Genomic DNA, 72089 nt, shown 5'->3' on the forward strand with positions numbered 1-72089 from the left:
AACGGACACATGAATAGTTCCTCAAAGATGTTTGTTCTAATTATAGACTAGAAAGTCACATTCTAATGTGCAGTTCTGCTCTGAAAAATGGTTATGTAAATATGGCACCTTCTTACTGAGATCTGTTCCATGTGTGCAATAAGTCATACCCGTTCAATAATTAAAATATATTTTTGTTACAAAGCAAATACAGCTATAGGAGAGAACTGGATTCTGTTCTGACTCAAGCATCAACAGATTAATATTAATTAAGCCCCAACTGCAGAATCTTTATTGCTGTTGAAGTGCAAGGTAGAAAGAATCCAGAATGACCTGTAGATTCCAGGTTGATTTTACAGGCCAACTAAACTAAACTTTTTTACTTGTAAACTAAAACAGATTTGATGTGCAAGGCACAGACAAAGGAACCAAAATGTCATTTTTAAGAACACTTTACAGCATTGAGCTGCAATTCATTCATCTGAGAAAACAGAGACTGTCCCCTGAACTCCCTTAAGGGCAACTCAATTAAACACTTGGGCTGTTCCTGTCACCCACAGCACTTTGGCTTTTGCCCAACTTTACTCCACCAACGCTGCCTTAAAAAGTCACAAATGACCTATTCCTGGCCAAATCAAAGGATTCTTCATGGTCATCCTCTGATTTTTCTGCTACATTTGACACCACCATTCTCTCTCTTGTGCTGAACCCCATCCCCTCTGTTGGATTCCTGGACTCAATACTCTATTACCTTCTCCACTGCCTTTTTCGGTGTCTCTACCACTTAACATCTCCCACTCTCTGTGTGTCTCACTGATCTATCCATCTTTTCTCCTTCTACACTCTCCCCCAGGGGCCCACTCTCACTTCTATGAATCTTTAAGATCAGTATCCCAAATCTATCTTGGCACCCCAACCTCTCCCCAGTCTAGTCATGCACTGCTGATTGAGACATCTTCCTGCATGTCCTGCCACCAACTCTCACAACATAGTTAAAAAACTGCTCTTTCCTATGAGCCCTCCACCTCTTTGGTGTAGCTGAAAACACCATTCTCTCGGTTACCCGGAACTCATAAGCTCAGTATTCTACTGCAACCCCTCTCCCCCCTTCATCAAGGCCATTGTCACATCTTCTTTCCATTGCTGACCCTTCCCTTGCCCAACAGGAATTTCAAGGGTCAACTATATCAGAGCAAGGTCAGCAAAAAAATACAACTATTTTCATTATGAAGTTTGTTGGAAAAAAAAAAACTGGAGCTATTAAACATGTGTTATCACACCCTGTTATGTAGCACATATCACATCTTGTTACGTAGCACAAAGGAATGCAGTAAACGCCAAGTCAAAAGAAAAAAATAGTGTTTTATTAACTACCACACTGTTATAATACACTTTCAACGTACAATAAGGTAGCCTTTAAATTTGAGGTGGTTTTAAGGATAATGAACAGATTTCCACATGTTTGTAAATAGGTGAACTGCTGTAATTATTGTTGTACATTTTTGGAAAATGGTATAGAACTTACAGACTGGCTATGTAACTTTATTTTGTACATTTTTTCTATAATTGAAAATATAAACAGTAATTAAAAATAAAAAGAAAATTCAGCATAATAAAAAACATATATGTTTATCAGTTAAATGTACTGGATACATACAATTTAAGGGAAGAAGCGAAAAAGGAAAGATGGTTGATATTTAAATGCAGATTGACTAACCAAAAGCTAAACAACAAATTAAAAAAAAAAAACCTTGTAAAACCCCTACTTCACTATGACTAATATCCATATGGTTGGGAGTATTGTCACTATGGAAGTGATTTTCTGTTATATTTGCATATGTTATATTTTACTGGTAAATTACATGATGGCTTTCAAGGCCCTGGCAGACAGATGTTTTTGGAAACAAGATTTGATAAAAATCACTGCTGAGACGCAATACACCTAATTTTTGGTCCTCCAGTGTTCAAGAAAAGGGATATATTTCACTATAACATTTGCCTTACCACCCAAATGCCTCAACCTATACATTTTTTTAAACATTTTAAACTTTTTTTAACATTGGTTATATTGCCGAACTTGGTTATTGAAAGAATATTAACAAGACATCATTTTGGCAAATTAAATCTTAAACATGGCTTTTCAACAGGATTTAAAAGGTGAGTATCCCTAGAGTTCCATGTTAAAATGTAGTTTTCAAAATCTTACAAGAGTAATGCTTAAAATATTGTACATAGTTAACCTAATTAAAATAATTAGCTTCAAAATGACAAGCTGATGAGCTAAGTAAAGCCTACACTATGTAACATTTGCTTGGAAACTTGATTTGTCAGTTATGCATAATAAAAATTCCAGTCATCAAGAAAATTACAAAATTTCTTTTATCATAACATGATTTCTTTTCACCCATCAACTTCTTTTTATCTTACAATAGATAAATACCAACATGTTCTCATTTTTACACTAAACCACACAGGATTGATGCATTTGGTTAGACTACCATTCCCATCATTAAATTCATTTTTTAATATAACTTGGTAAAATTTCATCTCTTCTAGATTCCAAAAGTACCTACAAAACCCATGCAATTTTACCATTTTAATATACTATGGAATATCATACAAAGTAAGGCATTTCAGTGTCATGTATAACCAAGTTACTGTCAATCCAAAAATTTTTGCACATCAATAAAAAGATATCTAAGAACTTAGGAACAATATTTTTCTCACTACTGTATAAAAATAACCACAATTAATAGGTATCTTGTGTAATATTTACTCCATTGTCTCATTTCCAGAAACTGTGACAAGCTGTAAAGGTATTTCAGTGTTGGTGAGAATATCTTGATTGCTGGTGCCAGATGTATTAACAGTCCCTATTCCTGAAACAGAACCTTGTTGAATATTTGCAAGGATAAGTGTTGTTCCTCCTGCAGTAATCAAAGTATCATCAGGTGTTGCTTCTACTGATGCCAACACTGTACTGCTAGAGTGAATACCTTTTTTATTCTGATGTGTTTTAATGTGTTTGGCAAGGTGGTCACTCCTCATAAAGCGTTTTGAACATTCCGGACAGACAAACTTCTTCTCTCCTGTCACACAAGATAATAAAGAGAAATTATCTTCATGTACAATAAACCATATAGCCATAAATCATGTTGATGAGAAAGGCACTGGCGGGACACTGTCAACTTCACATCCTTTTAAAAAAAAAGGTTCTCTCTCTCACTCACACACACACCCCCATATCCCCCACACACTTTAAAAAGATTTTTAAAGCGTTTTCCGTTCCTTTGGTGAGGTTACAAAGGGTTTTTTTTTGGCATCAACCAACATGCTTGGACCCATTTGCTCCCTCTTCAGTTTCATTGCTACTGTAACCTCTTGCCAGGTACGGAGAACAGAGTGCAGTGCGGGGCTTGAGGCTGATGCACATGACTAGTAGGTACATTAATTATACAAAAAAACACTGTCAAAAGCATAAAATATGCTATTTAAAAATTTTATTTTTTTAAATTGCTTTCAGTTATCGTAATCCATGGGTCACTTGTAACAATAGTATGTGCAAAATTTTCAAATGGTACTGCGATTTTCACATTCACAGTGTCCCTTTAAGCTCTAAGAGTTCTGAAGCCCTTATCAGTTCATGATGTACTAGATATTGTAGAAAACACGTTATTTTTAATAGAAACAGATTTCAAAATTAAATATTTGGTAATTAATAGGGGGAGGGGGACATCTAATTATTATTACAAAATAAACAGATCACATAGCAACTTTGCTCTCAGATACACTAGCACAACTTTCATGAAGTCAGTGGAAGAGTAATCAGTGGCAAAAATTTGGCCAATTTTAAGAGATTTTTATCCTTTACATTCCTCCAATCAAATCTGCCAAAATCAAATATTGATAACCTGTATGTGTTCTTCTGTGTCGCTGTAACTCATCACTGCGAGTGAACCTTTTACCACAGAACATCCAAGTACAAACAAATGGGCGCTCTCCAGAATGCCAGCGGAGATGAGCTCTCAAATGTGAAGTCTTCCCATAAACTTTCCCACACCCTGGGATGTGACAGATGTGTTGTTTCTTTTTTCCCAAATTAGAGCCTCTGTTTAAAAAAAAAAAAAAACATACTAAAATTATTCAGCAAATCTAAGTTATTTCTCCTGAACAATATATATTTTGTATGATTTAGAAAAATGTATCCAAATAGTTCTGTATGTTAATCTGAATGGATTTTCAGAGTAACTCCACATATAATGAAAGCCCTGTGAACTCCACAGGAAGCTGGACCTAAATTCTGTAGCACAGTTCCTGGATTCTGCAGCACTTTGATGCAGTAGACTGGAAATTCAGCAGCAACTTCATTGAAATGACAAAGTGCAGGCTTTTAAAGAAACATGAAATTGAAAAATACAATCATTACAGTAGTCCAATATCAAAATAGACAGCAGAAAGTCCATTTAATTTATAATCTCCATATTTTCAGGATTTTAATATTGCAAAGACTTGTGTATTTGCAAAGAACAACTGCACTGCTGAAGTTGTGAAAGGGGAAGCTGGAGATTTTGGCAGCTAGGAAGGGGACAAATAGGGCTTTTGGCACCTTGGGGAGGCACAGAACGCTATTTCAGATTGTAAAATAAAGAAATTAGCTGAATGTTTCGCTAAAATGAGCAGAAGTGAAATAGTTAATGATTTTGACATTTATATTGTCAGACTTAAAGCCAGATGAGATGAATGGATCAATCTATCTATACCTAAGTTATCATTTCCAGCTGTCCGCTGACTCAGGAGGAAAAAAAACTGAAATGTTTTATACTTTGTTAGTGTTTTCAAGATTTCCTCACAAAAATGAAGGCGGAATTGCCCCTCCCATCCATCCCCGTTTTTTTAAATGAAAGCTTCAATTCCAGAGAACAATTCTGTAGAAGTGGTTTGACTCCACAAAAAACCGAATAGCCGTAAAACTACGGAACACACAGGGCCCAGAATATAATGCACTGTAGCAATTCAGTCGAAGAGGAAGTGGCATAACTATGTTCCTGAATCAATTCCATAGTCATATGGGCCTATCTGGTTCCCAGTCATATGTCTGCTCCCATCCATCAAATTTCTCTTGCTCTAACCCTTACAGCATCATACAAAGTTCAGTTATCTGCCCTGTACTTTTTTTCTTCCTTGTCCCTCTTAGATCAACTTACTTATTACTTTTATGCTTATGATACCCAGTTGCACATATCTTTTGACAGAACTGACTCTTCCATCTCCACCAGTCTTGACCAAGAACACTTTTCACTTGGGATATTTAACTGAAAAATGAAGATGAAGTGAGATGTACTTTTTCTGGCCGACAGGAACATCTCAAACATCTCTCTCTTCTACTTCAAATCTCAACTGAGTCCTTCCATTTGCCCCTAACTTTAGTTTTAACTTTGGCTGCTAGGATAAGTCTACACAGCAAAAAAGACTGGCAGCAGCAAGTCTCAGGGTGCGGGTCACCTACTTGGGTTCACAATGAGGGGCTAAAAACATCAGGGTAGACGTTCAAGTTCGGGCTGGAGTCCAGGCTCAGACTCCACTGCCTCCTGTGCAGTCTGAGCCGGAACATCTACACTACTATTTTTAGCCCTGCAGCGTGAAGTCCCACGAGCCCAAGTCAGTTAACCCAGGCTCTGAGACTTGCTGCCATGGGGTGATGGTGCTCTGTAGATATATCCTTAGCTCACCACCTTCTCCTGCATCTCTGCTGGTTAAGATTTTTTTAAAAGAGTCTAAAGTTAGGCTTCTAAACCCTATTAAGTCACCCAAATAAACAGACTAATTTAAATAGTGCCGAGTACTCAGCTGATTCCAAAGGGATTTAGAAACCTAACTTTAGGAAAAAAAACATTTTAATTGCTGAGATCCTGAAGATGGCTGGGAACCACAGTCGCTCATAGTGTAAGTAACTTATGCTGCCTGCAACAATTCCATATTGACTCACGCATCAGCTGAGAGTAGCCTGACTCCAAGAAAGAGACCTAATTTATTCCTCATCATCTTTTAATGTGACCATGCTCTCCCAATCCTCAACTCAATGGATTCTGTCTTCATTTCAGAATGCAGTTCAAGACCATCTTTGTTTTGAAAACCACTTATTCTGTACTTGTTCCAGTCTCTCTTTTCTCCCCTAAGTGCTGGTTTGCTGAGTGTCTAGCACTTGCCTTTTGTATATATTCCTCCTCCTTCTCCTCTCCCCACCCAAGTATAGTCATGGCAGGTGGAAGTATTCTCCGAAAGCTCTTGCCATCTCTGATCATTATCCTTATTTCATATAATCAGAAAACATGTTCATCCCTTGCTTATGCCTTCCACACTACTTACTGATTTATAATCCAATAGTTTGATATGTTCTGTATACTTTATCTTTACACCACTGTTCAGCAACATATGCCATATTCCATCTCCCTATCTTGTAATTAACACTTAAACATTTTGGGAGAGTGTCTGTGTAAGACATACAAAATTACATCCAAAAAGATTTCATTAGAAGAATTGTTAGGTTGTTAAGAGAGTTAAGGTTGCAAAGTCAAACACTCAGAAGTATCTGAGGAAGGATGGTCCAGTGGTTAGAGCACTAGCCTGGACTGTGGAAAACATGGGTTCAGTTCCTGCTCTGCCAAACATCGTGTGTGACCCATGGTAAGTCACATAGGCCCAGAGCCTCACAGGTATTTAGGCATATAACTCCTATTTGATTTCAATGAAATTGATTTGAAATCAAATAGGAATTAGATGCCTACATACCTGTGAGAATCTGGACCTTTTTCTCTCTGTGCCTCAGTTCCCCAATTGTTAAATGGGGATAACTAGCGTTTAATGGGGATAAACAGATTGTAAGACAATCAGATACTATGTGATGGGGACCAGATAAGTACCTAACGTAGAAAAGTTAGAAAATGCCACCATCAAAGTTGCCTATACGACCTTAATGAATATGCACAAGAATCTGGATGACACAGTCTGTAATTACAGAGTCACATTCTACCTTTTCCACAGTATCCCTGTCTCATTCAGTATACAGGAAGGACAGCACTCACTGAATGGGAAGCTATTCAATACTTTTTCTTCATATTTACCATTCAAGGTATGGTTCCACACCTTATTTAGTGCATAACCATTTAAAACCTATATTAAATATAGAATTATTAATTTCCTAATGGGCTTTGCTCATCATGCACATTCATCACTGTATTATCTGAGCTCTTCAAACAAGTAAATTGATATTAATGTCCCCATTGTACAGACAGGGAGATTAAAGCCAAAATTGTCAAGCATCCAATGATTCTGAATGCCTAGCTTGAGCTACCAAAGACCTTCCTGTTCAGAGTACTTTATAAGTTCAAAGCACAGCTCCAATTGACTTCAGTTGCAAGTTTGAGTGCTCTGCATTTGTGAAAAGTAGGCCTCAGATGTCTCAAACTGGACAGAGACAATCAGTGGCTACCTGTGAAAAGTCTGGTTTTAGTGGCTTGCCCAGCATCACAGAGGAACTTTGTGGCAGAGGTAGGGACAGACTCCAATTCTAAGGCATTCAATTGCCTTAACCATGACACCATCTCTTCTCTTCCTTCAATATCCTGTCTCATTCACTAGATGCTTTCCAACTTCTGCTACAAATGAAGCAGGGGTCCCAGAGACAATAACCTCATTCACTACACAACCCCAATTAATTCCCTGAGCATAGGCCATCCTGTCCTCTGAAAAGTAGGCCTCAGATGTCTCAAACTAGACAGAGACAATCAATGGCTACCTGTGAAAAGTCTGGTTTTAGTGGCTTGCCCAGCATCACAGAGGAACTTTGTTGCAGAGGCAGGGTCTTGAGGAAAAAATAGTATGTGATCATGTATTGAACATTGTATGATAGTGCATGCCCATAAGGAGCCAAATTAAGGTTGCACAGACAACCTTAATTCTGGCATTTCTAACTTTTGAGCACTTGACTTTGCAACCCTAACATTCTTTTAAAAATATATTTTCTTAAGTTTTTACAAAAACAAACTCCATAATGTAGAACTAAGCTGGCCCCTCAGGAGTCATTGCCAAGGCTGGGACCTTAGACCAGTGGTCTCCAAAGTGGAGTGTGCGCACCCCAGGGGGTGCGCCAGAGGATCCCAAAGGGGGCGCAGCAAGAGGAGCGCCGCCGGACGGCACTCCGCTGTTTTTTTTCTTCGGCGGCAGGTCTTCCCGCCTTCTTTCTTCGGCGGCACCGTAGGGGTGCGTGATCCAAAAACTTTGGAGACCATTGCCTTAGAACATCAGTACAGACTTCAACCACTGGAGCTAACTGAGGAATTGGTAGCAATAGTAGGCAGTTTTAAATGGTCACCAGTCATTAGAGGAGGAAAAGACATACATTTTATCCGTAGGTATACAGTTATTTACTAGACAGCATATGAATACCGAAACTCAAAAATCCTGTGTTCAAATCCAGGCTCTGGAGGAGAATGCACTCTATTGGTTACAGTTTCACCCTCAAACCAGTCCTCCTCACACCCCTAGTTCCTGTCCCAGTGTCCCTCTTACCTACCCTTTCCTCCCCCTTTCCCTCCCCCACAAACCAGCACCACTTGTTTACTCTCATCTCTTCCCGAGCTCCCATCTCGGGCTCTCCCAACCACCACCCTCTGAAGTCCAGCCAGGCTACTTTTTCCATGCTGACTGGGCACCAGCAGATTGCAGAAGAAACCCTGAAAGCACAGGAGAGATGCTATTCCTGCTCTCAGTTTTGATGCCTGGTGTTATAGCAACCCCTCACTACTGGGAGGAGCATTTGCAGGGAAAGTCCTTCTTAGCCCCTGCAGCCCTCAGATGAAGCAAGCTCAGTCACTCTGTGAGGATGGTGCATGCAATATCTAGTTGGCATACAGGAGCATGACTGTTGCAGAAGAAATCTTCAGAGAATTTAACTCCCAGCCTATAGCAAACCTTTACTGAGCATGTGCTAATTCTGATTTTTCAGAAGTGTATTTGTCCAAATCTGAGATTTTCATGGGGGCGGGGGGACTCAAAAAGGCACGTCACTGGCAACAAGGCAACCCCCTTAGCAAATTTCAAGTCCCAATTCCAAAGCATGGAGATGCTAAAGCTTCTCAGTGAAACAGATATAAGTTTAAGGTGGGAAAAATCAACATATTTTAGCTTAATTATGTTCTCAGAAACTACTGAACCAGTTTTACTGAAACTTAAAAAAAAAAAAAAAAGTCAGCCTGAGGCAGACACCAGGGATAGGAAACTTCAGCCCAAATGGTAAGAGTCCAGTGAAGTTATAAGCACCTGAAAATAGGGTTTTATAATACAAAGAGTTGAAGCTACTTTAACTATAAACACTGCTAACAGCTCTGCCCATAATTAAGTTGTATTGTATCATTTTGCCAGGAAATACTTTGGCTGTCTAATCTAGGAACTTTCCTTGCAAGCACATCAACAAACCAACAGAGAAGATGTGGAAGCAACAGGGCAGCCAGACTTAGCTAGCCTCTCACAATCCTTAGACAGTAACAGGTTTGTAGAACCTTAGGATGTCAATATGTCCTCAAAACAGAACCAAAAAGTTTATATTTGATTTTCAAACAAATTAGGTGCCCATTTAAAATGGTTACCGACATGGTTGCCAAAATGGACATGAAAATTCCAGTACAAAGGCTATTTTCCAATATACAATAGTTTCAAATACAATAATGCTATCCTAGATATTTCCATTTCAGAAAGGCAACAACTTCTTCCCTCCCCCTCCAGTTTCCGACACCCATAACAAGATCCTTTACTGAAAATATGTCAAAACACAATAGGTCTCTAAAGAGTAAAAATGTTGCAAGTAAAAAAAAAAATCCAGGCTTGTCTCAGCTTTTCATACCATTCCCTTCACTATAGGAGACAAAGCTGTGGAAGCCTTTGTTTAATCAATCAGGAAATACACAAACACAGGACTTAATCAAATGCTTGAAAATTGAGATAGGGTAGGAAGCCAATCTCAGATCTGCATATATAGAAAACTCAACACACTTTCGTATTATTCAGGGCCATGTTCTGCCACCCTTACTCATGCTGAGTAGTCCCATTCATTTCAGTGCGACAACTCAACAAGCATGGAGTAAAACTTGACTCACTAGGAGTGTAGAATCAGACCCTTCCCCTGTAAACACAAAATAAGAGCTGGAGATGTTTTATTGCATAAACTCAGTGCCCAAAGATCTCCCATAGCTACAGTCAAGAAGTTTATAACTGAGTTTCTTGTCTTTTCTCATTATTTGTTTTCCGCATAACAAGTATTATATGGACCTAAATAGTTGCATACCTCCCACCACCTTCTTTACAGTTGGGACAGGTGCAAGCAACTCGTCGCAATCTTTTTCCTTCTTGATGTGTTTGGTCCCCTTCCTCATCTACTACCTGTACTCTCAAATGCGATAGATCATTGGTATTCAGTGTAGAATCGCCACTGAGCTGCCACTCTTCTGGATCAGGTTCCTCTTCTTTAATCCTAATATCTAAGGGAAAGAACAAAACACAGATCCATAAGTAGCCCATTGAACAGAGAGAAGCAAACCATAATGATGAAATCTCTACTGCAAAGAGCACTGTGTGTCATTCTAAAGTCAACAGTTTTTAGTGTGTGCTGACATTGCTGCTGTGCCTTTGTAGCCTATTCCATATTTAAAATGTGTATATAACTTTAAATTTCAAAGAGCAAGCCAAAACTAGAATACATCTGAAACTTAAAGTCTGAACTGTTCTTGGTAGAGAAGGCCACCAAGACCATGTCTTTTGGTTGTGGCTCAAAGAGTAGAGTCCTTACAGGGGTTTGCACAGCCTTTAACTAGATCAGTTTAAAAAACAGATTTAAGTTAAACTGGTGCAACTTTCCCATGCAGACAAAGCCTAAAGTTAAAAAACGTTAATATTATACTTATTCAGAAACTTAGCGAGTGGTAAAAGGTAAATTAAAATGTTTGAAAAATAAATACAAAACTATTCAAAATGTTACATTATCTGAATGCATGTATTTGTAATTTTAAAGGTAAACTGAAAGATTCAGTGTTTGTTTTATAAACCTGTGAGACCCAAGTTCAGAGCTTCTGCAAGATAGAACACCACCCTGAACAAGTACATCAAAAAATGGAGTTACATTCCTAGTACTGCTTTAGTTTGTAATTTTGATATGTGCAAGAAAAAACTGCACAAACCTGAACCTGAGTAGCGGCGGGTGACTGAGGAACAGGGGAAACTTTTTCAGAATAACAATTTTCTGCATTTGAAGACCTTTTCAGTTAGTTTTATTAAAAAACACAGCAAAGTTCTAGTTTCTTTAAATTAACAGCTATATTTAAGCAGTGTCTTGCAATATCTTTTTTATTTGCAGAACTCCCACCAAAGGGCAATTCTGAAACGCTAAGGACGCAGGGAAAAAATAAGAATTCCTATGAACCTTCAGTAATTTACTGTATCATCTTGGGGTTTAAATTTACACAAGCAGCTAAATCAAGCCCCCCTAGAAATTAAAGTCAAAACAAGTATTTCAGTATTGTTTGCATTTTTGTATTGTTTCTAAATTATAACCATTTCTTTAGATATTTTTAAGAATGAGACCATCCTACATTCTAAGCACATACACAAACACAATAAAAAGTATAATTTACAAATAGGACTACGCAAAAAACTCCACAGCTCAAAATAAACGGGTTTTCAAAAAGAAACTCCCTGCCACATAAACTGATAATCATTCTCCTCCTCAAATGCTTGTGAGAAGAGCCAAGGGAAAGGGCTAAAACTTAGGAATATAACCCCTCATTCAGTTTTTTGTGCAGGTAATTGTGCTTCAAGGACTAAGGGAAAACCATGCAGGGAACAGTCAGACATATAAAAAATAATCAAAATGCCCTCACTTGCATTTTAGTATGCCACAACACTGAATGTTGGTATTGCATTTCCATAGTTGCCTTTTGGTGCCTCGATGAACTACAGTGCTCTGAGGCCTGACTGATGAACAAGGCCCTCCTCCCTGTACTCTGACACACAATGGACCTAAATTCTGTTGCAAGGTCCCTAGAACCTATGGCAAACTGATGGAAATTCTGTGGCAGCGTCAGATACACTTTTTTTAATATACAGGTTTTTATTAAGTATGAAACAAGTAGTGCCAGCAATCTTATCCATTGCATTTTTATGCTTCTATTTCACACTGTCCCTTGCTTTCAATTCCAACATGCCATATATATTTTATTAAGATGAAATGAACAGTTCACAAACTCAAAAGCTAATTGTTTCCGGTTTCTAAAAGTGCATGAAGACCCACTGCAATGGCTTCCATTCTGTTCACCTTTTCAAGTTTTTCTTGGCATCTGCGGAGCTAGATATAGGTGTGGGTTTGTTTGTTGATGGGTTTTTCATAAGATGAAAGCTGAGCTTCTAGTCTACAATTCTGCAGCAAGGAGTGAATTCTGCAGTTGCAAAATACAAAGAACCCTGACTAAAACCTGCAATCTGAGTTTACAAATATCTGATGGACAAAACAGTAAGTAAGAAACTGCTTCAGAGAGCTGAGCTTAGGAAAGGAATACCCTAGTAGTAATCATAGAATCGTAGGACTGGAAGGGTCCTTGAGAGTTCATCTAGTCCAGTAATGGGGTGAAACTGAGCAGATGTCAATGCCATGTATGAAAACTGTCCTTAAGTATGGTTTGCTATTGCAGCTACCATGACTAGGTAATCTAATATGGAAAGGATTTTTCTAAAGTTTCTGATATATCAGTCTGGTACCGCTCGGCCATTTGCTTCTCATATGACATGACAAAAGCATCAGTCAAACCAGACCAGAATTAAGGCAAAAGGCTCTGGCCCTTCTCTCTTAAATTCCCATTCCTGTTCTGCCTCAACTGGATTTAAAGTAGTATACTCCTGCATTATTTTTTTAATGAGAAATTAAGAGTTTCATTCCACTAATTTTTGGCTTATCTGCCTCTCCTGCCTGCAGGATTGTCAGCTGATACTATCTCAAAGATATCTGTGGTTTTCAAACTCTGTTGAACCTGTACAGCGGTACAGAAAAATGTAGAAGTGAAATTCTGCTCACTTACTAATTTCTTGGTAAATCTTTCTAAAAGCAGTTTGTCTCAGAACCAAGGCTTTTATAAAAGCATGGGTACAAGCTAGCTCCTCAAACCAGCCATTGTTAGGATGAGCAAACCAGCTATCTACTTTCCAGAGTGCAGCTACATTAGACCTTTTAACTCAACCATCAAGCTCCGGTCTTTAAGCTCAACTGAAAGGTTAAAAATGATAATCTGTCTGTAGAACCCTATGAAGAGCTGTTAAACATTTGAATTCTAATCAAACTCTTTATCATTCAGTCCACTAAGAAGATAGTTGCTGCTTCCGATCCTGTCGATATCTGGGACACTGCGACAGGGGCATGCTCCATTCCTGCTTCTTTCCAGACAAAAACTTTTTAGAGACCTTCTTCAGCTAAAGCATCCAGTGATTTATTTAAAAACTTTGCTCCTACCACCTTTACAGATTGTGCAGCACCTTTAACAGTATCCTGGGGCTTTAAGGCTCCTGAGCCCAGCAAGGGAGAGCCTTCTTGTGGGCCTGGCTCTACCAGCCCAAAGTTCTTTCACTTTCTCTCTCCTCCCTTCATTTTCTTCCTATGCCCTTGTACCTTCTGAGTTAAAGAAGTGATAGGCTGGAGAGAGTTAAAAGCTATCAAAATTGGCACAGTTCCCACATTTAAGTGTGCATGGGGCATTTACCTGAAATTGCTGTGATCAAAGTGCTGGATCTGCTGCTTTTCCCCAGTACTTTGTCACGGACACAATCTTAAACCCCAGAAAGTACTGAGAGGAAGAACCTGTCTACTTTATAGTTTCTGCTTGAGTACTTCTATTTATGCAGAATTATTATTAAACTACTTAAGAATTAATCTGGTCACTTTAGACCTCACTTCAGGTGAGCTCCCCATTACTGCAGGGAAAGGGGGGTACCCCCACACAGTTGATGCAATTCATCCATCCACAAATGCTTTTAGTAAGCATCACTGGATTTGATGAACTGTATAATTGCAATTAACACAAATACAGCCTCTTCCCCTGGACACCAAAATCATCCAGTCTGCCTGCTCAGTTAAGCTTTACAAGTCTCCCAACAGAGAGTTAGAATTATTGTTCTCAGACACCACCCCAAGTCAACTTCCTCATGGGTATCACAGTTAAGTCAGAGAGAGGTCTTAAGAGTGCAGACATTCAACTTGAATTTCCAGTTAATTAATTCTATATAGCTGGGTCCCTTTGAAAGTCTGAGAACTTTTTAAATAAACGAGACAAAAAGTCACCACTTTGTCCTCTTATAGGATGTCAGGCCTCTGTGATTCAGTCTCTCTCTTTTTCTTCAATGTAGCAATGTCCTCCACATCTCTGTGTGTAATACAGCTCTCAGCGTCATAGCTTTCCTTGCTTATACTTCTGGATGGGAAGAAACTCTGCTGAATCATATTAGGCAAGAGTCAGATTTCTTGGGTGAGATTTTTGTTTGTGCTAATCTAAACTAACTTCCTCCTCTAAGTCTCCCAATAGCAGTAGTCTTCTGTGTCTCAGACTAAACTCTTCAGAACAGGAACTCCTTATGGGTGTGGCAGTTACATCATTAGTGCTTAATATGGGTCATCTTTCAGGAATCCTTGCTGAAAACTACATCAACTTGCTGATGATCAGGAAAGCCTATCATCAGTTTCAAGCAGAATATTTGCCTTTTATAAAAGTTAGGCAAAACCCCTTGTTGGGTAAACCGATCCTTTTGCTTCAACTCCACCCAAATTTGAAGCTGAAGCATCCAGCGAAATAAAGGAGCTCTAGAAGCTCCAAATATAACTGGTGGAACATTCCCCCAACTATGGAACCTGGCTGTCTTCTTAAGACCCTGTTGCAAATACCAGCATAGTCAGTCTTACAGGAGTTGGTGGAACCAAATTCCAGGAAGCACTGCTGCCCACTGGAAGCTGATGACATACTGCCATAACTCAAAAGGCCTTCTAGAGCTGCTTAAATTACACCATATGCTATGCAGGCCTCTGGAGCAGCCCATCATCAGAAGGGTGCAAAGGTGGCCTAAAATCACCTTAGCACCCCACTTCCTTGACTCAGAGTCACAGCACAGATTCTTTTAAACAAAGCAGGTTTAAGTCATTCCCACGTTGATTTTTCCTGCCAAGACCTCTGTTCAAGGTTCTGTATTTCTCCTACAACACTAAATCCTAAACCAATGGAAGGAATTTCAGGGTATATCACTCCTGCAATACTTTGGGCCCACCGAACTCCATGGAAAGTCTACCATTGTCTTCAACTGGCTTTAAATCAGGTCTTAATTTATTAAAATAATCAGTTGTTGCATGGAGACTAGAAACCCCAAAGGCTAAACTCAGGTCTTGGTAGGCAGTCTTTCATTTCACAATTAAAGTAATGAGTTTTAAAGTACTGTATCAATAATCAAGATCAGCAAAAGTGCATTTAAAACCATTCTTGCAAAGCATGCCACAAAATACCTGTTTTAAAGGACCACATGTATTGCTTCATCAGTCAGTCATTTAAAAATAGTCTTAATAGAGCTTAAGTCAGTATCACAATACGTATTATGTGGCAAATAATACTTACCATATAGTAATTATGGTTCTTCGAGATTGGAATCTGCATGGATAACCTCTCTTGGTGTGCATGCGAGATCAGATTTTATTTTTTGAATAGCAGTGTCCACTGAGCCCTACCTCTGCCATGAATGCACACTCAAGCCCCAAAATTGAAGGCATAAAAAGCGGGATGGCCACAACTCTCACTCAGTTTGTTCCCCACAAAAATTCCACAGGAGAAGGGCTCTGATCAGCAGGGATGGAGGACACATCTTAGAATCTGTATGGACAGTGCATCTCCAAGAACCAGTTACTGTAAGGTACGTAGCCACTCTCTCATCCTCAAGTGATTGTCTTGGTGACAATCAAACAGTGCTACCGGTGCTAGGATGTGAGTGAATGGAGGCCTCCTTGAAAAGTATTGTACGACTGCCCTACCAAAACGAACATCCAACCTGGAGGCTTGCACTAAGGAATAAGTGAGTGGTAAAGGTGAGGATCAAGCTCCACATCGCTGTTCTAAATATCTCTGATGTGGGGAATTACCCAAGACAACCAGAGGCCCCTGGAACAAGCTCTAACTTGTCAAAGTGGCTCTTAGTAATAGCAGCAGCAAAGCTGAAAGTAAAACTTAATAGGCAGCAAGCAGGAGCATAAACTGAAAGGACTAAGCATGTTTGGCGTTGCTGATCTGAGGCCCATACACAAAACATTTCTAAATAATACGGGAGCAGAAAACTGCTGTTGTGAAATGTGTCAAGTTTAAAAATTCATACTGACAGTTCCTTTATAAACAATGGTTCACAGTGTTCCACCAGAAATACTGAAGTTTTCTGAGAACTAACCTGAGAGCTACAAATGTGTGTATTCTGTTTTTTAGTCATTACCAAGATGTTAAAATTTTTGGTTTTTTTAGAGCTACAAATGTGTGTATTCTGTTTTTTAGTCATTACCAAGATGTTAAAATTTTTGGTTTTTTTAAAGCCACATTTCATATGTTAGCCCTCAACCTCTTATTTGTTTCAGTCAGTGTACGCAAGAAAGATGCCAGAAAAGTTTTATATTAATAATGTGGTGTAGTTATCTTGGAGGTGAAAGATACCTGGCAAGATATTAAAGTTTGTTACTTGAGCAAGTATTTATCCAGAAAACTATTTGGCCCTTTTAAGGCCAAATTTAAAATTACTAGTTTATGCTACTTTTATGTCAGTGTGATAAGGACCTCAGGCTCTGGCATGGATAGGATTAAATCTCCTTCATGAGCAGACCACCTCTCCTGCTCTCTAATATCCAGCATGAGTTGATTAGCACAGGGGTTCTCAAACTGGGGATTGGGACCCTTCAGGGGATCACGAGGTTATTACATGGGGGTCTTGAGCTGTCAATCTCCATCCCAAACCCTGCTTTGCCTCCAGAATTTATAATGGTGTTAAATATATAAAAAAAAGTGTTTTTAATTTATAAGGGGGGGGGTCTGCATTCAGAGACTTGCTATGTGAAAGGGGTCACCAGTAAAAAAGTTTGAGAGCCACTGGATTAGCAGGTATGAATGATGATGAGCTTCACTGGCAGCAGGTACCTAATTCTCTGAGTAGCTGTCTTCCTGTAGATCTATATACACACTGTCGGGAGAAAAAGGACTGGGACTGAGAGGACAACTCCTTCCTCAACAGATCTTAAATTAAACAAGCTTTACATTATACCATTTACTTTGGAATTATAGCTGGAATTATATTTGGATAAAGTCAGCAAAATGTTTATAGACCTTCAGGTATAGGTATAAGCCCTTCTGGGGTTTTTTTAAATATAAGGTGAACCTGACGGATGTGCAATATCAGCCAGCTGTGTACATTCCCTTGGCAAGAGCTACTACTATTCCAACTGCTTTATCAGTTTTCTTCACATTACTTTTGAGAACCAAAAGTACCATCATAAAACTAAATCCAGCTTCTAATGAAGAAACCCTGATCAGAACTGATCAAGTTGTATTTACTTAAGGGAGTAACCACTCTAAAGTGGGACTCAATAGTTTACAATAACTAATTTGAGAAGCCTTTAAAATTAGATTCCATTCAACTCATCAATTATCTAGAGAAATGTCTTCAGAGGAGCTAACGTATATGGTCTTTTTTTTTTCTTTTTTTAAGTTTAAGTTTTAAGGGTCTCCAAAAGCAACGCAACAACTTAAAGTCTACATTTGGAGAAGGAGAAATTATATTATGTGACTGAAACGGAATATTTTTGGGGGACAGCTAAGCAGTAATTTGTAGCCTTCAAATACAAGTCATGTGCACCTAGCCTCTCGTTTTTACAGCGGGCATGCAATAAGTCATTGATAAGTGCAGGTAAAAGGAGAAAGCTGCGAGAGATCTTTCCTTATGGTTAATTTCTAGTAAGACCATCAGGAACTGAACCAAGAATCTAGGGGAGCAAAATACCTTTTTGACAGTACTTGACATTTTGGAAATTTGCTGTACTTTGTTCTGCACTCCTCAGATCTAGATAGCTTCAGACCCGACTGTCTACTACTTACTTTTCCCACTCTGGACAATAACAAGCTTAACAGGAGGTAACAAAACAGGATGTTAACTAATTTAAGATGAACATTTTCCTTCAGAACTGATTCAGTATAATGGAAGGTTCTGTATATATGTAAGGTATTGTACACACTGTTAGAACTCAAAGCAGTAACAACCTATTTTTCAAGTAAAGAGACAAACTGTCCCTTTCTCACTGGACTTAACTTATTTTGCAGTATCTGACTGTTTTTCCTTTTGATTCTCCGCTTTGTTTACTCATGAGGCATTTTGTCTGATGCTGACTAAATCTCTCAGCAGTAAAGATGTCCTCTTCAGAGTCCCTTGAAACCAAGGTAGAGAAGAGCACCTCTTAACAGTAAATCAAGGTTGAAGGGACCAAACTCTAATTGGACCTACATAGTTCACAACTGCATAACAGCTCACATGATTTTATTGAAACTTCACACACACCAATCAGTTCCGGCCTGAGATAAAGCATAAGCAGATGTTATTTTTCCTAGGGCTATAAACCCCAAAAGGAAAACTTTAAAGAGTATAAGCGGAATACAACTTAATTATGCCTTCTGTGAAAGGAGGAGCTTTAGTGCTTCAGTTTGCCTAGTAAAATGAAGAAATGCAATGAAAACCCTTCCCCTCACCTTAAAATTTTGCAATCCTCCTCATATGTGGTAAAGATGGATTCTTTCAACAGCCCAAAATAAAATAACCTGTCACATGTATCTTATTGATTTACCTTCTCTTGTTCTATTACTCACTCCTCATCTCTTCCCCTTTCATTGAAGAGAAAGCAAAAAACCAAAACAAACAAACAAAAAACCAAAAAACAAAACAAAAACAAACCTAAGCTTTTTTCCCCTCCCTTTTTCAGGACAGAAAAGCATAATTTCTTCTCCAACCCCAGTGATTATTCCCCATACCTATTTTATATGCATATCCTCTAAGATAGAGAAAATCTATGGTATTGCAAAAGCTACAGAGAGTTATGAATAAAAAGGTAGGAATGGAACACTATACTACAGCAGTAGAAGGTTGTGGTGAATGGAGACTGAGTTTAGCCATTTTAATAGAGAATATCAGATATGTGCAGGAAATCTGAAATATTGGAGGTGAATATTCAATCTGATTCTATTGGTTTGAAGAAACTATGTTGAAAGTTTCTGCGGAGACATGCACCAAATAATATGGATTTAAATTTTTTTATTTGTGATTTTGGGGGAAAGGAGTGGTCTGATATGTGAAGGAAGGACAGATTAAGTTCTCAAAAAGTTTAGGGAAGGGACTTGAAAAACAAAAACTACTAACCCATTTACCATTATCAGAAAGATAGCAAAAACCTTAACTATAATCTCCACTCAGTCTCAATTATAATCAAATTTTGCTGATCCACTGGTTTACATACAATTTCCTTCTCCCATAATCCATTATTTCTGTGAACTTTGTCCACATTGCCCCCTTTACTTACCTTCCTTCCCTAGCCATATCAGAAATACTCCGTCAGGGAAGGCTTGATGGGTTGTCCCTGCAACCATTCAGAAGGCATTCAAACTTTGTGATGTAAGCCATTCCCCTCTTGAAACGGCCCAAAAAGCAAGGGGCCAAACTAACTGACAGTGGCACTATACCATGGCAGTCTTCATTTTTCACTCCTTGTGTGCATACTTTTCTCTTTTGGTTTCTGTATGCTTTCCCTTCTCGTCTCTTCTCTCTCACCCTGGATCATGTTTCTAGTACTATATAAGATAATGGATGAGGGCTATATTTTACTTTGTTATTGTTGGTCTAGACAATTTTCCTAAATAACTTAATGGTGCAACAGCACATGGATCTGAGGCCATCTTCACAAGGAAAAGAATTAGAAGAAAGCATTATGGTTTATTATTTTAGAATGAAATTTTGGATTCTGAATGGAAAGCAAAATTGCTGGATACACAATAGTAATAACCATTCAAGCCCAAAACTACCAAGTCTTTGACACTTGGGCCCTGATCCAGCATAGTACTTAAGCACACATTTACCTTTAAGCCCATGAGAAGTCCAATTGATTTAATTGGACCTACTCATGTACTTAAAGTTAAACATGTGTGCTTAAGTACCATGATGAATCAGAGCCTTAATTAACATGATTATCTTAAATCACATAGGCTAAGAGTAAACAGTCTTCAATTTTGGATTTTTAATTCACTGTTGGAAAGACTTTTTCTGAAATAATTACAATTCTTATCTTACCTATGAAGATAAATGTCAAACATTCTAACTTTTGATATCTACAAGCATTATCTTACAAGCGGTTAGCAGTTTATAACTTACAAGCGGTAAGTTATAGTAAACTTATAAGCAGTATGTATAATAAACATTGCGCAAACAAGTTGTACTAGAGACAGTAAAAGTCACTCGTTCTTAAACACAGATACCATGTAGATGTTTGTGCATTTGTTTCACTACTACTTGTAAAAGTTCTGTAACCACAGTTTTGTTCAAATTAAATTGGTAGGAAACAAGATTAACAAAATGGTAGATCAATAATGACAGAGGTTCTCAACCTCTGATACATGACACCTAGGGGTCCATGAACGTTTTCAGAGAAGTAAGGGTGGTATCCTGAGAAGCGTTTGGATTTTTCCTATAAAACTTGATAGACTATATGATGAGGGTCCCTGCTAGAAGGGAGGTAAGGTAATGGCACTGCTGCCCTGTAAATCTGATGGTCAGAGTCCCCTCAATTTAGAAGAGAGGTCTTCTGCTTCAGAAAACTTAGAAGCATCTAGAGACACCATTTTAGAAGGTGCTAATGTTGACTACTTTATTTGAAAAGTCAAAGTAACTTACACTTTAGAGAGTGTATTTGACTACGTTCTGTGAATCAGTTGTTCAAAGTACTAGTATAACTTGATCAGCTAACTGTATTTTGTATGCATCCTCAGCAAATCAATGTAGTTATGATTATCACTGTTCAAACAAAGTACATACAGGAAAAAAAGAAAAAAAAAAAAGCCATTTTTCACAAAGAGTTAGAGTAAGATAAATACCTGCAGGACTGTCAGCATTTTCTCCTGGGTGCAGCTGAATACCAGCAGAATCTATAGAGTTTACTGTAACTGTCTGTAGATTTGGCAATTGAGCAGTACTCAGACTAACTGGAGTTGAAGTCAAGGCCCCACCTGCTGCAACTTGACCAAGAGTAAGAGTCTGCACAGGTGTTAGAGTTATCTGTTGTCCAGGTGCATTCTGAATCTGCAAGTTTTGCAAGTTTTGCACACCTTGCACTTGAAATGTCTGCCAAGTGATCTGCCCAGAAGGGGTCACTGTTTGTGCCTGAATTAAAAAAGTTCCAGGATTGAGCTGCAGCTGAAGATTTTGTAGAGCCTGTTGTGATATACCTTGACTTGCTTGCACACCATGGATTGTCTGTTGCGCAATACCTTGTACAATTTGGGCTTGACTGGTTGGTTGCTGAGACTCCTGAAGTTGTATGTGTTGTACAATAGGCTGTGCTGTGGAGACCTGAATATTCTGAGCCTGTGTGTCATCAGAGACTGATGTCTGGATGTAATTTCCCTGAAGGTCAGAACTGTGTACTTGCCCACTAGTTGTGGTCAAGCTGTTTGCATTTTGTTCCAATATACTTGTACTGTCTATGGTAACAGGCAGTTGTGATGAAGATGATGTTGGCACAAATAAGTCATTATCAGTGGTAGTTTCTGTAATTTCAGGAGAAACTTGTTCACCAGTCCTTTCAGAAGTGTCTGAACTATCCATGGCCTGTCCAGTATTTATCAAATGTCCATCTGCATTAATGCCTGCAGTCATGGTTTGAGAACCACTGTTGAGTCCCAGAGAATCTAGATCAACACTATTGATGGGTACAAAAGTAATATTTCCTGGTAGTCCAAGAGGGACATTAGCAACTACTTGTGCTTGGCCAGGAAAGGAAGAACCACCAATTGCAACTCCCTGAACCTGAACTTGACCAGTCTGTGATAAGAGATTCTGAATATTAGCTGAAGGTGTTCCAGAGGCAATTATGGTTTGATTAGAGCCAGGAATGATCTGAATTTGACCAGTTTCTTGATTTATACCACCATTATCAGAAGAGGTTGCAAAGCCAAGCTGAACCTGCTGACCATCGGCCGTCTGGATCTGGGGTATTACTTGATATTGTACGTTAGACACTGTACCATTTGATGAATCTGATCCTGGTGCAACAGAAAATATTTGTTGATTTTGCAAACTCTGAATGGGAAGGACATACTGTCCACTTGAAGTTACTGTGGCAGCACCTGGAATCTGTACTATATTACCAGCTTCATCCTTTATAGTGGTAGGAGCTGCAGACAGAACCTCCCATCTATTTGGAGTTCCTGCTAATTGTACAGAAGACAAATCCCCTGTCTGAGCAAAAACAAAAAAGGAAAAACATTTGAAATATAATATACAGATCATATATGCTAAAACAAGCATGCATTACATTCAATATGATATTGTACCAGAGGATGGTATGCTACTGACATACATGCAACGTAACCCACATGAACAGCAGTAGCTGATTCAGAACTTCAAAATATAGCCTTGTAGTCAGCGAGTGCCTAAATATACCACAAAATCAAGTCCCACAAATGAAAAGACTACATAAATTACTCTATCAATAGAAACAAAAAACAGAGCTTTTTCAAAACGCAATATTAAGAATTCAGGTTAACATTCCTAATGCTTACGTGTGTGTATTCATTTGAATTCCTGATAGTTAAAACATACCTTATCAGTTTAAAAATCAAATTCCTCCTTACCTGTGCTATTACCACTACAGTACATTAACGTAATTACTTAAATGCTAGTTTACTTTTCATTATTTATGCTATTGATGTTTTCCAGCTTGCTCATCTTGAATAAAGAAACTATTCTGATCTCCTTTAGACAGTTTCACTTTCTGATTCCCATACCAGCAGCAATGACCAACTGTTCGGATGCAAGCACTACAGGGCAATGTTAATCTTTCACATATATGTATGAAAATAGGGCTGTCAAATGATTAAAAAAATTAATTGCACTGTTGAATACCACTTATTTAAATATTTTTTATGTTTTCTACATTTTCAGATACATTGATTTCAATTACAACACAAAATACAAAGTATACAGTGCTCACTTATATTATTTTTATTACAAATATTTACACTTTAAAAATATAAACAAAAGAAATAGTATTTTTCAATTCACCTCATACAAGCACTGTAGTGCAATCTCTTTGTCGTGAAAGTGCAAGTTACAAATATAGATTTTTTTTTCATAATTGCACTCAAAAAATAAAACAATGTAAAACTTCAGAGCCTACAAGTCCACTCAGTCCTACTTCTTGTTCAGCAAATCGCCAAGACAAATAAATGTGTTTAAATTTACCGGTGATAATGCCGCCTACTTCTTATTTACAATGTCACCTGAAAGTGAGAACGGCTGTTTGCATGGCACTGTTATACCGGCATTGCAAGGTATTTACATGCCAGATATGCTAAACATTTGTATGCCACTTCATGCTTCGACCACCTTTCCAGAGGACGTGTCCATGCTGAAGATGGATTCCGCTCGATAACATCCAAAGCAGTGCAGGCTGACGTGCTCATTTTCATCATCTGAGTCAGATGCCACCAACAGAAGCTTGATTTTCTTTTTTGGTGGTTCAAGTTCTGTAGTTTCTGAATTGGAGTGTTGCTCTTTTAAAACTTCTGACACATTCCACATTTCATCCCTCTCAGATTTTGGAAAGCACTTCAGATTCTTAAACCTTGGGTTGAGTGCTATAGCTATCTTTAGACATCTCATATTGGTACCTTCTTTGCGTTTTGCAAATCAGCAATGAAAGTGTTCTTAAATTGAAGAACACAGGCTGAGTCATCTTCCAAGACTGCCTTAATATGAAATATATGGCAGAATGAGGGTAAAACCATGGTGCAGGAGACAAACAATTCTCCCCAAGGAGTTCAGTCACAAATTTAATTAACACATTTTTTAATGAGCATCATTAGCATGGAAGCATGTCCTCTGGAACGGTGGCTGAAACATGAAGAGGTGTACGAATATTTAGCCTATCTGGCACGTAAGTACCTTGCAATACCAGCTACAAAAGTGCCATGTGAACGCCTGTTCTCACTTTCAGATGACATTGTTAATAACAAGAGGGCAGCATTATATCCCGTAAATATCTACAAACTTGTTTTTCTTAGCAATTGTCTGAACAAGAAATAGGTCTGAATGGACTTGCAGGCTCTAAAGTTTTACATTGTTTTATTTTTGAGTACAGTTATGTAACAAAAACATTTCTACATTTGTAAGTTGCACTTTCACAATAAAGAGATCGCACTATAGTACTTGTATGAAGCGAATTGAAAAATGTTATTTCTTTTATTTTTTACACTGCAAATATTTGTAATAAAAATAATATAAAGTGAGCACTGTACATTTTGTATTGCGTTGTAATGGAAATCAACATTTGAAAACGTAGAAAAATATCCAAAATATTTATAATAAATTTAATTTGGTATTCTCTTAACAGTGGTGATTAAAACTAAGATTAATAGAGATTTTTTAATCGCGTTAATTTGTTTTGAGTTAATCGCTATTAATTGAAAGCCCTAGTAGAAATAGTTTTATTTGATTTTGTAAGCCTCCTTCCCAATAATCAAACCTATATTTTTGACCTAAACTGTCATGCAATGTCAATTTTACAGAATAATTTTTTACATACAAATCAAAACTTGTATTTTTGTCCTTAGTAAAAATAAACTACTTGGAAGTTTCCACGAAAAAGCATATCTACTATTCCCAGAAGCAAACCCTCTGATTTTTTGGCTTTAGGGAGCAGGGAGAAAAAAAGGCAGATCCAATTTGAAGACTCCCCCACCCAGCTTTAACCTTTTACTGTTTTTCCTGCAATAGATACAATCCTTTATGCAAAAAGGACAAGATTTAAGCTCTTTCAGTCTTTCAGCATCACTACTTAAGAGACGAGAAGAATTTCTGCCAAGCAATGCAATGCACGACCCTCCCCTACCAGCCATATCACACGCAGCTTTCCTTTGCTATCTAGTTAGCCCCATAATTTTCTATTACTGTATCATTTTAAGAGAATCCTTGGTTGCTGAAATCCTATGAAAAATATATAGATGATTATCTAAAAACAGACAAAACTATCAAGATGTAGAGACAGTATCTATTCCAAAGTTACTGCCAAAGGTGCAGTAAACAATATAAAAAGAACTGAAAAAATTTGTGGGTAAATATATGGAGCAAGAGAAGCTAACTGATCTCCTGTTCTGCATTAATTAAAAAATAATCATTCTATTATTCACTTTTATTATCTGTTGGAAGAGCAAGGCAAAGAACAACAACAAAAAAATGACTGAGGCTGCAGCAAACCCTAGCTTAGCAGCCTAAATAAGTCAATGAGAAAGTTGCATACGGAATAGCACTACAGTAGAACCTCAGAGTTACAAACAGTTCAGGAATGGAGGTTGTTCGTAATTTCTAACTCTGAACAAAACGTTATGGTTGTTCTTTCAAAAGCTAAGAACTGAAAAATGACTTACTACAGCTTTGAAACCTTACTATGCAGAAGAAAAAAATGCTACTTTTAACCATCTTAATTTAAATGAAACAAACAGAAAGTTTCCTTACCCTGTCAAATCATTTTTTAAAAAACTTTCCCTTTATTTTCTAGCAATTTACGTTTAACACAGTATTGTACTGTATTTGCTTTTGTTGTTGTTGTCTCTGCTACTGCCCGATTACATACTTCCGGTTCCCAAAGAGGTGTGTGGTTGATCAGTCAGTTCATAATTCTGGTGTTCATAACTCTGAGGTTCTACTATACTTGCCAAGGCTACAAACAGGGCTTAGCTTAGTAAGCAGCAGCGTACCTATACACGAAAACCTCCCCTCCGGCACTAATTCAAACCAGACCCACCTCCTATGCAATATAGGAGTGCCATGACCCAAACACCTATCTTTTCTCCTCACCAGGTCCAGTGGCTTTTGTCCTTTTCCTCATGCTGGGAGCACACACCCGCCTTGTAAAAGAAGCTCCCCCCCTTTCTGCAGTCCCCTGAAATCCTTTCCCTCTCTTCAAGTGTTTTGGCTCTCCAACACTCCCCCTCTCCAATAACAAGGTCTACTAGTCACACTACAGAGCAAATGAGGATCTCCAGGCAGGGAGCTTTGAAGCAACCCTGCCATATATGGTATGTGGTTGGCTAGCAGATGCTTCCTGGAAACATCTGCTAGCCAAGCGTGTTGCTCCTGCAGCTGGCTCTTTCACCAACTACAACATGAACCATGAGCAGGGAGGGGCAGAAAAAAGAGCTTCTGGCTACTATCCCAATTTGGTAATATCAGAACAGCAGACTGAGCTACCATGGTGGAGACGGATGTTTGACAGCTTTCCCCACCCTTGACTGGTCCTCTACTATTCCTGTCACAATAAACTTTACTATTTTGCCCTTTTCTTACAGACCAGAGTTGGTACAGCAGTTCTTGGAACTGTACCTTGCCATCTCTTCTGGAGGTAACAGATCCTATTGTGCTCCCAAGCTGGGCAGGGCCTAAGTTATGTTAATAACTATAAATCCTACCACTGACCTAAAGAAGCAATGTCTAATTTAGACTAAGACTACTACTGAGCTCAAAGGTTCAATCCTAAATAACACACTGTTTGCCTTCAAAGACTTAACGACATCTGGGCTATATTGAACAAGGTGCAGAGAGTGATGGTCCCTTCGCAATCAACAGCGACTCAGCAAGCAGAATGCTTTGAGGGTTGCCCTTTCAGAAGAGAAGGTGCAGAATTTCAGCATCCAAAGATTCCACGCCAGTTGAGAGAGAGGGAGGGACAACGGTCTGAGAAAAGTGCAGTGTCTGCAGCAGAACCCACTTCCGCCAAGAAGGGAACAGGACATGAGGGAAGTTATTAGGAAGCTGGCAAAAGTCTTTAAGTTGAGCATCAGGAAGCGAAGCACAGAAATGAGAGGGAGCAAAATCAGCAGCCAGGGACAAAGTGACAGAGAAGGAAGAACCATATGGTAAATCCACCTGAAAAGGTCAGTGTCCTTTGGGAGTTATCAATGTTTCATGTGCTGCAGGAGGGAGACATGTTATGACTGCTGCCTGCTCTGTCTTTTGATTACTTATTTTATCTACTGGGAATTGAAAAAGCTTGTTACAGAAAGGTGCTCTCCACCAAGGTGAGGTTCTCCTTACTGAAGTACCTTCTTATAAGAATGATGGTCAGGATGACTAACTTTGTTTTTTAAAAAAGAGAGGCTGCAGCAACCCTAAGTCAAATGGTGGGGGAGTGGAGGTGCACAAGTTTAAAGGATGACCTCTATCCCCAAGAGGTAACCTAGAACAATTTGTGGGGGAAGGGTTGATGGACTAACACCCTTCCTCCAATATGAAAGCTACACTAATAGGGGTGCACACATGCATCCACTTCGAGAAACACAGTGGGGCTAGGTAGCAAGCACGGCCCTGAGTACTCTGCTGGTAGCTCTGTCCAGAAGCAGTCCCACTACACCAGGGGTTCTCAAACTGTGGTTTGGGACCCCAAAGTGGTTCATGACCCCATTTTAACAGGGTCACCAAGGCTGGTGTTGGCCTGGGCCCCAGCAAGTCTGAAGCTCAAGCCCCACCGCCCAAGGCTGAAGCCCAAGCCCAAATCTCACCACCCAAGACTAAGGTTACATGTCCCCTGCCCAGGGCAGAAGCCCTTGGGCTTCAGCTTTGCCCTGCCCCCTCATCTGGGGTGGCAGGGCTCAGTCTTCATTCCCCACCTCCTGGGGTCATGTAGTAATTTTTGTTGTTAGAAGGTGGTCACAATGCAATGACGTTTGAGAACCTCTGCCCTACACTATCAGTGGCCCTTTGACAGGGCGTGGGGTTTAGCACAGTGGGGCCACTAGCAGATCTCAGCCAAGTGGTGGCAGCAGCAGCAGAGCACTCAGGGCCAATAAACAACACTGTTTTCCCTCCTAATTCCAAGGTTGCTCCAGCTTCCAGTGGAGGAGGGAAACGGGCATCATATACCAACTCTAGACTCGCCCAACTGTCTTGGGCAGTTCTGTATGGTGGAGAGGTTGACAAGTTTCATCCTCATCCCCTTAACTGCTCTGAGTTCCTTGGTGGAAATCTCCTCTCCCTACCCTATGTATCTCCCATCCACGCCCTTATGTGGGCTGCCCAGAGGAGCATTCCTCACTAAAGCTATGGAGTCTCTCCTTGGATGGGGGATCCTTTCTCTGCTCTAGCGCCCACCCCAGCCAGGTCAGTCTTCTGCTGCAGCTTCTTCAGACAGCCACATTTTTCCCACACTGGCCCTGCTCCCTGTAGTGTTGTAACTGTCTGGGCAGGAAAATGAGGGAGAGGAAAATCAATCAAGATACCCTAAATGTTTAAGATCATATATAAATGACCAAGAAAGGTCACTTAACTCATCCTAATGCTCATTTTTCCCCACAAAGTGCACTGAAACAAGTGAGCAGTGTATCAAGTTTAAGATTTTAAAAGAAAAAATGCCATCTTGAATTATTGGAAAAAAAATTTTTTTTTTAAGAAGGAAATTACAATTTTATACATTATGTTTAAGAATGTGTAATTCAAGTGAACAATCTCCTTTAAAGGTCACCTGTAGAGATAAAAAAGGACACAAATCTGCCTTTTCTGTTTCTTTGAGATGTAGGGCAGGCTAGGAAGCTTAACTTTTTTTTTTTTTTTGGGTAAAAAACACTAGACATTCAAGTCAATTTAAGCTGAGGCCCGATCTCCACCTAAAACTTACCTAGCTATGTTAGTCAGGGCTGTAAAAAATTTCACCTCCTGTGTGACATAGTTACGTCAACCTAACCCCTACTATAGACAGTGTAAGGTTGACGGAAGAATCCTTTTGAATTAATCTTTTGTTAAAAAGATTCAATAGCATTAGCCCTTCATTTAAGGTATGAAGAATTCACATAGACATCTCGTACCTCCCAACTAGTGCTTCAATACTGTGAGAGAAGACCTGTCTTTATGCTCTTGATGTTTATATATTTAATAAAAAACAAACAGAAAACCTTTTAAAACACCAACCATCTTAAAAATCAAAGGAAGCAACAAGACTTAGTCTTTGACAGGTCATCTTTAAAAGAAAGGTAATGAAAGTTACACTAGCGGAAGCTCCAGGACTTCTGTACTTAGTTCTGAGCAAGTACCAAGGAAACACGACCAGAACGGGGAACCAATGAGCATTTTAAGATCTGATTTCCTGTACACCATCTAGGAGAGAAGTGAATTATTTATAAAATTGTAAAAGAGGAACTTTCACCTTTCCAATGGTATAAAACATACATTTCTTGTTAGGTTGCAAAATACAGAACCTTAAAATCCTCTCATTTCAATTACTATCTTGATTTTCTCTCCCACCAGACCTCTTCCCCAAATTCATTCTAACATGATTTTAAACATGTCATCTCAGTTAGAATTTAACGCATCTAGGTTTTCAGATGGCATAAAGCATCGATGGCTAGTTTTATGGATCAACCTATGCCACAGTAACCTTAAACTAGTCAGTCTACTGTTTTTCAGGAAGACACTGTCACCCCACTTTGTCAGAGGAACGTAAAACAAAGGCCTTGTCTACACTACAGAAGTTATACCAACTTTTCACCCTTTAATACATGGAAAAACATTGCTGGGAACCATCAGTGTAACTTACCTCAAAAGTTTGTAGAAGGAAGAAATAGTATAGCTTGAATCAGAGCAGCAGATGCAATTCACAATCACAAATGGGACAGTTAACTCTGACAGCTCCCACCATTGTCAGAACGGACAAATCTCTCAGTCAGCCAGCATTCTTATTTCCACTAGCTGAGTACCCACTCTGCCGCCTATCATATTACCTTAATTCCCCATATTACCAGTGGCTTTCTAAAAATCCTCCTCCAGACATGCGCAGGAGGCATTTGTTGGGCAGGGGCCCAATAGCACATTTTACAGGAGGTAGCAACTGGGAGGAAGGGGTATGGTAGGGAGACACAGGGGGGATTTTAAGTTGGCAAACCTGTTTGTCACTTGAGGTGCACAAAAGTAACAGCCTCCCCACTGGAAATCAGTGTAAAGCAGCTCTAATGCAGACACAGGGACAAACCTTATGATAATCATAGTGGGTAGCATGGATACACATTTCATGGGGGAAAGCATACCAATAATTGATTTTCCTAGTGTAGACAAGGCCAAAGAGAGAAAATCTCTATGCCTCAGATTCCCCAACTGTAAAATGGGAATGTTAATGCTCCTCTACCTCACTGGAGCGAGGAGAGTTAATTTAAGATGCACAGATACCTCTGAGGAGTAATAGAAATGCCTAAAAATAACCAGAAATTGAAAAGTTTACCCAACAGCTACTAGCTCAAGAATTCAACATACTAGCCCATGCTGCTAGACCCCACTGAAAGGCATGTTTCCCTGCAATTTGACAGAATACATTCAATATGGTTCATACTGTGTTACCATTGTCAACTTTCTGATACTTTTTTGAAGTGTACCTTAGGATTGAATGAACATACAAACAACTGACCAATATTTGCCAAGTTTAGACACTTTATCAAATAATATTGGTCCAACTATAGATTCAATTTACTGGCCAAATACCATTTACCAGTCCTTCATACTTTCCAGGCTTCCCTTCCCTCCACTATTAACTAACGCAATGATTCTCAACCACGGTCCCAAGGCCACCTGCAAGTAAGTTTCAGTGGGTCTGCCAAGCATTGACTCACTAGGGCCCAGGGCAGAAAGCTGAAGCCCCACTGCATGGGACTGCAGCTCAGGACCTTGAGCCCACCACCCAGTGCTGAAGCCAAAGCCTGAGCAACTTAGGTTCGCAATGTTTCCTGTGGCATGGGGCCCTGGGCAATTGCCCTCCTTGCTACCCCCAACTCAGAGGTGGGGAAACTACAGCCCACGGGACCCTCCTGCCTAGCCCCGGCGCAATGCTCCGGGCAGCTGGGCAACGCAGTTACAGAGCAGCAGCGCTCTGGCCGAGGGCATTGGATATAGGGCGGGGGGGTTAGATGGGGGCAGTGGGAGGCAGTCAGGGGACAGGAAGAAGGCGTGGTTGGATGAGGCAGGGGTCCCGGGGGGCAAGTCAGGAATGAGAGGGGAGGTTGGATAGGGCGGCAGGGGGCAATTAGGGGTGGGAGGTCCGGGTGTGGTCAAGGGACAGGGGTTAGTGGATGGGGCCATCAGGGAACAGGGGAGTGGGGGGTGAGGAGCGGGGGTGTCAGATAGGAGGTGAGGTCTGGGCCACGCCTGGCTGTTTGGAGAGACACAGCCTCCCCTAACTGCCCTCCAAACAATTTTGGAAACCCGATGTGGCCCTCAGGCCAAAAAGTTTGTCCGTCCCTGCCCTAACGCCAGCCCTGGCTTTTATATGCAGAAAAACAGTTGTGGCACAGCTGGGCCGTTGAGTTTTTATAGCATGTTGGCGGGGCTCAGAAAGAAAAAGGTTGAGACCCCTGATCTAACACACAGTCAACCTGTGAGACTCTTTGCCGGGGATGTTGTGAAGGCCAAAACTACAACAGGGTTCAAAACAGAAGTAGGTATGTTCATGAAGGATAGGTCCATAAATGGCTACTAGCCAGGCTGGGCAGGGATGTGTCCCTAGCTTCTGTTTGCCAAAAGCTGGAAGGATGACAGGGGATGGATCACTTGACGATTGCCTGTTCTGTTCACTCCCTCTGAAGCACCTGACATTGGTCACTGTCAGGAAGACAGGATACTGGGCTAGATAGACCATTGGTCTGACCCAGTATGCCCTTTCTTATGTTCACGATAACAAGAGTTGCACCAGTGCAACCAGACTTAAAATTGACTTATCTACCATATATACTCGTTCATAAGCCGAATATTTTTGGTAAAAAGGTGACGCACCAAAGCGCGGGGGTGGGCTTATGAATGGGTCTACACCAAAATTTGATGATTTTAAACTCTATGAAATCATTTAATTGAATATCTAATACATTGTCGGCTTTGTTTACCTGGAGCATCTGTAGGCACGGAGCCCCTTAGCTCCCAGTGGCTGTGGTTTGCCGTTACCAGCCAATGGGAGCTGCAGGAAGTGGCATGCCACTTCCCGCAGCTCCCATTGGCTGGTAACGGCAAACCACAGCCACTGGGAGCTAAGGGGCTCCGTGCCTGCAGACACTCCAGGTAAACAAAAGGTCCTGATGGGCTGGGAGCCAAAGTTTGCCAACCCCTGAAATATAGGGTCGGTTTATGAAAGGGTCACACAGTTTTTACTATTTTTACCTATCCATCTTGGGGGGTTATCTTATAAACGAATTGGCTAATGAACGAGTATATACGGTAGTTAAACCAGTGCAAACTCCTAATGTAGACACACTTAAGCCAGTTTAACCCTTGCCTGAAGGTTAATAGTTAAAGTGTGTCTACATGAGGGGTTTGCATTGGTTTAACTAGCTAGATTAAAAACCGATTTTGTTACACGTGCAACTCTTCTAGTTGAGACAAGGATTTATTGTATCTCTTTTCGAGTCCAAGTGTCAGTTTCTTCTTTTCCTTCCCTCTCCTCCACAACTTTGTTTCTCCTTTCTTCTCACCTTCCCTACCCCTTAATCCCTTAATCTCAAACTGGGGGTCACGAGGTTATTACATATGGGGTCGCAAGCTGTCAGCCTCCACCCCAAACTCCACTTCACCACCATCATTTGTAACAGTGTTAAATATAAAAAAGTGTTTTTAATTTATAAGGGGGGGGTCACAATCAGAGACTTGCTGTGTGAAAGGGGTCACCAGTACAAAGATCTGAGAACGACTGCCCTGATCTCACTACAGATGTTTATGTAAATCCCAACTAGCAAAACTAAAGAACCTATCCAGGGCTCTATGCACTCTTGCCATCAAATAAAAAATATCAAAACCATTTTAGAACAAAAACAGACCATTAAAATATAAAACTCTAGATTAACAAAAAACTATTGTTAAACCAAGTCAATACCCCTGCCAACACTCAAGCACATGCTCAACTTCAAGCACCACACAGTACAGTGACTTCACTTGGACTACTCAGAAGCCTAAAGTTAAAGAAGTGTGTAAAGTGATGTCAGGAACTACATCAAAGTTTCCCACACCTAAAATTCCCAAAAAAGGGAAGACAGCCTTTACACCGTGCCAGGAAGGCCGAAAAATTTGGCCTGTTTTCCACAGATAGATATGCCTTTAACTCCAAAAAAGAGAGGCCCGCACAGACCTTACAGGCAGCTTTCACATGGAAGGGGTTCCAACTCAAGTGTCTCAGCTAACCAAAGTTGTAGCCGTATGGCATGGGGAGAAAGATTCTCAGGTAACCAAGTCACATACTGCTCAGGACTTTCTGTGTCAAAAACCAAACATAAACCAATCCAGAAACCAACAGGTAGTTCACAAAGCACTGGTGTCATATTCCCATGGTGAAATACTCCACTTAACAAGTGAGCTGCCTCATTCGACATTTGATTCAACTTTTGAATGGATTTATGGTGTAGCCTCATACAGAACCCATTGCAGAGTCCAATCTAGAGGTGAAGGCAGCATAAATGCCAGTAGCAAAACTTATGTAACGATCACAACCTCCTGGCCAGATGCATATTAAGAAAAAGCAACAACTATGGCCTCTGCTACTATTTGGTCATCCAAAAGGAAGTAGAAATTTAACTCAGCTCCTTTCCCCATCTCTCCTAAATTGAAAACTTTGGTATCAAATGATGGGATGGTCTGTCTGCAAACTTGGAAAATACTGCAAGCGTGTACATTTTTTGTTTAAATCAAAGCTTTAGTCCCTCCTAAATTGGTGGATCTTGCCCAGGAAAGCTATCTATTAGAAAAACAAAAATTAAAAAATGCACATAAAAAGGGAAAGAGCTAAAGACTTAAAAAATGAATAATATTGATAATTATATATTGATAATTAAAGGTTATCAGTATTATCTACACTGTGATATCACACCTAAGGTCCCAATGAGGAATCAGGTCTGTTTGTGCTAAGCACTGTACAAATACCACCCCACCTCCCAAAAAGTCCCCTCTCCAAAGAGGTAAAGTAGTGACAGACTTGCTAAAGTATACACATGGAGAAGAGCTGCATTAGCACCATCATATTTCCAATATGTATCTTCATGGCAGTTCTGTTGCAAAGCACTGTGTACATTTGGAACTACCAATCAGATTTTTAAGGATACTTAGCAATCTAAAAACCTTTAAAAACCAAGTCCTGTATTATATATTGTGCTGCAAACTAATTTATAGTTAAAAGAGGTTATTAAAATGGAGACAAGCACACAGTAGTGAACAGGCCAAAGGACTAGGAGAATTTTGATCTACTCCTACTTCAGCCACTGACTTACTGTGTGACCTTGGGAACCGCTGTGACTCAGTTTCTCCTTGTGTAAAGTGGAAATAATGTTTACTGGCTTTTGAAATATATACATGACAACACCAAACTATTAAAAATTAACTCTTTAACGTTTAGATAATTTAATAAAATCTTGATAGCATTATTGTATTGTTACCAAGTCTTTTTAAAAACCTAGCAAACCCATTTACCCATGTAGTGTGTATTATTCCCTAATGACTGGAAAGATGTACTTAAACACACTATTATTTATTTTACATCAATGCCAGTCCTGAGTAACTCTCCTTACCTATGATAATAGATGTCATATGTCAATTTAGAATGTACAACTTCTGAAGCAGATATTTCTTACTATACATAAAAAAATCAAAAAACTTAATAATCAAAAACACAATCACTAATTTGCTTCGACCAATTAAAAAATAAAAATAAAAAACTATAAAGTCTCCACCAGCATCTTGCTATTTAGATAAACAGCAGAAGGTGTTATAGGGATGCCTTTCTAATCTAAAAAAGAAAAGGAGTACTTGTGGCACCTTAGAGACTAACCAATTTATTTGAGCATGAGCTTTCGTGAGCTACTGCTCACTTCATCAGATGATGAGCTCAGGAAAGCTCATGCTCAAATAAATTGGTTAGTCTCTAAGGTGCCACAAGTACTCCTTTTCTTTTTGCGAATACAGACTAACACGGCTGTTCCTCTGAAACCTTTCTAATCTACAATCTCATCCAGCTCATCAAGACTCTTTTCAGAACAAGCAGCACCAGAGAGATATGGGTACAAACTTGGTCTATAACTGAGTGCATAACTGCACCTAGGAGAAGTGTTCCTATAGGCAGCTAGTTTCCAGTGCTCTGATCATTTCTACACAGCCATTTTAGTCTGAAACTGCATCCTCCCTTTCAGCCAGCCTTCATTTTGTGGTATTGTTCAGTGAAAGGTTCCAGGCTGACAGCTCGAGAAGGGGTTGGCTATGATCAGGTGTAGGGGAGATTCCTCTCTGTTTTGTGGGGAGGAGAGGGCGGAATTGTGCTGGTCTCTTGGGGGGGGGTTGGATTTCCCGCCTCCCCCCGTTTAAAATAGGAGAACGCGCCACTTTCAGAGACGAGGCGGGGTAGTTACCCTCCCGCCTCCCCCAGGGCGCCCAGCTCCTCCGGGAGAGGCAGGGGAGCCTGGGGACCCCTCGCTTGGCAGGTCGGCCCTGCCATCGTCCCTCCCCCGGGCGGGCAGTGCCGTGTGTCCCGTCCCTCCCCCCAGGCGGGCGGGCTGGCTGCGCGCTCTCTCCCCCCGGCAGGCCGTGCGAGCGCGGCGGGGCGGGCACTTACCGCTCCGGCAGAGTGAGCGGCGGCGGCGGCCTCATCCTCCTCCGGCGACGGCGGGCCGATCTTGCTGCAGGTGGCCGCCAACAGAGCGAGCGGTGACGGCTGAGTGTCCTACCCACAGTGGGCGGGTTCAAAGAGAGAAAGTGGGTGGCGGTTAGTGCGGGGCAGCGGCTCGGGCTCCCGTCCTCACACTCGCACACAGGAAGCGGCGGCACCGGCTCCCGCGCTCGCTCCCAACGTGTCACCCGGGGGGAAGGGAGGGGGCCCGGCCGGGCCTGCGCTTACCTGGGGGGTGGCCGCCCCGGCGGAGGCCGAGGCAGCGCCGTTGCCGTGCTGGAGATAGTCGCTGTGGCTGCTGCTGTCCACGTCTAAGGCAGCCATTTCCTCTTGTTTCACGGGCTTCTCGGGAGCTGCGGGCGAGCGGGGAGGGGGAGGGGAGAGTCACTGACGGGAGAGATCACCCCCTCCCTTCCCCCCTAACCCCAGCGCTCCCCCCGCCCTCCCGCACGGAGCCCTCCTCCTCCTCCTCCTCCTCCCCGCGCTGCTGCCCCTGCCCCTCTTCTCCCTCCTCCCCCTGCTCCTCCTGCTGCTCTCAGTGTCGCTCTCGCCTCGCTCACACGCAGACGCGCCAGGGCCGGAGGGGAGCGCAGGGCCGGACCAGGAGCGGCAGGGAGCCCCGCTGGCGGCTCGCTCTGTGCGTACGTACCGGTCATGGTGTGAGTGCGAGCGGCTGGCTGGGCGGGAGGCAGGCTGGCTGGCTCGCACACAGGCCCCGCCGGCTGGGGCTAGGCGGCTGCCGCCGGGGACATGCTTATTGTGCTCACGGGCTGAAGCGGCGGCGGCGGCCCGAGCCCACTCCGGGTTTTTTTTCTTATTTTGATTGACGGTGCGGGAAAGCCGAAAGGTGGGGCTTGCAGCGGGAGAGGGGGCCCGGCCGACACCACCACCGCCCGCCCGTCAGTCCGGAACTCCCGCCTTCCCGCTCTCGCAGGCTCCCATTGGCTGCGCTGCGCCAGCACCGCCGCTCTCACTGGCCGCCCTGCCTGTCGCTCTTCCGTTCGGGGCGGGGGGCATGCCGAGGTGGCTTCCTGTTTGCCTGGGTTTGTGTGAGAAACAATGAGCGGGCTCCTCGGAGAGCTTTCGGCGGCTGGGCCCTCAGCCTGCTCTGGCCCCCGGGAGCGCCCAGCGCCGCTCAGGGGATATTTCTGGGTTAGCCTGCGGGCAGCGCTCCCCGAGCCTGGCCCGTGCTCCCTCGGGGCTGGGGGCTCCTGACGGCCTCACACCCTTGGAGCCCGCGCTCCGGGCAGGCGACTCCAGCTGCTGCTGCCTCCCCTAAGGCTGCGCGCTCGGTGCGGGGAGTTGACAGGCCCAGGTTCCAGCCGGCTGCCTTCCCCGCGGGGCTGGGGCGGGGGAGCTTTTCGTGGGAGACGTTTCCGCTCTCCCGCAGCAGGGTTTGAAATCTCCCTCGTTCTCGTTGTCACTCACAGCTTGTGACAGCAGCTCCCATGAGGCGGCGCCTTACAAAAAACCCACGAAGAAGTTAGTGCGGTTGAAATGCAGCAGGGGCTTTGTTTCCACGGGAGTGGATTCATTTAATAGGGTACAGATTCCTAACGTGGCAGTAATACACGTTTTAAAATGGCTGGGCCTAAGCAGACAAGCCCTGTCTGTACAGTTCCTCTTTGTTGTAGCATTCGAACTCCATGATGGTGTGTTATAAATGCTTCACTTGCTCAGGCTTCCCTTAAAAGCCTAAAGATATGATCCCAAATGATTACTGAATCTCTAAAGCAACTGCATTTCATATTTTACCTCAAAGCCAAGACAGATTTCACAGCAGAGTTAGTCACACTAGGCATACCTTACATCCTGAGTTTGCTACTGCAAATTGTGCATCTTTTGACAAATCCACCTCTGGTTGACACCTCAGATCTAAGTCCAGAAGGGTCCATCTGCAGTACTTGAGGCTTGCTGATCTGTTGCTTCTGTTAAATACAACTCATTCAAAACGTCTTCTGAATAAGATTTAATATTTGTATGGAAAGTTGTACGTTGAGCATGATAAAATGTTAAATGTTTAGTGTTCTCTTTGAGGTCACTAAAGCAAGTGCATATAGAAGCACTGGGTTATGTTCTGCTTGTTCTGCCTAAATCCTTTGTCAACATTGCTTACCTAAGAGGAACTCCTGAGGCTGTTCATGTACCATTCCTGATATGTCAACTGCAATGCAACATAACAGGCTTATTCTTTTTAGAAATCTTAAGATCATAAACTCAGGGAATGTATAAGGATATGCCGGCATATGTGTTGTTGTTAATGCTTAGCTCTTGATTACACATCAGGAGTCATAGGTATTTGATATGGAAGGTGGACACCTCAATGCATCATCTCCCCACCACATATAAATTCTTCCTAGAGGGAACACACTGCCTAGAAGGCTAACAAAACAGTGGTATACACCAGGAGGCCCAAAACTGTTCTTGGGTTCTAGGCTTTGACATAATGTAAACCACAGAGACTTACCCTGAAGATACACTGCTGTGTACACAGCAGTGACCTAGAATCTCTGCATTTAGTTTCTAAAGGTCATACTGAGAATCCCTGAAAAATTGAGGCTAATAGCAAGACCAGAAACCTGGTCAGAATCTTGAGACATGGAGTATATGTACGCTGCAGCAAAACACCCACAGCTGGCCAGTGTCAACTGGCTCAGGCTGTAGGGCTAGAAAAATCGCAGTGTAGACGTTTGGGCTGCAGCAGTGTAGACATACCCTATATCTTTCTTTTAAATGGGCCCCAACCTCATTTCCTTGCAGATCTTAGCCATCTTTCCTACTGGGAGGCTTAACCTCTATAGTAGTTTCTACTCAGAACACAGGAAACCTATGAGATAAACTTAAATCAGAAAATAGCCTGATCTTTTCCCATCTCCACCTTCCCTGTCAATGAACATTTCCAGAAATATTTCCAGTCTTAACTGTCCTCACTTAGTTATCATGCTGAGAATTCCTTCTGTAGTTTTATCCTAAGTGTTTTACCAATAAGCAGTTAAACTCCCAAAACCATTTTTCACAATTCATTTTTCTTAAGTGCTGAAAAAACCTTTTCCATTTTGGAATTTCTGTTTTTGTTTTGATTTTGATTTTTCTGTTGGTATTTCATCCTGGAATCTGTTATTGGGAAGCTAAACAATACATCTAATATATAGTTAGCTGGTTAAGATGATTTGGAGTTTATAATTTTTATAGCTTATGAACACAACATTCTGGAAATGTGAGTTGAAATTGTGAGGAAAATTCACACTAATGCTGACATACGAGACTTGGAGTTGAGCAGTTTGTATGTCTATACTTATAGACAGTGTTCAGCTACAGTTTGTCAGCACATGATGCCCTCTTTCAAACTATAAATATTTTTTGTAGTGTAGACAGTGTACACTCTTATATCCTTGACAGGACCTGAATTTCTAATTTAAGACACAAGCCAAAGGAGGAAAAGTGCCAGACCTATTTAGGTATTCTGTATATCAGTGATTCTCAACCAGAGGTACACGTACCCCTGGGGGTACTCGGAAGCCTTCCAAGGCGGTACATCAACTCATCTAGATATTTTGCTATTTTTACTACAGACTACGTAAAAAACATTAGGAAAGTCAGTACAAACTAAAATTTCATACAGACAATATGCTATACAATGAAATGTATGTACAATATTTGTATTCCAATTCATGTATTTTATAATTACTAATTAAAAATAAGTAAGCAACTTTTCAAAAATAGTGTGCTTTGACACTTTTGTATTTTTATGTCTGATTTGGTAAGCAAGTAGTTTTTAAGTGAGATGAAACTTGGGGGTATGCAAGACAAATCAGACTCCTGAAAGGGGTACAGTAGTCTGGAAAGGTTGAGAACCACTGCTATATATCATAAGGCATTTTAAAAAAAGGAGAACAAGTCCAACTTTTCTCCCTTTACAGGTCACCTCTAATTTATATAATGTTCCAGTTATGACTTGTTACATAGTACTTGAATAATTTCTGCTGTTTAGAATATTCTTGTGTTGTTTTACCTGTCCTTAGCTTATACTTACTGTATTTGTTGATATTGAATTGTTACCCACCTTCTGCATATGGTGCTAGTTTACTCAAGTCATTTAATTCTTCCTTTATATTGACTGTTCCTCCCTCCAGTTTTGTATTATCAGTTTATTGTATGCTCTTTCATTCATGATCCCAATGCTGATGGTCTAATCTTTCCATCCCAAAGTGTGTTTCATTCTAGTTCTGATATTTAGGATCCTGGCCCTGCAATCAGATCCATGCAGGTGAACCTCTGAAGTTAGGGTCCACCCACATACCGTAGATCCAATTGCAGGATCAGGGGGCCAAACTTAGTATTTGGTTAACACACTGTAAATTAGTTGTTCGCATCAAAATATTTGCTTAAATCCAAAATAAATGACGACTATATCTTCTGCTGATCAACGGTGTCACTTGGTCAAGGAATTCTTTTGCACTTGAAGATAGGAATGATCACCCTCTTGAGAATCCATGTCAGCTTTCTTTAGGTAACCAAATTATTCCTCATAGTCTATTTCTAGTTAACATTCCTAGTATCTTCCCTAACCCAGAAGTCCAACTTCCTTTGGGATAACAGCAAGTGAGTGATGCAGTAGACATTATTTACTATGTTTACCTAATAGAGTAAGGATTGGAGTCCATTAGATAAAAACTGGCTTCATAACACTGGTTAGAAAGTGGCTACAGACTGTAATTTAACATGCATATCATAGTTCTCAGAGACTCCGATCCTGATTGAGCCCTCATTATACGAGATGCTATACAAATGAAAGATCAGCACAGAGCTGGCTAGGGGCTTGCCACAGGAAACAGTATTCGGTCCAGTTTTTTGACAAACAAACAAAAAAGTCTGCAAACTAAATCCTGGTCAGGTAAAAGTGTTATTAATGGCAGGCTTTTTGCTGCCATTTTGCTGATGGGACTATTGATTCTAGGCAAGTTACTTGTCCTACTCATTATGAAAATTGTATATTTGTTCATGCTGTTTTTCATGCTTGATTTAGTACTAGTCAAACTTATTTGTAAGCTACTTTTTATTTTACCTAACTTAAAACTACTTTTCTAGACCTTCTTCTTTCCCCACTACCACAGTGCTTATTTTCCTGCTTCTTTTACAAGAGACTTCTTTTCCCTTTGTTCTTTCAAATTATTTTGTTTTCTCACAGTATCAGTCTTCACATCCTCTCCTTACTTGAGCCCAAAAGCCAAACTATCATCAACTATCCAAACTCTAATTGGAATATTCCCTTATCAATCATGTTCAGTCCTAGGGTGGAGCTCCCTCAGCTTCTCTTCTGACCATTTAAAGAGTGGAAGTAGCTTTTTCTATTAGAGAAAGTAAAACTACTGGGACACTGCAGAGGTATACAAAAAAAAAAATCAGGTAAAAAGGAGGACTGGTAATATTAAAGGATAAATAAGTGTTAAAAGGAGGGTTAGTTGAGAAATGAAAGGAAAGTTGCAAAGAAATGTGTGAAGTGTCTTTAAAAAAGGCCTGAAAGGAAAGAAATTGCAAGGGTGGGCGGGGGAGAATCTATTGATAATAAACAACTATTATTAAAATTCTAAGTATTTTCTATAATGGTCACATCAGGAGATGACAAATTTCAAGGCAAAAAAAAAAAAAAGAGAAAGAAACAAGGAAACCAGGATCACAAAAGAAAAAGTTCTCTAGCTAATTCTAATATCTTAAACAAATTTACATAGCCAGAACAGTCCAGGAAGTGGCAATGAGATATGCAACATAATTTATAGACTGACTTTCCCCTAAAGAGTCAAATGCATTACATGCTATGAGCCTGATTCATTGAAGACATAGGGAGTGCAAATTGCACCCCCAGGACTGAAGGGGCTGCTGTGGTCTAAGAGGGGGATTCACTGTCAGAGAAGGGTAGGTAGAGTTTCCACCCCAGCTTCCCGAGGGCAGCTATGAATTGTAATCTGGATTCCACAGGAATCAAGCCAGCAGTGGTTACCCGGCAGATGCAGTGAGTCAGCATGTACTCCAGACAACTTGGCCATAACCAGTTAAGCTAGTGCCTCTATTTTCGGGCTGTTTATGGCCAAATGCAGGCCCCCTACAATAGGCTGGGTAGATTTTCTGCAAATGGGTTACACCAACACAGGAGAAAGCAGATGTAACTGAGGGCTGAATAAAGTCCTATATCTATGTAATCTCATTCCATACCTTGGAAATACATGCATTTCTAGGGTGAATGTAGCAGCTCTTTTAGCAAGAGTTCAGGACAGGAAGTGAAGAATATACATTGTTGAACTAAAGAGGAAGTTTAGAAAGGTCAAATTTAATTACATAAGATGGAATATGGGCAGAACACTAAAATACCTCCACTTTTGCAGAAGTGTCACTTCAAAGGAATGTCCTGCCCCCTTGTAATTTAAGCTTCATCAAATCTATAGCTCCTACAGCAGCACAGTGAGCATGCTAGAACATCAGCTCAGTATGAACTCAAATGGAAGAGTACCACTTAACATGACTTCCAATACGAAGCCATACAACTCTTCTGTCTAAAAGTACTTTCTGTTTAAAAAAATACCTGCTCAATTCAAAGTTTGGGGACATCCATGTTATGTTATACCTCATTGAAGGTGTGTGCATGGCATGCAGTATCCTAGAATACAACTAGGTAAGATGAGAAAGAAAAAAATTTGAAGATGGCATGTGTTCTGTGTCACTAGGGAAGCTGACATCCCGGGTCTCTTACTTTTGAAGGCTAGGAGTTAAGATGAAGTTGAAGAATCAGTAGGGGTTCAATTCAATAAGTCATCTTAAATCACACAGCTTTGACGAAAGGGTGAAAAGGCAGAAATAAGTCTTGTGCCTGAAGAAGTTACTCAGAGCAGGAAGGTCCAGATACCACACAGAGACACTTTTTTTCAAATCCTGTCATTTTCCATCGTGTATTTCAGTCCGTTGTTTAATATTATAATAAAATTTGGAGGACCATGCGTTCTTTTGTGTTTAAGTGCCAAGCACATTGTCAGCATAACTAAAAACAAAGCAGTAACATAGGTCAGAGGCAAACTTATTAAACTTGTTAGAGCCCAACTCCATCCTGATTTTCAGTCCTTCCTCCTACCAGCAATTTTCTTTTGGTTGTAGTAAACGAGAAAGAGCCTTTAGCTGCTATTTTCTAAATATTCTCCCCTTTCCTTCTACATTAGATGGGGGGGTTATTTGCATAACAAAGTTGGAGTACCAGTTTCAAAGAGATGGTGGGGTGACTGTAGAGGCCTCCTGAAGCCAGCAAGTAGTAGTTTGAGCCAGCTGCATGACCAACAGTTTGGCAACCTGATCCAAAGCCCATTGAAAATGGATAGGTTTCAGAGTAGCAGCTGTGTTAGTCTGTATCCGTAAAAAGAAAAGGATTACTTGTGACACCTTAGAGACTAACAAATTTATTAGAGCATAAGCTTTTGTGAGCTACAGCTCACTTCATTGTAGCTCACAAAAGCTTATGCTCTAATAAATTTGTTAGTCTCTAAGGTGCCACAAGTACTCCTTTTCTTTTTATGAAAATGGATAGGAATCCTTCAATTGACTTCAGTAACCTTGAGATCTGGTTCTGGCTGAGGAAGTCACAAAAAGGATCCCTCTGCTGGTTTGAGTCAACAGGGAGGGCTGTTAGTCAGGAACATAACATTGGTACCCAGAAGACAACCACGGATCCAGTGATAAGTTGCTGTTTGAGCAGGAAATTTGCAACCAGTGAGCAGAGTTGAGTTTCAGGCAGTACTTTGGGTCAGGGACTATCTTTCTGTTGTGTTTCTACAGCATCTAGCACACTGGGGTCCTGGGTGCCACAGTAATTCAGATAATAATCATAATATTGAAAGGTCAGAAAAGCACTACCTTAGTATTCAGGCTGCCATGAGTCTCTAGGTACTTGGACACCCCCCCATCCTAGAATTATCTGAGAGTCAGAAGGCAGTCCAGGGAAGTGGCCTGGTAAATACAGCTCATGAAGGAGCTCTGTCTGCCAGGAAAATCCCAGTCAAGGTAATGGAACTTCAGAGGCTCTTTTGCTTTAAAGGACAATTGCCTTTTAGAAGGGTAGATTGCTGTTCTGAATGGAGAAGGCAGTTGTGAAAGTACTAACCTCTATCTCTTGCTAGCCAACAAGGGCCATGGCTAACTATTAGCAAGTAGGTCAAGGAGAACTCTAGCATTTGGAGGAAGCCACTGGCAAGATTGGCCCATGTCTCAAGTGGGTAGCCGTACAGTTGATTAAGAACACCATTTTTTCCATTTGATCCATTCAGACTCAATGAGGGGCTGGCCAGGAGGAAGGAAAAAATTAAAGTCCACTAAGCCCCAGGAAATTAGCAAACCAGAATGAGAAGATGGAATTGCATCAGTTCCTGAGATACTATCTGCATTTGGCTGGAGGTCAGTGTGGGGTATCCCATGTGGAAATAACATGAAAGTCATCAGGAGAATAGCTATCTAAGACATGTATCCAGACACTAGTGCACACAGTACTACATTGTTTCACAAAGGAGATTTTGACCCTTAGCCAGCATAAGTGACAGATCTTCAAAGAGCAGGACCTTCAGAGACTCTGTGATTCAGACTCTATATATTGTAAATAAAGGGACTGTCTATCATCTGGGACATTGTTTCAGCCCCTGGCAGTTCACTATTCCTTAGTGTTTTAAAACAGTTGAGTCAGGGCAAGTTTTGTTCCTTTTTACTTAGTAGTTTCTTTTTTACTAAGGAGAAGTAACTATTCAAAGTTGAGTTTTCAATTTACATTTTCATTTTTTATTCATCCTGTTGCCTGGCTTTTGATTCTGTATTCATACATGTAAATAAAGAGTACATTAGCTATTTTCCTCTACAATTTGAACAGCTTTATTATTTAATTAGTAGACAGAATAAGTTACCAAAGTAACATTATCAGGTAATGCAAAGCAGCAATTTGTTTTCTACAAAGAGAAAGTAGTCTTATACTCCTTTCACTTTCTGGACAAAGCAAGAACATTTTTATTGGTGGTAGGGAGAAAAAAACCTGTACTTTTCACAGGTGAGATCACAGAAGTCAGGATATTACCCATTCATTTCACCTTGTAATCTCCATTTTACTAAATTAACAAATCTAATTTTTCTAACTTCCTAGAAGTTAACCTCTGGGCCCCTTATTATCCACGTTGCTTTCTCTGTACTTCTTCAATTTGTACCCTCCAATATTATCAGAATGGACTGTATTCTTAATAGGACCTGATCCTACAAACTACCAGGCACAACATGTACTGTTGCAAATGAATATACACCAGGTAAAGTGTTTGCTGGAAAAGGTCCGTAATAGTGGCTCCCATTGTCAACAGTGTACATCAGACGATCCTTCTATCCTCCACATAAGAACAGCATAGGAATAAAAAAATAGTGGAGACTTACCTGCTGGAAAAATGCATCTCTTGTTATTTTACATAGAGTCTGGCAAACCTCTTGTTTCCTCTCCATTTCTTCACTTTATAATTAGAAAAGTTTTTTATGTTAAGTGATATTGATTCCATGAAAAGAATTTAAACCCTCTCAATCATGAAAGCAGACGAGCCCTTCCTCTGCTAGAAAATACCAGTGAAATGGTCCCACATGACAAAAGAAAACACATTAAAAGGAGAATTCAATAAGTAGGTGCCAGGAAGGGGTGAAATCTGAAAGTAAAACAAGCCTAACATTTCTAGCAGGAAAAGATTAAACAGTAAGTTTCTAGGAGTTTTAAATACTTTGCAATGGAATTTAGTATGCAATAGGTACTGTAAGAAAAAAAGTTAGGGTTTTTTTGTTATACACATGTATATTGCTACACTGGAGTGAAACACTCAAATGAGGGCCAGCCACGCACATGACATGGCCTCCATTTTAAAAGTCCAGCTTTTCAAATCCACAACATGGTGCTGGAAGAGACTGGGTTGTGGGGGCAAAGGTAAAAACCTGAGTTTACCAATCAACTGGAGACTTTTCTTTGATTATTTGAATAAACTAGTTAACTCTCAAACTGATGTCTCTTGTAGAATCATTGGATTACCTCATTTCTCCTCCCAAACACTAATAATACTGAAAGTTGTGCATGATGCCCTAGGTGTGAGCTTAGTAGACATTTTTACAGCTGCTTCTCTTATGTGTTTTTTCCCTGCCATTTATAAATTCCATCGTTCTGTGAATTTTCCTATCTGTATGGAACAGTGAACTGAGGGTCTCAGTTTCTATCCAATATCAACTACAGTTCCTTTTCTTGAACAGTTCCTTGGAGCTTGTGACCCTTTAGGCCCTGATCTTGCAAATTGATCTGTACAGGTGCAGAGATCCACCCGTGTGGAGCAGCTTGCAGGTTTAGGGCCTTAATGTATAAACCTTTTGCTATTTTCACTACTACTTTCTTCATTACTTTTCTTTTTAAAGTGAGTAGGAAAGGGGATGGGTTTTGTGCCTTTTTTTGCTTCTTTGTGATCTATAAAGTAGGCTGAAAGGGTTGGGGAGGTTGAGTTGGGGGAGAAGATAAGGATTTTTCAAAAAAAAAATGGAAGATACATGGTAATTCATATGTCTACCATGTTTTTCCTGCAAAATAGTGACAGCCAGGTTTACGATCACCACAAATACCAAGAAATACCTGACAGACGTTGGCAAGTTCAGTTGACTGTGTAAAACACTGGGGTCTGTCAAAGTTAAATATGTGGTAATAAAAACAGCTCTCTTACTTAGAAACAACTAGGAGGAAAATACAACATCCTTCTACTCCCTCACTTCAGGACTGAAAATATCACATCTGAGAGACTTAAACCAACAACAAAACTTCACACTGACCTTGGTAATGTAAAACTCTAATGGAATTTAAAAAACCTAGCCAACCTCAGGCCTTCCGTGTGCATTGTTTATTAAAATAATATAATAAAAACACAACCTCTCCCCTATCACTTCTGAAGATCACCATTGACTGTTGCTCATGCTACTTCTCAGACCATGCGCCAGTTTACTCCCAGTCATTTTAAACTGGTCCTATTCCAGCATTATTTGCCAGCCTTCGCAGTATAATATCACTCTCAAATGTCTGTACTTTGCACATGTCCTTCTATTCCTGAAAATTAATAGGAGTTAGAATAATTCTGTATTATTTTCTAAAAATATTTTTCAATGTCTTGAGGGCCAGGTAATATCTAGATTATTGAAGTGCTACCAAAACAACAACACTCTTCCTAGGACTATGATGTCCGTTAATTGCAAATTAAGGGTGAAATCCTGGTCCAATTGACTTCTATGGTAGAACTCCCAGAGACTTCAATGGGGACAGGATTTCATCTCAGAACCCAGATCCCACAAACACTTTTGCACATGCTGAACTCTGTTCATGCAAGTAATCAAAGTCAATGGGACTACTTGAGTGTTTAAAGTTAAGCATTGGCATGAATGTTTGCAGGATCAGGACACATTTTCAATATAGCCTTTATTCCATAATTCTAAAGGCTGATTTTCAATAGCATAAATTGCACTTAAGAAGATTGGGAATCCTGCACATAAACTGCCTTGTACAAAATTTGACCTTTAACATTGGGTATGTTTCCCTAGAATGGTTTAATCTATCTATGGGTATAGTTGGGGAGGGGCAGGGCTGGTGTTGCACCCCAAACTGCAAGAATTTGCCCTTCCCCAATGAGCCCCATTAGCCTGAATGGAACTGCCCCTCCAAATATTGAAATCAAACTGAAACTATCCTTTCCTCCGCCCCCTTACCCTCCCCCCCAAAGAAGTTAGTGCTCTTTATTTTTTGTGCACATGCCACAAGTTTTTTTTCTGTCAGATTTTTAGTCTATAAAACTGTCTGATTCAGAATATGGCAGGAGGTTTGTTTGTGTTTTTTAAAGAGAGAAGAAAAATCTTTGAAATCAGCCATCTTTTCAAAGTAGCCTTATCCTACAATATGCTAAGAATGGGTGAAGCTTGGCCAGACTTTTGAGATCCTGTTCTTAAATAATTCCTGATTTCATATACCCGATAAGATGAAACCAAGATGGCAGGAATGACAAAAGTTCTATCAAAATCAGCCACAGTTGCAGGAAATTTAGAGGTCTGGGATGTTCTCATCATATCCTAACTGATGATTCCTAGCCAGTGGTCTAGAGGAAGGGGGGGGAGGGGGGGAAATTCCAAGATCCCTGTTTCCCAGGGAATGCGGACAATTCTTTCTTGCTCTCAAGTCTCACAATTAGTTTAATATTGTTTATGTTAGCAAGACTCACTGTAGTTAAACATCTAATCCCATTTGTAATCTGGCATACTATTCACGTCCAAGGACCCTATCATCCTCTGCAAGAGAGATTCCTACACAGCAATGTACAACTGTGCCCATCTTAGTTTCCTATGATTTTTTCCATGCAGAGTTGGGTTTGCCCATAATGAAGATGTAGCAGAAGCGGAACAGCTCAGACTCTCTGGGATGGACTCAGCCCTTAGAATGCGGCGGTTGTTACAGCATGGTGGAGTGGGTAACCCAGCCTTCCCACTCCTGGGCTCCATCAGGAAGTCCTCCATAAGGTCATCATACACAGTGACCTCCCCTTTAACTCCCAGCCCTGGGAACAGACAAAAGCAGCTCAGACTCCCAGAACTGCTACAGCAAGGTATGGGCAGGGATAAAACACCCAGAACATCACCATGCTGGACCTCTACTCCTGTAGGGTGCTGTTTGAAGGCTTCTCTGGCCCCTCCCATGCTTTAAACTCTAGGATTTAGAGGCTGTCCCATTCTTCACGGGGCAGCATGTGTCCCTTGGAACCAGTGCTCTGCTGAGCTATCAGAAGTGACTCCTAGAGAGATGCAGTAGTCATGCACTTTTGAAACCTGGGAGTGAGGCAGTCTCCTGTCTTGGATGGCAGCTCCAAAGGTACCAATGCTATCAAGGGATGGAAATTCTTTGAGGAGATGGGCATTTGGGAGTGGGAGTGTGGGACTTTAAGGATGGGAGTGTTTGAGTAATTTCAGTTATAGCACATTATCACTGTGTATTTGAGTTGCTGTCTGGGAACTGACAGGTCTGTTTATTTTAGTGCATTTTCTGAAAGTTTTCAAGGGTTCCCAGGATGGCTGCTCTTTTATTACAGCTTGTGTTAACCTAAATAAAAGACACTAGCCTGCTTCTTTGTCATCAGGTTCCAACACAGGTCAGAACTAACAGGTGCTTTTCAACTCCAATTAGAAGTGTGTCCCTCTATGATGTTCTCCGTTCTACCTGGGATTCCAGAAGGGAAACTGTGAGAAATGCACGATCAAGACTGCACGCTGAAAACTTAGATTATGTACTTCAATGTACTTTAATGCTTGCTTTTTGTTATATCCATTTCTTTCCTCTTCTTGAGTCAGGGCATGTTTGATGGGGTGACTGATTTTGTTTAGTTAATTTCTGCAGGCTTGCTTTGCCTTCAAGTGCTTACACGGAGGAACTGTCTTAACTATTGCACTTCAGTATTCACAGTCTCTTCTGGATGGCTCTGCCTTTTTTTCCCCTTTGCTATCCACAGTAACTTATCTTTCATCTACAACTATCTTCTACACTGTACACTTCAGACCCTCCTGTGCTTGGCATGCTCACCTCTCTAAAAATATCATCCATTTACTTTTTATTCTCTTAACGTTGTGTAGCAAGGAAAGTTGGCTCTCAAGATCAGCAATCTTGCTTCTAGCTGCTCAGGAAATAAATGCACATACATACATTCCCTTGGATGCCAGCCCCATATCTACCACTCCTCTGATTCACAGTCCTTCATACCCTACACAAAAGAAAGAAATAATGAAAGAAATTGGCAGCCAAATCCCATTATTTCTCCCTACTTCTGAAAAGATTAATTATAAGAAAAAGAGAAGTGTCCATTTTTGACAGTGCAACAGAAGTTAGGTATTGTGTGGCGTTATTGCCCCTCTTGCTGTGATACATGTATGATGTTAGTCTGAGATGCTTTTATGAATTTTGATTGTTTTTCTTTAATCTTTTGTTGCGGAGAGAAGAAGAATAATGATCTGGCATGAAGAGGAATCTCCATGCCTCTAAGCAATGACATTAAGTTACAATCTTCTAAACCAGCTACATTTTGTAATTTTATGGAAAAATAAATATCCATCCTTTTCCACGTATTGCAGCTGTCTTTCCCTGGTTTTTAAAACCAGTCTAAAATAAGTTAGAAGAATAGGCCTCTATTTCTACTCTGTCATTCAACAGTTAAGGGTATAAGAAATTATAGTCAATGCTCTTGTTGAATAGTAGATATATAATTTAACAAATGAACTTTCATTTTAACCCATTTTATGTTAAATACTACCATAAAACCATAGATATTTAGCAGTATTACATTTTTTTAGTGACACTAAGGTTAGTCACTGGAGCTATTATATTCTCAGATAAATGATAATCACTCTAGTATTATTACTGGAAAGACAAACACACATAATAAAATTAGTCAATTAAATCTGCAAGTTAATTTTATGCAGGAGGAAACAATGCATTTTCTGAAGTGCTTCTTTCTTCCAAGGAACTAAGGCCCCAGGTCAGTGGTACCTCAGCATGGACTTAAAAGTTAAACACATGCTTAAGTGCTCTCCTGAATTGGTTCTCTAGTCTCCAGTAATGTTGTCAATAGTGAAGCAGGCAATGCTAGATCACTTCATTCACTTATTTGCAAGAAATGAAAAAGCACCGCTCAGAAGTGGCTTTCAAAAAGTCAGATATAAAACCATTTCTTGGGTTTCTAAGTGTGCCACAAAACCTTGTCAGCTGCCTTTTTTGTTGCTTTTGAGGAAAAGTAACTTACCATTAAGAAGAATTTATGGTACTAGCTGACTTCTGAAAAATCAACTCAGCCAGATATTGCTCTGGACAAATGGAAATCAATAAGAATTAAAAATGTTAATAGAATATTTCTCACAGGCAGGCCAATGGAGCTGATTGTAGCACTTTGTTTAGCACGCATCAAAAAATTGGAAGCCAGGATGATAATGAGCTGAGCCCTGTTCATTTCTTCCATTTTCTCATTGAACCAACCATCATTTGTCCAAATTCAGTTTGGTCATCAGTATAAATACTCAGCCAAGAAACACAGAAAACATTTCAATAGACATCCGAAACTGAGTCTAGGCCAGCGTTTCCTAGGGAAAGGTGATTAAACTTGTAGAGCATCTCACATCTCCTGTTGTAATTTTATATAAAATTTCAGATGTATTGTATGGAGGTACAAATCTGAGCGCTTCCAACTGCTGAAAACACAGCCATCTTCACTGTTGCAACTAACCCTGCTTGAAGACAATTACAGCTTGCAAGATGAAGTATTCTCATCTCTCATGACATATTACTATTGAACAAGACCAACACTTCAGATCTCCAGCAGTGTTTATTATCAAAGCAATGACCTAAGATTTCAAACTACCATAGTATCTGAGCACCTGACACCCATAATGGATTTTATCCTCCAAACACTCATGTGAGGTAGGGAGGGTATTATCCCCATTTCACAGATGGGAAACTGAAGCACAGGGGAGGATGAAGGGGCTTGTCCCAGGTCACACAGGAAGTTTTGTGACAACCCAAGTCTCTCAAGTCCCAGTCCAGAACTCACTAGATCATCCTTCCTGATCCACTGAGAAACACCATAGTTAACACACGTTAATAGAGGAGTTGTACTTCCATTGTTATTTGGTTATTTATGTTTAATAAAATACATTTCAAAATAAACTTAATACTCTGTTTCACCTGTCAGTGAATGTTTCTGCTACATCCCTGGTTAGAGGGCCTACACCAGATAAAGAAATAAAAAATGGTAAGGCATGGAATTAACTCAGAATTAACTCCCTGCAAATTCATTCAGAACACACATGCCTATTTCAACCTACCTCTGTCCCTTTACAGTTTTAGGGAAACATTTTCCCTTCTTGTTGGAGATTTTTTACATTAACACACTTTCACCATTTGAAATGTAATGTAACCGTGAGGGCAATATAAAATGCATTTTGCATTCTCTGCAAAGAAAAAATGAAGAGGGCCAGGTCAATGATGGGATTCCCTATGTTAGCATTGACAGAACCTAAACAGATTTAAGAGCAATTTCATGTATTTGCATTCTGGGTTACTCAGAAAAAGAGCTAAAAGGAAAAGTTGATTGAGAAGCCCATGCCCACCAATAGTCAGAGTGGTTTTGAGATTCTACTGGGGACTGAACATCAGTTGTTGAGGGCTGATGAAGTTTGCAAAATCCACCATAAACCCCTCCACCATCCCAATTTTTTTTCTTTTGTAGCCTAATGTCATTATCTACTGTATTTATAGAGTGCTTATCACTTTAGTGGCTAGATGCTGTGATACTCTATAACATGGAGTATTAAATAGTAGCCTTTTGGGGCTATTTTGATAATTAATGGTGGTGCCTTGGAAGTAGCTGCAGATTATTTTGAGGTTCTTTTTTTTGGCGGGGTGGGTGTTGCACAGTACTTTAAAAAAACTTGTTTAAACCCCACCTTTACAATATTAGTAATTGTTTCCTTGTGGGATAGCGCTTTGCTCTCAATCATCTCCTGATGGTTTTCAATTCTAGCCACCCGCCCATCTAAGTTGTTAATTCTCTCTGACATTTTCCTGCATCTTTCTTCAAGAGAAGAAAGAGGACATTGAAGCATATCGTGCCGAGTCTCAAGCCGTTCCCGAATTGATCCATCATGGCTTAGGCTGGCAAGAGGGCAACACGCCTCAGAGACAGAACATGACAGAATTTGTTGAGGAATCTTTGAGCCAGCAGCATGCTGCTTGAAAAGTCTTTTTCTTTCAGACATGTTCTTGCCTTCATTACCAAATATAGAACCTATTCTTTCAACTGATACTACTTTCTCCACATGCGGTATCAAATGGTGGGAAAAGGTAATGCTGAAAAAATACCTAAGATACGCTGTCAAGTATGGTACATGAGTAGATCATAAGCTCCGCTAGAGCCTGATCCTGCAACCACATGAACAGTAACTTACTCATCCGAGTAGTCCCACCGACTTCAATGGCATTCCTCAAATGAATAGAGTTACTCACATATGTACATGGTTACAGGATTGGGCCCTTAGAATAAAGGCTTTTCATGGCAAGGACTCTTTTTACACATTCAGTGTAGCAGCACCAAGCACAGCAGACTTTTAAAGATGTACAAGCATTTATATATAAAATTCGTGAAAGTACATTAGATGGAATTATTTGTAACAACAAAGTATAATTAATAACAAAGATTTAAAAATCCCCATCACCTACGGCGCATTTGGTCCTCCCATAAACTACACACACAACTGCCAGTAGCTGTCATGGAACCTCCTTGTTCCTATACTGTAGGGCGGTGGCTCTCAACCTTTCCAGACTACTGTACCCCTTTCAGGAGTCTGATTTGTCTTGCGTACCCCCAAGTTTCACCTCACTTAAAAACCACTTGCTTACAAAATCAGATATAAAAATACAAAAGTATCACTGCACACTATTACTGAAAAATTGCTTTCTCATTTATACCGTATAATTATAAAATAAAATCAATTGGAATATAAATATTGTACTTACATTTCAGTGCATAGTATATAGAACAGTATAAATAAGTCGTATGAAATTTTAGTTTGTACTGACTTCGCTAGTGCTTTTTATGTAGCTTGTTGTAAAACTAGGCAAATATCTAGATGAGTGGATGTACCCCCTGGAATACTTCTGCACACCTCCAGGAATACACATACCCTTGGTTGAGAACCACTGCTGTAGGGAAACAGAATCACAGTCTCTTCTCCCATGTGAGCACCAAACACTCTGCACTGTCACACAGCAGCCTCTCTTTCTATTTCCTTTCTGTGTTGTTTGTCTTTAGCTTAGAGGTGGGCAAACTGATATGGCCCGCGGGACCGTCCTGCCCGGCCCTTGAGCTCCCAGCCAGGGAGGCTAGCCCCCGGCCCCTCCCCTGCCTCCCCCGCCCACACGGGCGGCTCCGGCCTGGCGGCAGGGCTGCAAGCTCCTGCTGCGCTGAGCTGCATGGTAAGGGGGTGGGGGAGTTGGATAAGAGGTAGGGGGTGGTTGGGGACAGGGAGTGGTTGAATAGGTGTGGGAGGCCTGTCGGGGGCGGGGGTGTGGATAGGGGGTTGGGGCAGTCAGGGAGCGGGGGGGGGGTGGGCAGATGGGGGTGGGGTCCCGGGGGGGCAGTTTGGAGCGTGGGGTCCCAGGTGGCAGTGGTCAGGGGACAAGGAGCAGGGGGGATTGGATGGGTTGGGAGGGAGGCAGTTAGGGGGCAGGAGCCAGGCTGTTTGCGGAGGCACCGCCTTTCCTACCTGGGCCTCCATACACTTTTGCACCCTGATGTGGTTCTCGGCCCAAAAAGTTTGCCCACCCCTGCTCTACACCAAGCCACTTTAGTAGTGTTAGTAGGTTATCGGTACATGCCTTGGGCAAGTTCACTCCCCCAAGAAGTGCACAAATAGCCTGGTGCTGTACATTGTGGCATAGCTTAGTGCTTTCAGAGGATGGCATATTAGCTTTTAAATTTAAGATGAAACTATTGTATAAAAACAATTTTGGGAGTGTTCATGCAATGTATCCTTCCACCATGAAAAATATTTCCTAGGAAAAGGATCAGAAGAGTAGGGAAAAAGTGAAAGTCTCACTCACTCATATAAGATTTCCTGAATTGTTAAGATCCCTTTTCTCTCTTTCTGTGCCCCGGAAACCAGGCTGCCATTTTAGCAGCATTTTGTGCCCCCAAAGCCATGTCAATATCATTTTTTATTATAAAAAGAAATCAACAGTTCCCAGTTTAATCCTTACCCTAGGCACTCAGTTTAGAGTGCTGAAGGCCCACAGACTGCCACTGAAAGAGACAGAGAGCTTAAAATTGTCATTTTCTCTTTTGGCCCTTCCCTGTCAGTTTCCCTGCTTCTCTTCACATCTTTCCCCCAGACTCCCTTTAAAATAGGAACAAACAGCAAATCCTCTCCCCACTCCCCTCCCCAGCCATTTGACGTAATGGCCATACGGCTTCACGTCCATTTCAGCGATGATGTCCCAGTTGTGTACCATTAGGAATCGGGAGCACAGCAATGACACCATCAAAAAGGCTCAATAAAGTAGTGGCTTTAGGCAACTGGCACCCACAACCACATTCAACTGTGTTCTCCAACCTCCCGACATAGGACTTTTCTCCCCTTATATTCTCTACTCTCCCCTTCCATTCTGTACAGTTTCCCTTTCTCCCAGCTCTTCCTCCTGTTCTTGTGCAGTCTCCACCTGTTATTTTTCTTTTCATTTGTTTCTTTGTGCAGGCAGGAGAGCAGCAAAGCGAAACTTCTTAGAATTTTGCTGTTGGTGCTCAGACCAGATAGTGCTTCAAAATCCACAATTCCAGTCCGTTTCACCTTGCTGCTTCCAGTACATGATGCATTCATGTTAAGGCTCTCCATTCCATAAGAAACAAAGATCTTTGAAAAAAATATACTATTGGTCATAACGTACAAAATGTATGCTTGCATAAACCCATGCATAGTAAAGTCCATATTTATCCTTGTTCACTTGAATATTAAAAAAGAGTTACGAAGAGAGCCAATCAGCCCATCTCAAAATTTCTCAGATATACATAGAATGATATGCAACATTATGGTTTTCACCATACCGAAAGAGTAGCTATTTATGATGCTAAAAGTATTCAGGCTAAAAGTAAACAATGAAACAAGAATGTATAAGAGCGAAGTCTACATAAGTGAGCAGTGGGTCACAGAGATCCATTGCCAAAGGGTCCCCTGTTCTTTGCAAACAACTTTCACCTCCGCCCTGACACTCACTACACCAAACATGTGTCTTACAGGCTATTTATACATAAAGAGTAACATATCTACAGAAAGCTCATAACTTATCAAGATTCAGAGTCATTGTGAAATATATGTATGGGTAATTTTTAAGGAATTACATGTTTATATTGAAAATATGCTTTAAGGCAGCGATACTCAGACCTCTGTGGTTCAGGAGCCAAATTAGTGATCAACATTATCTAAAAGAGACATAGTAGTGTGAATTCATTGTTTCCTTTACTTTTTATATATATATATATATATATATATATATATATATATATATATTATTCTCACAGCAAAATGACTAACCAAGTATTATTTTATCAATTACAATTGGTTAATAACATAGTAAAAGCATCCTGATTAATAATTAAATCACACTATTTTAATATGTGCTGCAAAGAGCCATAGGGGACACATTAAAGAGCCACTTCTGGCTCACAAACCTCAGTCTGAGTATCACTGCTTTAAGGACTTGGTCCCCAGGAGGTAATATGTCTCTGTGATGACCCATTCAAGCAAGAGGAAGTTGTCAACCCTCCCTAGTAGCTAGCAACGTAATGCAAGGTTCTATTGTCTACCCTTGCCACTTCCCAGAACAGTCAATGGAAAACCATGAGACACAATTGCAAACTACTGAAACAGCGTGGAGGTGAAAAGGAATGTTACGGCAGGCAGGAGATCACCCTGGTTAGGAATAAAGACAGTTTCAGTATAACAGAGCGTAGGGAAAGGCACTTTGGATCCATTCACTGAGGAAACCCCTTGAGGAGCAGAGGGCTTTCAAGTACTTTTGGATCCTAGCTCTTATGAAACCAACCAGCTCTGCAACAGATTGAACTTTAGGAGGAAAAACCTGCTATATTAGAGTGGAAAGATAGCTATTGGTAAATGTAGACCCAGGTTTGCATTTTATGATTTTGTTTTGAGTTGTAACCATCTGGTTCCATCGCTTTCTCTCACTTCTAGTTAAATCTTTATTCTTTCTTAAATAAACTTACTTTCATTTTATCAAAGTGCTCACAAGTGCTGTGGGCTTTACAGGAGCAGTGGCTTACAAGAAAACTGGCAACCTGGGATACGCTGCACCTTTGGGTGCAGAGGATCTACAATTTCTGTGAGACGCTAGTATCATGGACTAGATATCACAGAGGAACAAGCTAAGGGAACTATTATTAATATACAAGGGAAAGTTAGGGCTGGCTTAGCCCAGAGGAGAGTGCTTGAGTGGCTGAAGGGCTGGCAGCAACAGGGAGCTGACACCCAGCTATCACAAGCAAGACTCCCTCTCACCAGAGGCAGAGGTAACAAAGGGACTCCCAGTCCACAGATACCCCAAGAACCATCACAGCGTGCGTCTCCTGTGTAACATGAATGCTGTATGAACTGTGCCTAACAAAATGGCCACTGTACCTAGAGGGAGGCAGGCTCCTTAGAAATAGAAAGGTAAAGATAAAGAAAAGGAGTCGTCATAATCACATAGCAATACATACATAGACCAATACCTGCTGGTGTTTTGGGCCTTTTTTTTTTTTCAAGCCAGCACTTAAAATCTGCAGGGAGAGGTGGCTATGCTGCTCAGCTGAATAGAGGAAAAAGCGAAGGAAAGGAAGACAAGCAAACCATCAATCTCTTTACAGCTTGAGCACTGAAGATCTGGCCACACTTGTATGAGAAACAGCACTTGAAGCATTACTGTGCTAGTGTTTTTCAGACACAGATCCAAGATGCATTCACACACCAAGCTATCTTTGCTGAAACAGCATTTTGCACACATTCATTCTATTATTCCTCTGCTGACACTTTGGTCACATAACTTGAAGGCTGATGAATTAAAAAGAAAAACACTGACACTATAATCCTAGAAGTAGAGATGCTAGATCTAGTTAAGGTGACTATCACACCCTTGCATGAACCAAAAATCCAACATATCTTCATTTTACATCCTTGACCCACTAATATTACAGCATGCCTCTCTCAAAGCTTCGCTACGAACCATTTCTTCGCCTAGTTCTCTGATTCAGATGCCTAGAGGCACAACATATGTTTGTTACAACCAGAGAACAATAGTAGGTCAAAATATCACAGAGATAAAAAAGGAGAATCAAAAATATTTTGACTCATGAAAGTCAAAATAAAAAAAATATTTAAATGGCTTGATTTTAGGCATTAACAGTTATAAAGATATTATATTTTACTCAATTGTAAATCACTCCAAAAATAAAACAGCATATCTTTATAAGTAGCTATTAGAAAGAGTACATAGTTTGCACTGACAACAATAAAACCACAAGATCTTTAGAATCTTCCCTTTTACCCAGCTGGCAAGCCAAAGTCTCTTCTACCCATTGAAGAATGGTCTTTATCCCCACCCCCTTCAAACAGGTTTACAAACAAACACAAAAATGCATTTGAATACCTGCAGGTATATCTGCTTCAGTAACATATAGTAGTTTGGTAGCAAACGTACCTATTTTAAACACTATAGGTCAATCTTAGGCCCCACTCACGTGGCACAAGAGGGATCTTCCCAGCTAGGAATTCTCTTTGCATAGAACAGTGGTTAATTTTTACATACCATGACCCTGTACAACAGAAAATAGCTTCAAGACCCCTATCTAGCCACAAAGAAAAGGAGGGTGGTGGTCAAAGATGCTCCCCTCCCCGGACCTATTTGCAACCCCGTAGGTTGAGAACCCACACCACCCCCAGCACAGAGATAGTGTCAGGGGCAGGAGGAAGAGTGGCCAGCTCTCACTCTATCCTTACAGGCACACTGATTCCTTGGGCTCAGAGCTAGCCAGATGAGCCCTGAGGCCCCTCCCCTTCAGATGGACCCAGCACATACCAGGCACAGCTGAGGACTAAGGTCTAGTCTCCTTTGTTTTTTGTTCCCTTCCTTCACTCCACATTGTTCCATGGTTATATGCTTGGCTGGCTCTTTTCTTAGGTCTCTTATGTAAAAAAATAAGTTATTCAAATCCTTCCTCTCACAAGCACCTTCATTTCCTCCTTCCGCTCAGCTCAAGTTCCCTCCTCTCTCTTCCTTCTCAAATCCCTCCCCACACACAATTATTTCCCCAGTCTCCCCACTCTCTTACTAGCTTCTCTTTGCCTCCCCAGGGGAGATGAAAGGGACCTATTTCCCCCCTTACATGATTAGAAATGGGTGAATCATCTTAATCTCTCAGGTCTCTTCCTCCAGGGAGAGGCTGACTGGGGTGGGAACTTGTTTCTGCTCAATGGAGACTCTGCGATCTGCATGAAGAATTGTGCTGCTTCTGCTGTAACATACCCATGGTCTGCAAATGTCTAGTGCTTCCCCTCCTTCACAATCATTGTGACCTCTTAGTTCTTTCTCCAATCCCATCACTGAGAAGGGTTCACCAGAATCCCAGTCTTGATCTGTGCCTCACAGCTACTGCAGCCACTCAGCGGCTTCATTCCTACTTGCTCTAAACAGCTGTTCATTGGGATGGGTGGAGCTGTCAAATTATAGTTCCAGCTAATTATCAGGGACCCTGGAAGAAACTACTAAAGAACTGCAGTATCTGGCCCAGATCAGATCTGCCAACCAGCTTTCTGTATGAGGAAAGATCAAGCCTATTCCCCCACACTCAATAATGTAGCTCCTGCCCACCTACCCCTACCCTGGTGTAGGCTAAGCCCAGACCACATGCCTGGCTTAGCCTACATTGGGTGGGGGCTGTCTGGGCAGGAGCTACACTATGCCTGGCTGGAACATACTTAGAGTCCAGTTCCACAGATTGTATGTTCAATGGGCAAAGACTGTATCTTCCTCTCCACTTGGAAAGTACTGTACTTAGCACAGTTTGGGGCACAGCCAGAATAGAAGTAATTAATAAACACAGCTGGTCTCTGAACACAAACTGGGTTTCCCTGGCCAGAGTACGTAGGGATCTTTTTCCTCCCTAGGAAACAGGCTAACTAAACTGCTATGCATTCCCCTATCTCTACTAGTCTAGAGCATGTTTCTACAATGCTGTTAGAACAGGGTTAATAAAGAACCCTCGCACACCTGCCAGGGGCACACAGCAATACCCATCTTAAACTGTGTGGTTGCTAGCACAGTTACAACCATAATGTTATGAGAGCAAAAACAGGGGGTGCACTTAGCCTGTCCTTGGTGGTGTGCCCTGCTGGCACGTCTTTGCTCCATCCAAACACTTAGGCTTTCATTAATGAACAAGTTTCTAGCCCCTACAGTTATGATGAAAAGATTCTGAATTTGAACTAACGCACTACTGTCTTTCAGAGTCTACACTGATACAAACAAAACCCTCTCTTAGGGTAGGGATCTGCCCAGACCCCCTGCTACATACTCAGGCAGCTAGCCTAAGCCACCACCCGTGCTACCCACCTACCCTGCTATTTTTAACACAGTAGCTCCAGCAGACCTAATGTGGTCTGTCTATGCAAGTTGGGAATCACACCTCCCAGCTCAAATGTAGACATATCCTTAGGGTGTCAAATGCCCCCCTCTTCACTCAATGGTGTATTATTGCTATACTAGATCACTAACTCGAGTCTACAAGAGAAAGTATCTTGTGTTTAAATAAAATGAGATAACACAGTCCCATAAATAGAAGAGTTATGCCTAATTGGACCTGTGTGGGATGACTGATCACAGAGATTTATCAGACAACCATATCAGTAGGTCACAAAGCTGCCAGAACAATAGTTGATTCTTTTTTATGTCTTCCTATTTATCAAATTCTTTTCCAAAGTTCTTTCATTGTTTTCCCATTCTGTGTTTTTTCCTCCTCCCCAGCTCTGGCTGGTATTTACAGAAGTTTTACTGCTCCTTTGTCTAACTTTCTTTATTCTGTATTTTGTTGCTGTCACTCCTAACAGCCTTTCCACTGAAAAGCCTTTTCTTTCATTTTGATATATTATATTAGTGAGATAGGCAGGAAAGGATAGACTGTTTGTGTGGGCCTGTAGGGGAGATATTCTCACAGACTAACACAGGACAAAGGAGAAGGAAGCTGCAGGACAGAAGACAGAGGGAAATGATTTTTAATTGATTTAGGGGGGCTGATTTTGTTAACATTAATATTTCTGGTCATTGCTTTTTTATATGAAGGTATGGGAGAATGAGTAAAATATTGTACGGCACAAAGCCAGGCAAGATCAGGTATACCAGAGCAGATTCTGGGGTGAGGTTTATCCATATAGAACACATATGGGGGGGGGGGGAGCATGTGCACACTTAAACCTCACTTTTGCCTCCCTCACACTCCTGGTGCTGCCTCTCCGCTGGCTTTGGTCCCCCACGTGGAGCTAGACACCCTGAACACTGTTCTAACTTAGCTACAGACAAAGTCAACAGGTCAAAACCACAGCTGAGGATTGTGTGGATTCATGCCCTCTTTCCTCTAGTCACACTTCCCCTCACACCCCAATATACAGACAGCAGTGAGGGGGAGTGGCATAAAGGCCTCTAAACCACCAGAATATCCCCTTACACTGGCCTGATCCTCTATGGGCCTGTTGAAATGGAAAGTAGTTGCACTGTGTAAGAAATCTGACCCTGAAATGACACTTTTCCTTGAACTAAGTCACACTCCTCCTCTCTTACTCAAGTGGCATGGACTGTCACTTAAACCTGGTCAGTAGAGCATCCAGCACAACAGGGTCCTAATCTAACTGAACCCTATGGGTGCTGCTATCAGAAAAAAATGTAATTCTTCCCCTAGACAAGAATAAATAATCCTTAAAAATGACCCCAGTTATTAATTTGTCAAGTGGCTATCCCTGGTGCACAAGTCCCAGGAGTCTGAGAAAGGTAAGCACCTGGCACAACTTTCCACTGTTGTAGTGTGCTGCTACTTACAACAATGCAAAGAAAATGTGAAATGCAGATAGTGATACAGTCAGAGATGACAGTGAAGTACATTTTATGTACAGCCTGCCTAGTTAGGGTCAATAGACAGAATGGTTATATAGGCTTTCCTAGTAAGTTTTCGGATTGGCTCACAGTTGGAGGGCACCCTCTTTGCTCCCTACTAAAATGGAGTTCTGCTTTAAAAATCATTGGAAAGCACTGCTTTTAGTTCTGTCTTTACAAATACATACACATAGAGACAAAGTGGAGATAGGCCCAAACTAGAAGATTCAGATCCCAGCTTCCCCATATATTTCCTTTGACCCAGGAGGTCCTGCAACATGACATTCTCTGACCTCCTTCCACCACCCATAACTACAGTTGCCTTCTTGTGGAAAAAGACTAGTGGTGGTGGTCTGCTCTGCCCTCTAGTGGGACATCAGACAGGCCATTGGTCCCCTGTAGAGGTGAGGAGGACCAAATCCTCCCTACACACACATACTGTATCTAGGAGCAATACACAGAATCATTCTATTGTCCCCACCAGCTTTTTTAAATTACTGGTTAAGCAAGAACTCACAAAATACATCCACTTCCTCAGATAATATGACTCAAAATGGCTTCTACTAATCCTGACCACGTAGGGTAAACTCAGCCAGTAAGGAAACCAAAACCAATACAATCTGACCTGAGACCAGAGATAACCAAGCAACCCATATTAAAATTAGAAAAATCAATGTGAATGGTGTCCATTTTTGCAGCAAAAAATGTTAATGCAAAAAATGTTGTTGAAAGATGTAATAAAACTGCTCCAATTTTGTGACCTCAAAAATAAATAAAGCTAATTTCAATTTAAAAATATTTTGCTCTGAATATTTTGCTCAGCTTTAGCTTACAGATGGGAAAAGCTACTTCAGAAGTATGAGAAAATTCCCTAATTTTCGTGAACAAATATATCACTAGAGTGGAGCACATAACATTTGCATTAGTTGACTCAAGTTCTTTCAAAAAATTTTAATATAAAAATGATTTTAATACTAATCAAATGTAAGAGTGAAATGTGATCTCTTTGCATATCTGTAGATATAATAAATTCCCTGCTAGTTTATTGTCACCTAAAACTGCATGCTCCTTTTTTCAGAATATTTTCTTTACTTTGTTGCTGTTTGGAAAACAAGACCCTGATTCAAGAAAACGCTTAATACATGCTTAACTTTAAGCATGTGCATAAACTGAAGTCACTTTGACTTCAGTAGAACTTAAGCCCCTACTTACAAAATTAAGCACTTTCTTAAAGTTAAGTAGGGTGTTGTGCAGAGTAGGAATAAGGTATAAGGTTTGGCTTTTAAACCAAATGAAATCATTATTAAAATTCCCATTGATTAAAGCTCCAGTCCTGCAAAGATGTATGTATGTGTTTAACTTTGCATACTGGGAGCTGACCCACTGAAGTCCATGGGTTGGAATCGTACAGGAGAAGGTCTTAACTAAAACCCTAATCTTGCAACTTTATTTGCTCAGGCAGATTGCTCTGCAGGCAGGATCAGCGCTTAACTGAGGACTAGGTTCCCACTCTAGCAGTCAAATCTACACACCTTATGCAGAGCCCCAGTGAGATGATTGGGTCATATGGATTTGACTGTACACCTGCCTTAATGCAAATGTAGGACAAGGCCTACCTAACTGTACAGGGAAAACAAAAGAGCTGTCAAATGTTCACAGACAAACTGAAGAGACAGAGGAATGGATTTCTTTTCTCTAATCTCTTTTAGTCATAGTAATCTTAGGTGTGCCTTTTAACAATGAGTGATTTTTGTCGACAATGTCCCTATAGTATAGAGAGATTCCACCCAGAATCAGAGATTTGCCATCCATAAATATGTGGCTAGACAGACAAAATTTTAAAAAACCTTAATTTTCTGAAGCATGGGATGTCAAAATCCTAACCTACGAGTCCCTTCTGTGCAACAAAGCTGTCCTTGTTAAAATTCTGCACAGGCATGTTTCCTCTCTTCTCTCTCAGGTACCATTCTTTCTATGTACCATACAATAACAACTGTTCCTTTACTCAGACTGAACACAATAACCAGATCTTTGTAGAGGATAATTAACAGCCAGCAGTGAGTCTTAGCATTTATTCAATGGACTATGAATGAGTTATGAAAATTCTTTTTACTGGAGAAATAATAGGATCTTATACTGTTCACATGTGTTTTGCTTCTTGTGTGATATTGTATTTATAGTTTTCATAATTTAAAATGAGAAATATGCACATAAATATGATTGTACATTTATATTGACATAATGATTGCTATATAGATTTGTCTCCTTTTCTGTCACTAATGAAATCCCCAATACATTTGCGTCTGTTTCCGATTCATAGTGTCCACTCTGAGCTGCATATTGCTGTATTGGTCAATACTAATGGGACAGAGCCTCAACAGCTGTTTCAGGATATTTGATGTTTGGTCTTTGATTCTGCAATTGGATCTACGATGCTTTCACAGATTTACCCGTGGGATTAGAGCCCTGGAATCTTCAGAACCACAATAAATGTGGAAATTATGTAGCCAACATTATGGTCACCATTAAAAAAAATCCCAGTGGTTTTCACACAGTGGCCTGTGCATTAGTGATGTTATTTCCTGTTCTAAGTACAGAGGAAGTGAGGTCCAATTGTTAAACATGGTAGCCTGAGATCCCAGAGACCTGAGTTCAATTCCGTACTTAGCTATCACTGTCCTGTGGAACCTTGGGCAAGACATTTAGTCTTTCAACATCTCAAACTTCTCTACAGATACTGTGGTAATGGGGGCCATAAAAGAATCTAACATATATAGGAGAATGTTGTAGTATCTCAGTGTACAGCTACACAGCAATAAAAAATGCCCTGCAATAATGAGTCTCAGAGCCTGGGTCAACTCATTTGGGCTTGCAGGGCTAAAATTAGCAATGTAGATGCTCAGGCTGGAACCCAGGCTCCAAGGCCCTTGCCGAGCCTGAGCCCAAACATCCACAAGTCTATTTTCAGCCCCACAACCCCAAATCAGTTGACCCAGGCTCTGAGATTTGTTGCCACAAGGTTGGGGTGGGGAGGACTTTTTGCTATGTAGATGTACACATAGAGATCACCCTGTAGTAATTGCTGCCAAGTGCTGATTTTGTTTAACATTGGCCACTATGGGTGGTGGCATTACATACACTATGATTCTATTTATGACAGGCTACTGCCTGTCTGTGAGCCTCCATTTCCCAACATTGCTTCCTTCCTCACTCACCCATTCCTGTAGAGCTTTAAACTTCTTCTCCCTTCATCCCCATTTCTCTGCTCAGGACCCATCCACCCTGTCTAGACACAGCTGCAGATTTCTCTAGCTCTCTCTCTCTGTGCTGTAGCAATGACAGCACAGGATGTCTGGATGTGACTATAAATAAAATGGAATTGTTCTGAAATATATTTCATTCCTAAGCATTGAAAGATGTGCTTGTGCTTTTGGTTTCATTATAGAAAATTATCCTATTGCCCTTTCTACTGTTTATTGGCTACATATGTGTAAAAGAGAACAACTCACGGTCACAGGTTGGGACCATTTTACAGAGGATCCTAATGGGAAACCATATCTTTTTGCTATGAAGCTGATAAGCCAGTTAGAGAGCAATTTGACATGAAAAGAAACACTGCTCTCTTCCTGTTGAAACACTGATGACCATTAATAAAAATATGAGAGAGGGGAAAACTTTCTGGATAAGTAAGAAAATACTAAGAAGAAATAAAACTTCTTCTCAGTATATCACCTCCTTCCCCCAACATCTCACCCATGTACTAAATCAGTATAGAAAGTCATAGGATCCAGCTTGAGGAAGTGCATGCTGTTATTGCACAACATAAAATCAACAGACCCTTCTTCCTGATTTTCAAATAAAGCTTTGGTACTCTGGTGAGACAGGCTATAGGAATACATGCATCTTGCAGATTTCCACAGAAAATGTATCTAGACATAATGGTTTTTATGATAAAAATGCCTGTGTAGAAACCCTCATGAACAGTTTGCATAAGACCTTGAAACTACACAAATTGCCAGAATCAAAGCCAAGTCAAAAAGGAAGGAGACACAGTTCCACTCAGTGTATTGGTGGGATCATCTCAACTGAGTGAGTAATTGCTACACAGAAAGAGACTTTCACAGACTGTGCTTATAAAAGCTTAAAGAATTCATTTGTGAAGAGAGAAGTGAGTGAGCCTACTGAGTATGAGCCCTCCTGACAAGGGATCAGGATAGTGCAAGCAACTCATGCTCTGACACGGGCCAATCCCACCTAGAACCAAGTTCCTATAGCAAGCAGGAAGACACTTTAAGACCATGTGAGATTACTTGAAGCATCACAGGAACCTGCCACTGGTAGAAAATGAGATAAATAACAGAATCCAGAAATGTCTGATCCCTGCAAATGCCTAGTCAGTGCTGGAATGCTGAAACAATATTGCTATTTTTGGGACAGTGCAATCAATGGGGCATGGCATTCACCTGAGTAATTAGGATGTATTGTGATGTGATTGATTACATCTAAGTTACATTTCTAAGTGGCTAGTGCTGTCTCTGCTGCTATTTAATTTTATGTTATTTGCTAAAGCTCAGAAAGAGAACACACAACAGGAAAAAGCCTTTGAATTGGTCTTGGAGTTGTGAAATAACTGGAAAAGCATCCTGGTTATTACTGACATGCAAATGAGCACACCATGAAAACCATCTTGTTTCAGGAGAACCGTGAACAGATGGCGTTTATACTAGTGCAGGTTTTACCCAGGCCAGGATGCATCCAAGGGTATGTTGTTAACCCCAACAAACGTAATGCTATTACTCAAGAGACTGAGCTTCATGGCAGTTCTATAGTTGTTTCTATATTATTAGATTGTTTTGAGCTTGCAGTGCAACTAAGCAGTATCATTCTCAGGGAAAGATCTCTTTCAAAAGCAGCGATCTTAACAGAGGATGGGGAATAAAACCATGCCATTAATAACAGAGTGACATTCAAGCTTCTTGGAAGTTGTCCTGCAGTACAGGCAGGCAAAGTTCACTGCAGCAGAGAGTCCAATAGTCTGCTGCAGCACAGCAACACTTAAAGGGGACCTACAAAGGAAATAAAGTTGAGCTTGTGGCCATGTTTGCCTCTTTATGATCTTTAAGAGAGGCCTGACATTTGTCTTTTAAAAATAGTGGTGGTAGGTGGGAGGGTTCTGCTTGTATTTTACGTTTGAAATTTGTGTCCTGTCTAGCCTAGAAGGATTATTATTATTACTATTTATTATTTGTATTATAATCTAGCATCTATTTGTGTAACATCTAGGAGCCCCAATCATGGACCAAGACCCCATTTGTTTAGGTGCTGTATAACCACAGACTCTTGATGCTGGATAACTAGTGAAATAATGGTATGGTACGAGTCCAGGGAGTGAAAGTTGAGCAGGGAAGGTATGTTTAGTCTGACTGAGTAAAATCTTCTGTTTCTTGTTAACATCTATTTAAATTCAACTGCCATTTTGGAGAAAAAGACATCTTTGTTAAAGTTCAACAACACTGCTCCCTCAACTAAGCCTGTTGACCTGAATTTATGGGCTAGTTTATTACGGCTCGCCAATGATCTGACCAGAAGACAGTTAGGTTCTTGTCCCAATTCAGGCTACAGGGTTTGAGAACACAGAGAGTTCAACATCGTGAGAGGATTCTCAGGTTGTGTGTTAAGGACAGTTGTACTGAGAACAATACCAAATAGTTAAGATCTTTATTAAAATGAATGAAAGAATAATCAAAGATCTAAAACACAGAGTCACAAAGAAAAGGAGTACTTGTGGCACCTTAGAGACTAACCAATTTATTTGAGCATGAGCTTTCGTGAGCTACAGCTCACTTCATCGGATGCATACCGTGGAAACTGCAGTAGACATTATATACACACAGAGACCATGAAACAATACCCCCTCCCACCCCACTGTCCTGCTGGTAATAGCTTATCTAAAGTGATCATCAAGTTGGGCCATTTCCAGCACAAATCCAGGTTTTCTCACCCTCCGCCCCCCCCCCCCCCCACAAACTCACTCTCCTGCTGGTAATATCCCATCCAAAGTGACCACTCTCTTCACAATGTGTATGATAATCAAGGTGGGCCATTTCCTGCACAAATCCAGGTTCTCTCACCCCCCTCCAAAAACCACACACACAAACTCAATCTCCTGCTGGTAATAGCTTATCCAAAGTGACACTCTCCCTACAATGTGCATGATAATCAAGGTGGGCCATTTCCAGCGTAAATCCAGGTTTTCTCAGCCCCCCACCCCGCTATTCCTACCTACATGCCTCCAGCTTTCACCCTGACCACACCACACGATCCATCGTCTACAGCCAAGCTCTGCGATACAACCGCATTTGCTCCAACCCCTCAGACAGAGACAAACACCTACAAGATCTCTATCAAGCTTTCTTACAACTACAATACCCACCTGCGGAAGTGAAGATACAGATTGATAGAGCCAGAAGAGTTCCCAGAAGTCACCTACTACAGGACAGGCCTAACAAAGAAAATAATAGAACGCCACTAGCCGTCACCTTCAGCCCCCAACTAAAACCCCTCCAACGCATTATTAAGGATCTACAACCTATCCAGAAGGATGACCCAACACTCTCACAAATCTTGGGAGACAGGCCAGTCCTTGCCTACAGACAGCCCCGCAACCTGAAGCAAATACTCACCAACAACCACATACCACACAACAGAACCACTAGCCCAGGAACCTATCCTTGCAACAAAGCCCGTTGCCAACTGTGCCCACATATCTATTCAGGGGACACCATCACAGGGCCTACTCACATCAGCCACACTATCAGAGGCTCGTTCACCTGCACATCCACCAATGTGATATATGCCATCATGTGCCAGCAATGCCCCTCTGCCATGTACATTGGTCAAACTGGACAGTCTCTACGTAAAAGAATAAATGGACACAAATCAGATGTCAAGAATTATAACATTCATAAACCAGTCGGAGAACACTTCAATCTCTGGTCACGCAATCACCGACATGAAGGTCACTATCTTACAACAAAAAAACTTCAAATCCAGACTCCAGCGAGAAACTGCTGAATTGGAATTCATTTGCAAATTGGATACTATTAATTTAGGCTTAAATAGAGACTGGGAGTGGCTAAGTGATTATGCAAGGTAGCCTATTTCCCCTTGCTTTTTCCTACCCCCCCCCCCAGACGTTCTGGTTAAACTTGGATTTAAACTTGGAGAGTGGTCAGTTTGGATGAGCTATTGCCAGCAGGAGAGTGAGTTTATGTGTGTGTGTGTGTGTGTGTGTTCCCGGGGGGCGGGGGGGGTGAGAAAGCCTGGATCTGTGCTGCAAATGACCCACCTTGATTACCATGCACATTGTAGGGAGAGTGCTCACTTTGGATGAGCTATTACCAGCAGGAGAGTGAGTTTGTGTGTGTATGGGGGTGGGGGGGTGAGAAAACCTGGATTTACGCTGGAAATGGCCCACCTTGATTATCATGCACATTGTAGGGAGAGTGGTCACTTTGGATAAGCTATTACCAGCAGGAGATTGAGTTTGTGTGTGTGGTTTTTGGAGGGGGGTGAGGGGGTGAGAGAACCTGGATTTGTGCAGGAAATGGCCCAACTTGATGATCACTTTAGATAAGCTATTACCAGCAGGACAATGGGGTGGGAGGGGGTATTGTTTCATGGTCTCTGTGTGTATATAATGTCTACTGCAGTTTCCCCGGTATGCATCGATGAAGTGAGCTGTAGCTCACGAAAGCTCATGCTCAAATAAATTGGTTAGTCTCTAAGGTGCCACAAGTACTCCTTTTCTTTTTGCAAAGACAGACTAACACGGCTGTTACTCTGAAACCAGTCACAAAGAAGTAATACAATTTTATGGCCCCTTGTGGTAAATTGCTATTCTAAAAGACTACTTAAACTAGCATACTCACACCCTTCCTTGAAGACCTGGTAGTGGGAGACAGAGGACCAGCCCAATGAATTTGATGGTCCAGGCTTCCCAGGTTGGTAGGGATCAGGTTCGAGTGTTGAGTAGCTAAGCTATATTGCAAAGCTGAGCCGATAGCTTGATAGAAGATAGGAAAAAGCGACCACGCTGCATGGTTGTTTGCCCTCTTATAGGGTCCTGGTACTGCCTTAATCAAAGCCCAACCTACCATGCCCAAATCTTATTTCCTCACCCAGATAAATCTCTGGGTAGACTTACTCTATAGGTTAACATATTATGACATATATTATATGTATTAATATCAATTATCTCATCCCCAAAACCGTTACCCTTGACCTGACTTATGACTTCCATGTTCTGTGGAGTACCCTGCGGTTACCAGCCTGTTCCAGACCTATGGTAACCATATTCGGTTCTTTGTTCGGTTTCCCATTCAGCTTCCCAGTCAAAAGGGGTAACCAGTAGGCCATTTATATACATCAAAGATTACAAACACTCATACTAACTTACTCTAGCTAATCATACTCGATAAAGATCTGTAGATTCCTTGCATTACAGCAAGCAACTATTATAAATAACTATTGTGAATAACATATACTGGAATTCAGCATAAACAAAACCCAAGGAAATAATATAATCAAACTAATGAAGAAAACACATTATGTAATATAGCAAGCTAACAAAGTGGCCTTATGGGTTACATCCTCAGTGCTAACAACATTCATCCTCAGACCCTACAACGTTCTTTCGGAAAAGCAGGGAACACCAAAGCTGATACTCCTGATATTTCTAAGATTTAAAAAAAAAACAAGCAGGAAAAAAACCTCTGTTTTAAGCAGTCTTCCTTGTTCTCTTTATCCATCATAAAAATAAAAAAGGTCTAAGCCCAATTTTTAAAAAATCCTTTGCAAGTCCCCTTAAAACAGCCAGGTGATCAGACAGAAGAGGTCTGTTCCAGTCCTCTTCGTGCCTGTTCAAGTAGTTGTCTACACATTTTCAGACGTGCAACATGAGTATTTAACAAATTAATTCTATGGTGTGACAGAAATATGTTTGTATCCTTTTTGAACCAGTAATTTATAGGGACATGGCAGATATTGCACCTATTAATTTACAACTGTTATTTTAATTATTGCCGTCCTTCATTTCTTTCTGGATAGGTGCAGGAACCATAGTAGGTGAGGGAGGATTGTCTGTAGCTCAGGCAAACTCAGTAGACACCGATGGTATTGCACAGAATGGTTCTGTGACTATGAAAAAGAAAAACACAGTTCCTGACCCCAATTAATTCTAACTCATTTTGTTAATGTTCTACAAAATGTTAATGTTAATTACAAAATGGTCAAGCATTCTTGGTGTGATTCGTCATAAAGCCCACCTGGCTTGGTAATTAACATTCCTTACCACAGAGTTTGGAACACCTTTTTATACACAGTAGCTTCGTCACAGCTACAAATGAAAACATGGATTAATATACAAAACACATCAAAATAAGTCAATGGCTTAATAACCACTATTAAGGATTTTCTAAATCCATTTAATAACTCTAAATTATACTGAAATTGTATTGTCTCAGCCAATCAGCACACAGGGATGTTATACAATTACTGACCCATAACAATACACTTATTTCTCAGTTTTGCAAATCTCTGCATGCTGATTGGCTTAGGGTTTTGTTTTTGTATAGTTATTTTTGTATCAATAACTATGTTGTGTGTAAATCTCTGTGTGCTGGCTAAGGGCCATCAGCCAACCATAACCCAGGGATTTGCATATGTACTGTACAAAATTCATTACTTTCAGTAACATGTGTGCTTAAGTAAGTCTCTCCACCCATATATAACAGACACCACTTTACTCCATCCTTTGAATACACTACCCTGGATCATCCCCTCAAGATCTGTATAGGGAGAGAAGCTTTCCTCCTGGGCACTATCTCCTATCTCTTCCAGAGCCCTCAGGGACTTCTCTGCTGATCCAGCATCACTGCTAATGGGGAGAGTGCAGGGTCATAGGACATACATACCATCTAGCGGCACAAATACCTCTTGGAGAAGATAATACAGCCCCAGGCAGTCTTCTTTTAACCATGTAGCTTTCCCCCATCACCTGAACCAGCCTTGCAAACAGGGAACACTGGAGGCCAGAGCTAGTGCAGATTAGGCTGTGGAGCCTTCAGATTTTACTTTCCATGGTAAGGGGTAACCAACTCCCACCCCTCAAAGGGGACAATGAGGGATGTCCACCAGGGGAGGCTAACAGAACTTTTCCTCCATCAGAACCACCTCCTATGGGTGGGGTGGGGATGATCTGGACCAATTAAACTAATAACTAGAATTACTCTTGGGGAGTGTCTAGAAGAGGTCTAAACT

At 40.9% G+C, this 72089-nt stretch overlaps 1 protein-coding gene and 1 long non-coding RNA gene across 7 annotated transcripts; one reads left to right on the forward strand and one right to left on the reverse strand.

Moving 5' to 3' along the window:
• Positions 1-1321: 1321 nt before the first annotated feature.
• On the reverse strand, positions 1322-38100 carry SP3 (Sp3 transcription factor). Its single transcript, XM_048870417.2, has 7 exons — positions 36639-38100; positions 36218-36342; positions 35936-36043; positions 21204-22566; positions 10319-10511; positions 3891-4087; positions 1322-3068 (listed from the first exon to the last, which is right to left on the reverse strand). The coding sequence occupies exons 1-7, from the start codon at positions 36643-36645 to the stop codon at positions 2752-2754; spliced, it is 2310 nt and encodes a 769-aa protein (XP_048726374.1). The 5' UTR covers positions 36646-38100; the 3' UTR covers positions 1322-2751.
• LOC125645202 (uncharacterized) lies at positions 36337-51754 on the forward strand. Of its 6 annotated transcripts, none has more exons than XR_012664377.1 (3): positions 36337-36630; positions 44293-44419; positions 46739-51754. It is a non-coding gene; the product is annotated as an uncharacterized LOC125645202 (long non-coding RNA). The 6 variants fall into 6 exon arrangements; XR_012664378.1 differs by having other exon boundaries at positions 36337-36626; XR_007359241.2 differs by lacking the exon at positions 36337-36630 and having other exon boundaries at positions 43495-44419; positions 46739-46844; positions 48410-51754.
• Positions 51755-72089: the final 20335 nt, after the last annotated feature.

This window comes from Caretta caretta, chromosome 11 (assembly GCF_965140235.1).
Source record: "Caretta caretta isolate rCarCar2 chromosome 11, rCarCar1.hap1, whole genome shotgun sequence".
NCBI lineage: Eukaryota > Metazoa > Chordata > Testudines > Cheloniidae > Caretta > Caretta caretta.

Excerpts from the sequence above, each read along its gene's own strand:
- SP3 (XM_048870417.2), bottom strand. Across the intron at positions 36,044-36,217 it reads CCGGGGCGGCCACCCCCCAG|GACACTCAGCCGTCACCGCT; the intron begins GTAAGCGCAGGC and ends CACTGTGGGTAG. Across the intron at positions 22,567-35,935 it reads CCGCTCACTCTGCCGGAGCG|ACAGGGGATTTGTCTTCTGT; the intron begins GTAAGTGCCCGC and ends GTTTTTGCTCAG.